A 70884-nucleotide genomic window follows, 5' to 3' on the forward strand; every position below is an offset into this window, starting at 1 on the left:
CTCTCTTACTGGGCAGTTCAGTGCAAGGGCCAAGACCCCCCACACTCTGAGGAGAAGTCATGATTCAATAAGGCTGAGCTGTTCATCACAGGTTTGTGATACCCATTTTACTGCTAAAGAAGCGAGGCCTCAGGTCACGTCAGCTGCCTGAGGTTACACAAGCAACCTGACATCTTGACTTAGGTCTCAATCCAGTGCTCTCCGCACGGCGCCTCCTGCTCCCGGTTTTGGCTTTTTATCCTCCGCAGAGGCCCGAAGGGCAAGTCGCCCCTAGCTCGGCGCCACCCGCGCCGCCGGAGCTCCGGAGCTAGACTTGCTGATCAGCGTCAGCCCGGACGTTCCAGCCGCGCCTGCGCACAACGCCCCGACGGCGCGGGCCCAGGCGGACGGGGACGCGGGGGCGGGGCAGACCGGGGAGGGCGGGGACCTGAGTAGGGTGAGCGGTAGTCGAGCTTCGCGCGCCGGGAGCGCGGCCCGGCGTCCCCGCGTTCTTGGCGTCTCCCAGGACGACCTCGGGCGCTTCCTTCTCCGAGCGGTTAACTGGGGAGCGGGAGGAGGGGCATGTCAGCCTACCGCAGGGGCCAGTCGAAGGCCTGGAAAGCCCTATATGCAAATAGGAGGGCTGGGCGGACCCCAAGTTAGGAGGGGCGCGGGTTGGGGTTATGGGTTGTCTGGAAGCCAATGGGAGCGTGTCTCCTTAATCCTTCGAGCAGGGGACCTACCAGTGTGGTTGCGAGCGGTACGGGCGGCAGAGCGGGGGCGAGACGGGAGAGTAAAAATCGCGGGTAAGAGCGCCCCAAAGCTCGGTGCTGTCCCCAGGCCGCGGCTTCCTAGTGCCTCCCCACTGAAAACCAGGTTCTACATGTCCCCCTTGTCCCCCACGGTGCCCAGTTCCCCAGGGCTACCCCCTCTGCCCTCCCTGGTGGCGTTCTACCAGGTGGCAAAGCCACCCGCACCGCACCCGCTTCCTCTCGGCTCCATAGCCCACCGCTTCTCAGCAGGTCTAGGTATCGCTCACCCTCTTCCACGCCCCATACTGAGTTCACTGCTAAAATATTCTCACACCCTTTTCTCATCCTCAAGACCCCCCATGCCAGGACCTTTCTCACACCGACCCTTTTCCCAGCTCCTTACTCCCCTCCTGTCCTAGCTTTTCTCCCGAACCCGGGTCGCCCTTTGTGTGCACCCTCACTTCCTGACCTCCCTCGATTTCCCAAACCCGGTGCCCCCAGGGAACTGTCCCTTAGATACAAGAGATCCCTGGGAATCGCACAACTCTCTCCACCTCCCCCTTCCCCATCTTTGGATCCTTCTCTTGATAACCTTTCTTCCTTTGTCTGGAGAATCCTTACAGAAAGACACTGCTGTTTTTCTTGGCAGCACAGCCCTCTGCAAATAACCTACCCCCTTTCCAGCCTCTTTTTCTTTCATTTCCAGATGTTATTTCTCACCCTCCTGAAGGAAAACTCTTCTAGGCTTGAGAAAAGTTCTTTGGGATATGAACCCTAGGGAAAAATGTAACTTCCATTTGGGGATGACGTGGGAAGGGAGCTAACAGTTTACTAAGCACTGGTATGTGCCAGGCACTTAAATAAGTTATTTATTGTATACACCAATGCCACCATTATATTTTCATTTTACAATATAGCCCTTATTTTGAACCAAACACTACTTTAAGAACTTTAGAAATATTAACTCATTTAATCTTTAAAGCAACCCCATGAGATGAATATTATTATCTTCACTTTACTTATGAGGGAACTGAGGTACAAAGAAACTCAGTTAATCACCCACAGTCGCCCTTCTAGTAAGTGGTAGAGGTGGGATTTAGATCCAGAACCATCGGCCTTTGTTAGTTATGCACTGCGTTTTGTGGAGAAAAAGGCTGGGCATGAGCCTGCCCTGAAAACTGCATCTTCCAGTCTTGCAGAATCCCTCAGTTTCTAGCAGAATAAAAGGTGGCATCTGAGTCAGCAAGATTCTTATTGTTCCCAGGGAATGTGGCCAGTCATTCTCAGCACTTACTGGCAAAGCCCTTGAGTACTTGAGTGCCTCCTCCCCTCCCTTGTTAGTCCACGTTTTGCTAAGGATCCCTTCAGGCCCTGTGCTGAAATTCAAAGGGTGGCTAGAATGAAAAGCCAAAGACCATAGAAGGCATCTTATTTTATCCTGCCTGCTTCAAAGCTCAACGCACTTTTCTGGATATGAAGCTTTTATCTTCCTGGTGATTCTGTAATGATGGAGAAGACAGGGAATGAGGGAGGAGATAAGTACTGGCTTCTTATGACATACTATGTCAAAGAGGCAAAGCTGAAAGCAAGATCCAGAGGTCCTACCTCCACATCTTTTTTTTTTCCCTATCTACTTCGACCTTTTCCAAGGGCTAGCCACTGAAAGCCTTCAGAGGATGCTTCTAGGAGGGGAATGAGGACCAAAAGATGAAAAGGGGAGGGGAGTGCAGGAAAGCCTATTATTTGGGAGAAGAGAAGGAAAGTCACAGGCGGACACAGTAGGAAAACTCTTCAGTGCCGTATGAATTCCTACAGACTGAAAGAGAAGTCTAGGCTGTGAAGGTCACGGTAAAAAAACTTGGCTAAAACTTGAAACACAACTACCAAATGATTCTTTCCTCCCATTTACAGGACACCCATATTCATTCAGCCTTGCAAAGGAAAGCACTAAACATTTCCCACCCTTCTGCAATACCTTTAGAGCCAAGAAGAGTAGTCAACATGAATAGTCCTTCAGAAGTGGAGTCCCTCCAAGTAACCTGCAAAGTGTTTGTTTGTGCTCATCACAAACAAAGTGTTTGTTTGTGCTCAAAGTGCTCATCCCCTCCCCCTGGTGGCCAATGAAGGTCATTTTCATGCTGCCTAACCCGGCTTTGGTTGGCAGCCTATGACTTGGAAGATCCCAAGATCAAATACCGTACCAAAATGGAAGGAAAATCAGAGTTTTTTCACTGTCTTAACTCTCCTACTTGGGAAGGTGAATTGAATGTGTCTTGTGTCATGAAGAAAAATTGAAGATGGTATTTTCTATGTTTGCTACATATACAACATAGTGTTCAACATAGTGTTCTTTTTTTAACTCCCCAAATCCCTTGGTCCACATTGCCTGCCCACCTACCTGGCATAATGGAAAGCTATGTAGAAGGGCAGGAAGCTGGGGCTTTGATCCTGGCTCTGCAGACTTCTCTCCGGCTTTGTGCATGTCCCCTCCAGTAGCTGGGAGGGGAGATTTCAAAACCTCTAAAAAGCAAACAGATTGAACTAGACACTCTCCAAGGTCCCTCCCAGCCATAATATTCAGGACTTCCACTAGAAAATGTTCTAATTACACTCCAAATAAGAGCCCTGGTACAGCATGGACACAGGTGAAAAGAAGGGAAAGAAACAGAGTGAAAATAAATACGAAGTAGAAACAATAGGGCTGGTCCCAGATTATGTCAAACCTGAGGCGACCTAGGCCCCTTGTTGGAAGTGGGGATTTAGAAGCACTTGGCTTTAAGGAAAACAATGTGGGACCAGCTGATTCTTAAGGGACTAAAGTCACCAAAACTGCTTCTGGGAGCTAAGAAGTCAGTTGCTTCTCTTTATGGTCACAATCATTTATAGGTGATCAACAGAGAGGAAAAGGCAGTGCGTGGAGTATAGAGGAGAGACAGGTGGTGGGGTCAGACAGACATGGCTTCTAATCCCAGCTCTGCCTCTTAACCTCTCCATGTTTCAGCCTTCTCATCTGTAATAGAGGGAAGATAGTATCTGTGATATGATATTATGAGGATGAGATGAGACAGTATGTATATAAAGTGCTTTAGTATAGTTAATACCTGTTACTTGGTAAGTAGGTTGTAAATTGTATTTACTATTATAAGTGAATGAAACTAAGTGTTTTAAGTGCCTGCTATATGAAAGGATGCAAGGTCGATGCTTTAAAAAGTGTTTTTAAATTTTTTTTTTTTTTAATGCTCACAGCAACATTTCTATTATATAAATGGGGACAAAGAACCTTAGTCAGGTGAAACTAGTTCATGCATTTATTCATCCTTCCAGCCCATTCATTCAAGAAGCATAGAAACCTCTGCTATGCGCCAGACAATGTGGTAGGAGCTGAGAATTTAGACATAGCCTCTTCTGTCAGGGAGTTCACAGTCCAGGGCCACACAGCTGAGAATGATAGGTAGCAATTAGTGAGCACCTACTATGTGCCAGGCACTGTTCTAAGCACATTGTATTAACTCAAATGAATTACCTCATTTAATTCCCATGGCTGGGGCAGGCCATTTTACAGATGAGGAAACTCAGGCAGAGTGCTGTTATGATAAGTAAATTGCCTGAGGTCACACAACTAGGAAGTGGCAGAGCAGGGATTTAAGTCCAGGCAGATAGATTCCAGAATCTTGAGTTCTTAGCCACTTCACTACAGCTGCCTCTTAGCAAGTGATTTAAAGCCACATCCCTGACTGCAGAGGCCCTTAAACTGGGATATAGATATAGTATCTCAGGATGCCAGCAGCAGCTCCCTTCCCTCTTTTGTATTCTCCTTAGCCTTGTCCTTTGAATCTGTGGCCCCACCTCTTTTGATTCCTCAAGGCTGCAAGACTGCTTTTTTTTTTTTTTTTTTTTTAATTTTTATTTATATATTTATGGCTGTGTTGGATCTTCGTTTCTGTGCGAGGGCTTTCTCTAGTTGTGGCAAGCGGGGGCCACTCTTCATCGCGGTGCGCGGGCCTCTTGCTATCGCAGCCTCTCTTGCTGCGGAGCACAGGCTCCAGACGCGCAGGCTCAGTAATTGTGGCTCACGGGCCTAGTCGCTCCGCGGCATGTGGGATCTTCCCAGACCAGGGCTCGAACCCGTGTCGCCTGCATTGGCAGGCAGATTCTCAACCACTGCGCCACCAGGGAAGCCCTGCAAGACTGCTTTTGAACAAATTTTAAGGCAGGAGAGGAACCCCCCCAGGTTAGCAGGGAGTAGTTGCTGGGACTGGGAAAGAGAAGTAGAGATGCGCAGGTGGAGGATGGGTAAATTCAGATGTCTGGGGTCAGGCGTGTAGCCTAAATGAGAGAGAAGTGATCTGAGACATATGAAAATGTTCCCTCTCTCTTAATGCTACTATATGGAAGATAATAGCACGGGGGCAGCTGTCACTTGGCTCCTGAATCAGGGAGACAATAGGGAAAGATAGGGAATGGGACAGGCTGGAAAATGGCTAAAGAGGGAGCCATTGCTCGGCTCTAGTTGATTGCTGGCGTGAAGGAACGGGGACCTGCTTTTCCAAAAAGGAATGGAGATCTAGATTTTTATGAGAAATATACATTTCCTAGTTATTGGCAGCTGTTTTTATGAGAAATCTACATTTCCTAGTTATTGGCAGCTGTTTTATGAGAAATCTACATTTCCTAGTTATTGGCAGCTGTTTTTATGAGAAATCTACATTTCCTAGTTATTGGCAGCTACTTCTATTTTACAGCTATAACAACTACCACCACCACCACCGTGGCCCAGTAAACATTTCTGTAGGCTAGATTCAGGACGCAAGCCCTGGTAGGCAACTTTTGAGTGAGCCGTTCTCTTTCAGGGGTTGGAGAGAAGCCAGAAGGATTTAGCCTTGGGGATGAAACAGGAAGCAGAGGGCTGGGAGAAGAGAAAGCCCCCAAAGAGAAAGCAAAAATAGTTACACGTGGCACTGACTGTTGTCTGCCGTCTTGCACCTGTCTTGGGTGCCTTCCAAGAGGCTCTCGTATCATAGCTAGCCTAGTTTACAGGGGAAGGTGGGCAAGACTGCCATAATGAACCAGCTCCTGCAGAAGTATCAATACATGGGCTCCATCCCTTCCTTGCTTATGTGCCTGAGGCCCTCTCGTGCGAGAGTAAACAGAATTTGACTGTTTCTTTGTTCTTCTCTTTGAGGCAGACAAATATAAGCAGCCACGACTTGTTTTTACCACCTGGGCAAGGATTCGAAAAAGGGCAAAGACAACTTACAACTCCAGAGGCCGAATTCAGGGTCAGTTTTCTCTCCTCAAGTTAACATTAACCTTTAGGTAAACGGAGCCACTCCTCCTCGAGGGCTTGGTAAACAGGAGCTGTTGTGGAGGCCACCGGAGGGGAGCTGGCCGTTTACCTGGCAGGAAGGGAGCAGCCCAAGGTCAAGATTTCATGTACTGTAGTCCTCTTGAACTTTGCCAAGAATGTGCCTGTTCACTAAGAAAAACTGACTCACAAGGCCCAGGTTTCATCGTTAATTGTGCTGAGCACAACCCTTTCTCCCCCTGTTCCGGTGTCACCATAGAGGGCTTGGGTGTTAAGGGACAGCCCTCTTCAGCAAGAGAGAGAAACAAGTGGCAATCCCTGGCCATTTAATAACTCTGTTCTCCCTCTGAGAAGGGGCTACAAGCATTCAGTGAGATGGTATATGTGACAATTCTTTGGAAAGCCTAAAGAATGATGCCCATGTAAGGGCTTATTATGAAATTATTCATAGGTAGCCTCTGAGTTAGAACCCCCTCCCCCATTTTGGTTTGAGAAAGAAGCAGAGAGAGGTGGCAGGGTGTATTAATGTTAAAAAAAACCTGGCTGTAAGGTATAAAAGTTGTCTGGAATTAGCATGGTTGGGTACAGAGGGGAGGTGATTCCCAAGAGGTCGTGTGACTCTGGTGAGCCTGCTATAATTGCACGTGCTGGTGGTAGTCGAAATTGTTGGAATCCCTCTGGGAAATAACATGGTGATATAAATAAATAAATAAATAAAAATATCAGAGGCTACATAATTTTCATATTCATTAACTTAGTAATTCTAGTTCTGGATAAATATCTTAAGAATATAATGCTAAAGAAATACAAGCTCTTCTGTACATGAAAGTGTGCATTTTAGAGCTATTTATATAATAGCAAGGTTGAAAGCAACTTACATTGCCAATAATAGGGCAATGGTTGGTTAAATTCAGACACATTCCTTCAATGGGATATTATTACACAACCATTAAAAATTAAAACTATGTAAACTTTGCCACAACCAAAAGGATGGTTATGTTATGATAGTAAGTGGGCAAAAAGCAGATACAAAATTGTTTATCTATTATGGTTACAATTATATAAGAATAATTATGCTTAGAAATTTAGAATAAAAAAGAATACACAAAAGGGCCAAAGTTGCTATGTTAGCTATGGGTGATTTCCCACACTGCCCTTTTCTGAGCTTCCTTTAATGTTACAGTATTTCAATGATAATAATACATTAGAATAAATTATAATAAAGATATTATTAATATCTTTTTTAAAAGCCGAAGAGTTTGTGAGGAAAGAACAGTCTAAGTAGCAAGAGGAGAGAGGGACTGAAATAGTGAGGCGGTTTGCGGGCTTTGGGGAGGTGAGGAGAGGAGGGGAAAGCACCAGAAATTTGGCTTTATGGTCATAGAAGCCTCAGATGTGAAGAGGATATGAATCAGTTAATTGGGCCTGGGCAGTTCCGGGTACCCAAAGGCAGACTAAGCACATTCCTAAGGATTAGTGAAGCAGGGGCATTAAAAACCATGTCAAAAAATTTGATATTTGAAATTTCAAGCAAACATCACAGAAGTCATCATGGGGGCGGCAGGGGTGGGGGTGGAATGGGACCTTTGCTGGACTTCCTTGTAGGTATTTTACAATTTGGTCTTGCTTTTATTTTGAATTGGATGGTGAGGGAGACACTGTAGCCTCTTCTGTGGTTGAGGTCTCCGAAGGGCTGCATCTGGCCCCGGGCTTGAATCTTGTTCAACCAGCTACGAGTCAGTCCTGCACTCATGAGCGCCAGTTGTGTTCACTCTCAGGCCAGCGGATGGTGGGAGGGAGGTTTGGTGTGGAGCCCAAATAGTTAACAGACCTCCTCAGAGCACCTCATCTGCACCCACGGGGACTAACTCCCTCAGCTAGGGAGACTTAGGGCTTGGTTCTGAGGCTGTCTCCAGACACTCCCTCACTTTAATAATAAGATTGTTTATGGTGTGGTGCCATGCATAGCATCTCAGCTTACTTCTGAAAACCCCAGGAGGGAAAAACCAAGGCCAGTGTTGGCTGGATGAGTCCCCAAGGTCATAGTCATGGCAAAAGGTGGAATCAGCTCCCTGCTGGAGCACCAACTGTGGAGGTGGGGTGGCATTTTATAAACTGCCACCTGTTGTCTGGTCTCTGAGCGCTGGTCCACCGCCCACAAGAGCAAGGGAGGGGGTCCCCCTGCAGGTGGATCCGAGTAACTGCCACTCCATTTGCCCTCTCTCCAGGGGAGGACCAGTGTTTCCCCAGAGCTTCCTCCAGGCAGGGGAGATGCTCCAGTGCCTGCTTTTGGAAGGAGAGGAAGGGACAGACTCAGAAGAGAGAGAGGACAGTTCCATAGAAGATTCAAAAGAAATCGTCGCCCTGGCTTTTGTGAGAGAGAACACTGGGACTCAAAATGGGCTTCAGAATGCCCAGCAGCAAGGCAAGAAGAAGAGGAAGAAAAAGAGGTTAGGACTGAAAGATGAGGAATGGGGATCCATGTTGGTAAGAGCAGGAGGGACCTGGAGGGGGGCGGGCCTCGGCTGCTAAGGAGTGGGTAAAGGAGAAACTGTGCGGAGTAAAAATCACACCACTTTTGGTTCATATAAAAAGAACCCACTTTTGATAATCTGTTTTATAGAATCAAATAATGGTGTGTAATATAAAACCACTCCTGTCCTAATCTTCATTCTATTTGTGTTTAGAGTCCATTTAAAAAATTGTGTGGGGAGAGACGATTGATTTCCTTGTTTTAAGAAAGTACTTATTGTCCTGGGGATTTAGTACACTTTAAATGTAACAGAATCAAGCTGACTTCTTAGGATCTGACTGCAGCTTCCGCATTCTAGTTCTTATTTAATATTTTGCCATACCTTGCTCCATTCTGGAGGGGAATGAATTACTCCTCAGACTGATTGATGTCTGAAAGCTTGTCTGCTTTCTAACTCACAGCTTCCCTTAATGGGGGGGCAAGAGGAGGGAGACCATGAAGTATTTTGGCCAAAAAGATGTTCACTTCCTGTTCCCGATGGGCCACTGGAGTAAAAGGATTGAGGAAGCGATGATGTTAATATGAAGCTTCAAGCAAAATCAGCTATAATCACAATACAGGATTTCTAGCTCGTGGGCAGAGTAACAGTACTCTGAACCCATGTTTTCTGTCACTCTGCAACCCTCGGGATTTGTGTCCTCAGTAACAGGGATGGTCAAACCGGGCTTAGTGTGGCCACTTAGGTATCAGGCAGCTCCATGTGGGACACGATGTTTCTACGTGCAGTCACTTGTTCTGGCATGTGTGCCTGTCTCTGTCTTGGTGCTTTCCCCTTTCTCTTTTCCAGATGATTGGTGATCAATCTATCCAGCTGCCGATATGAGAGTGGTGAGCATCTGCATTCAAGGCACCCACCACGGGGACCCACTGGATTCCCCCAAAGAGTTGGGAAGGCTCACTCATATATTCTTTTTTTTTTTTTAGAAGTGTGATTTTTTTAAAAAAATTATTTATTTTATTTTTATTGTTTAATTTTTGACTGCGTTGGGTCTTTGTTGCTGCCCAGGCTTTCTCTAGTTGCGGCGAGCGGGGGCTACTCTTTGTTGCAGTGCGCGGGCTTCTCACTGCGGTGGCTTCTCTTTTTGTAGAGCACGGCCTCTACGCTCATGGGTTCTAGAGCGCAGGCTCAGTAGTTGTGGTGCACGGGCTTAGTTGCTCCGCAGCATGTGGGATCTTCCCGGACCAGGGCTTGAACCCATGTCCCCTGCATTGGTAGGCTGATTCTTAACCACTGCACCACCAGGGAAGTCCACTATTTTCATTTCGAATTTGGGTGCTTTAGTTTGGTCCTGACTCTCCTGGTCACTGCAGGCACTTCTTCCTTTCCAGGCTCTTGAAGGCATTTGAGTTTGTGTTGGAGTCAGCTCCCAGTTATTAAGATTAATAGGGACCGGGGAAGAAGGACGTGATAGCATATATATGGTTTTGAAATACACTGCATAGTTTTTTCTGTCAATTTACCTTGCTAATTAAGCTTGGCTCTGGCCGACATTAAGGATTAGTTTATATCCCCTGAACATTCAGTGCTAGTGCTTGGAGGAGAGCCAGAGGCCTACTTCCTGGCAAGGGTGGGTGAAACATTCAACCCAGAAAACCTTCTGTGGAGATCACTGGGCACAAGCTGTGTTCTCCAGGAGCTTTCCACTCTCCGTGTTCCTTTCTCGGCAACGGTGTGTCCAGATGGGGCAAGATGGCTTCCAGTCCCAAGGAGCCCAGTTGTCTGGCTTCAGTGTACGGTCTGGGAGCACCTAGAAACATAACCTCCCCACCACGTGCTCCTCCCCCACTTCCTGGCTGACGGGCCTTTCTTTCTCCACCTGCCATGGCAGTGCGTAGGGCTGCCCAACAGTATGGCCTTCGAGAGGGAGGGGAAAACGACGACTGGACTCTCTACTGGACTGACTACTCGGTGTCACTGGAGCGGGTGATGGAAATCAAAAGTTACCAGGTATCTGGGTCAGAGCTGGTCCTCTGTGTAAGCGTGGCATCTACCCCGTGGTGCCCCAGTCTTATGACTGTCCCCAAGGGGAGCTCATGGGTACTCCCATGGGCCCCCTTGTTCACGACTTCCAGCTTCCTTTGCAGAAAATCAATCACTTCCCAGGGATGACTGAAATCTGCCGCAAGGACTTGCTGGCCAGGAATATGAGCCGCATGTTAAAGATATTCCCAAAAGATTTCCACTTTTTCCCTAGGACCTGGTGTCTTCCTGCTGAGTGAGTGCCCACCTGCGCCCCTTTCTCCACTCCCCACCCCCAGTTTACATTTTCCTCTTGCCCCCGATTCCCTGGTTGCTACTTTCCCTTCCCATAGGGTCTCCCATCTCTCTCTCCTCTTCAGGAAGAGAAGGAATAAAGGGTGTGTCCAAGGTTGAGAAAACACAAGGCTCTGCCTATAAAATTAGATGACATTTAGGGGCTGGGTGCCTTGGAGCCTGTGCCTGCAGTTGGGATGAGAATTTGTTCTGACCTTGAAAGCTGTTGATTTTGAACTTGTTCCAGCCTTTTCACTGTGCAGTTTCTGAATTTTTAAGGCCCTCGAGCATTTCTGGAGGGAGTGAGGTAATGGTTAGCACCCAGGTTAGGAGCAGGGAGGGACGCCTGACCTCTGACCCATGGCAGTGCCGTGGATGGCAGTCAGCCTTTTCCCATCTCTGGTCTCACTATATCCATCTGGAAAATGGACATCCATTCCTGGTACATAAAATACTCTGGACCACACCACGAGAAGCAGGAGGAATGTGAGATGACGTGAGCATGACCTGGGTACAGTCTGGTGTTTGGGATGAGGTGGGGGAGTAGAGAAGCATTACCATCAGAATTATATTTACTCACAAAGGCCCCCCAGGAATCTCACTCTCCCATCTCCGCCCCCCGCCCCGGTGCTTTCCCAAACCAAGAGCCCCAGGGTTCCCAGCCTTTCCTAGCTTGTCTAGAACAATTTGCAGAGCTCAGCAGCAACTTCAAAGAAAATGTGTTTGCCATCGGGTTGACAGGCGCCTCCAGATTTCATGGCCACTAAGGGACATTGCAGTCATGTGACTTCTCCAGTGGTAACAATGCTCCTTTGAGTTACAATGCAAAACAAGAAGTATAGCAAGACGGAGATTTATGATCCTTTAAGTTGGTTTCTTTCTTCTGAATACACTTTCTTCAAACTACGTTCAAGATAGTATTTGCCCTCTCACACTGTAGCTGGAGTGGAGGTGTTACAGAGGAAAAGCTGAAGCCCAGAGCAGGGGAAGAGACTGATGGATCCAAGGTCACATCATTTGTCAGGGCCTGAGTCAGATTCAGAGCTTCACACCTCTTATCTGCAAACTCAGAAAGCCGAACTGCTTGGATCACGGTTACCTTTGTCGGGTGTGCGGCATGGACCAGCCCCTTGCCTGCATCATGTCATGTGTGAGATAGCTGTCATTGTCCTCATTGTGTAGATGACGGAATTGAGGCTTAGAGAGGTCAAGTCCTGGTAAAGGGCTACACCGCTGGTGAGTGCTGTTGCCGGGGTTTAAATCCAGGTCTGAATTCCCTCCAGAGCCCATCCTCTCTCTGCTGTGTGTGCTCGACTGTCTCTCCTGTAACCAGATCTCTGGGCATCTGTCTGTCAACTCCAGGGCTTTTGTCACTTTTTTCTTTTTTTCAAATAAAGAGCTAGCCTTCATTTTCACTGATCCCCCTGCTAAAGGTGTATCTCATTCTCTTCCTGCTCTGGTAGCTGGGGAGATTTGCAGAACTACAGCAGGTCAAGAAAAAATAAGACGTACATCTGTAAGCCGGATTCGGGCTGCCAGGGGAGAGGTATATTCATCACCCGGAGAGTGAAAGACATCAAACCAGGGGAGGATATGATCTGTCAACTCTATATCTCAAAGGTACTTCCTCATCGCGACTATTTATGTATCATCCATGGCAACCTCAGACTGTAGCTCCACTGGACCGGTTGTGAAAAGAGGGAAGGGAGGGTGGGGTGGGGGTGGAGCCAAGTCCTGCCTTGGACTTGGTCGGACCAAGCCTTTTGACCAGAGACGTGACATGTGCCTGGGCCAGAGCGCCCTTGCCCTTGCACTCTTGTCGATTGGTCTGGCGCTGCCAGGCTGGCCCCTTGCCTCTAACAGACGGCAGCTGGGAGAGCCCCTTGGGTCTGTGGAGGCCCCACCTCCTTTGGGAGAGGGGAGTAGCCCTGGAGAGATCATGGTAACCAGCTGTCCATGACTGGAGGTATAGCCCTTTACAGGGAGGGAGCCTTCTAGAAGGTGCATAGGAGACCTAGCTGGCATCGCAGTCAATACTGCAACTGCAGGGAGAACTCTGGCAGAAGTGCGACAGTAGCAAGCCCTGAGTGGTGACAACATGTCCTTCATCACAGGACTTTTTCATGTTATTTTGTCTTGTTGCCAGGAAAGCTCTTGGAGGTGGTTACTCATGCCATTTGACAGATGAGGAAACTGAGGCCTGGTGTGGTTAGTGACTTCCACAAGGTCACATGGCCTAAATCCCCTTGTCCCCCTCCCCAACCCTAGCCCAGCCTGGCCTCTGTAACGCAGGTTACACTGGAGCTGAAGCCACGAAAACAAGACAGGGTGCTAATGGGCTTCAAGTCTGGGTTCCTCCTCTGACGCCGTGTGGCTTCTGTTCTCTCCTCCCAGCCCTTTATCATCGACGGGTTCAAGTTTGACCTGAGGATTTACGTGCTCATGACATCCTGTGACCCTCTCAGGATTTTTGTGTACGACGAAGGACTGGCGCGCTTTGCCACCACCTCCTACTCCCACCCCTGCCCAGACAACCTGGTGAGTTCGGGGACACGCTGCCTCCCCCTCCTCTCTTAGCTGGTAAAAAATCCTAGTTACACCTACCTTCTCAAGGCATGGTGGACGTGGCTGTCACTTGCTGAACTGTGGTTTACTGTGTGCCAGGCTGTATCTCTTCTTTCGTTTAACCCTCCCAAGAGCCCTCAGAGATAGGGATTATCATCTCCAGTTTACAGATAAGGAAATTAAAATCCAGTTATAAGGGACTTGTCCAAGGTCACAGAACTAGGAAGAGGTGAGGTGGGGACTGAGGTGGCCTGACTGCAAAGCCACAGTTCCGTGGTGCTCAAGGAAAGAAGGATGTGGGCAAGCCCCCAGCCCTCCCCCAACATCCCCAGGCCCTCAGGGCTCCTGAAGTCCCCCCTCAGCAGAGCGCCACCCAACCTCAGGAGGAGTGGGAGTTTCTTATGCTCCAGGCTGTAGGATACCCCTTCTTACTTCCTCTGTTTTGCCAGTGTAAGTAAGCCCTAAGACGCCCCCTTTCTCTTCCATCTCTTTAAGCCCCAGGGGCCATGGAAGGGCACAGAGAAGAAGTGGAAGGCTGCCCTTCCTCCTGACCCCCACAGACTTGTGTCTCTTTCCCCAGGACGATATCTGCATGCACCTGACTAATTATTCCATTAATAAGCACAGTTCCAATTTCCTTCGAGATGCTCACTCTGGCAGCAAGAGGTAAGGAAGCGGCTTCCCTTCTCTTTTCTTTCCCTACTGGGCTCCGAGCTGCTCTCTGAGATTCTATCCAAACCCTGTCACCCTGTCAGTCGCCATCAGTGTTTCCATCTTGGGTCACATGGTGTCAGAAGAGACTCCTTAGTCTCTGCCCTCTGGCTGTTAATCATTAAAAGAAGGCCACATCATAAACCCTAGGAGGTTGGGAGGAGGAGAGATAAACACGAACTGTTTCCTCAGCAGGATACACACACACACACCAAAACATACTCTTATTACAGTTGGCCCTTCTGACATTTCTAGACCAACAGATATTTCTCGACTGCTGGTCTGACACCGGAGAAGGACCCGCCAGGCCTGTGGTTCCTGGGGTGTTGCTCCAACAGAGGTTCTCAAGTGATGTGTCACGACGCCCCTGCTCTTTCTCTTGCATCAGACTTAAAGGACTGATAAACAGGCAGTCTGTTTGGCTTCAGAGCATCAGAGAAGCACAGGAAATGTCATGACTCCCTTGGTAGCAGAGTTCCAAAAAGCAAATGGAAAATCACTAGGTTAAGCCTGCTGGAAGGGGACGTGTTGGGCTGGCAGGAGGCGATCTCCCTCTTGTCGGAGGGCGCTGGCCACCCGACTTTGCCCACGGCTCCCCCACTTCCTCTTCGCCCACCTGGTCTGTGGGCACCCTCTGGCCTCCTGCACGGTTGCGTGTTGAACATCGGGGCTCGGTGAGGCCCGGCTTCCAGCCCCGCTCTGACCCTCGCCAGCTGAGTCAGCTGGAGCAAGTCCCTTCACCTCTCTGAGCTTCCATTTCTTGGTCTGTAGGATAGGGCAATGAGACGCCCTGCCCTGCCCACCTCATAGGGTCACTCTGAGACTCAAGTGACCTGTGACAGAGCACGGATATTGCTCGTAGTTACTGTGATTTCGCCTTCGTCTAAAGGCATGTCATCAAAGGGCCCTCAGCAGTCCAAGCTTCCCCCTCTCTCACTTCTAACCCGCAGGACTGGAGAGTTTGGTGTCATCTTAGATGTTTCCTTTTACAACACGTCATTGAATTCTGAAGTTTCCTCCTTCAAAGGTCCCTCCGTCCCTTCCTTCCCACCAGACTTAGCTTCAGCCTCATCCTCGACAGCTGCGTGGCCTCCTCACTCTTCTTAGCTCCAGCCACCTCTGCTTAACCTTTCTGTACCTCCGATTTCTCCTCTCTAAAATGACGCAATGAGGAATTCCCTGGCGGTCCAGTGGTTAGGACTCTGCACTTCCACTGCAGGGGGCCCGGGTTTGATCCCTGGTCGGGGAACTAAGATTCTGCAAGCCGCACGGCGCAGCCCAAAAATAAATAAATAAATAAAATGACGCAATAAACGTGAATCCCGGCTGGCCAGCCTCACAAATACGCCGTAAGGACCTATTGAGATGATGTGTATGAATAGGCCTCAAAAACAATACCCCCTATGCAAGTGGGTGCTGTTATTATTACACATTCCGTATACTCATTACTTCTGCTCTCAGGTAACCAGTGTGGCTCCCAGGTGCCTAGAGCAATCCAATTCAAACTCCTCTGCTTGCTGTATGCTTTGACCAGACCCCATTTCCCACTATTATTATTACTACATTAATAGTTGCCATTTTATTTGTTGAGCGCTTCCTGTCTGCCAGGCACTGCTCTAAGAAATTTACATTCCTCAACCTATTTAATCCTCACAACAACACTATAAAGTTGGCGTGATTATTATCACCCCGATTTTGCATATTGGGGAACAGGTGTAAAAAGGTTAAGAAACTTGCCCAAGTTCGCACAGCTGGGAGGTGGCAGAGCTGGAATTAACTCTGGAGTCTGTGCCCTTAACCACTAGCAGTACTGCCTGTGCCATCCTCTCCACGGTGTTCTCCCAGGATACTCTTTTGCTCATTTTTGATACACAGACCTTGCTCATTCCCACCTCTCTGCCTTTGCTCAGCTCCAACTGAAAACATGGGAGAACATCCTTGAAGGCCCTTTGGTCAAACTAAGCTTCCATGTTGCCTTCTCTGACCTGGTTCTAGGTGCTGGTTCAGCCATATAACCACTGCAGTGTGGGTGAAACCCATCTTCTCTGTGGGCCTCTGATTCCTCACCTGTCAGATGAGAGGACTGGCTTCCATCTCTAAGGACAAGCCTATGGAATCCGCATCTAACCACCCCCAGTAACCTCTCTATCTCTGGACTCCCACCACCCTCACGGTCAGCATCAGCTGTAGCCCGTAACTTCTCTGTGCTTGGGGCACATGTTTTCCTTGTGTCCCCAATGGTACTTAAGTTCCTTGATGGTTAGAATGGTGCCCTGGCCTTCTAGGTGCCTCCCATGTTGCGGGGCAGAGTCCTTTCCTTTTCTCCCTCCTGTTTGCTTTCACCTTTCCTCATCTTCCTCTTCCCCACCTTTTGAGACAATCTGCTTCTCCTACAAGTCCCTCCCCTACCCCAAATTCCCCCCTCCCTAGCCTGAGGCCAGTTGTACCGGCAGTAAATCCCCGCCAGGCTGCAGACTCAGTAGGAGCAATGAAGAAGAAGAAAAACTGGAAACCTGGCAGGCCTCTGGGGCAGAGACCGGGTCCTCTTCATCTTTCAGGGTGCCTGGCACATAGCTGGTGTGTTAAATTGAATGGACTAGCCACTGGACGTTATGAAATTGCACAATTATGTGTATTCATTGTGATGTGCCTGAGTCATCAAGAAGGGGTTATGTTATGATTCATAACATCTGTTATAAGAAGGTAGAGGAGTGTATAATCTACTCTGGGAAAATTTATTTCCCAGTTAGGCAAATTAAACAGTTTTGGTTTTTTTTTTGCACTTGAAAGGGCTGGTTTCAAGCGATCTGGAAAAATCATGTACGTGCAACACTCCATCCTTCACAATGGCAGGTAGAAAATGTGTGCCTCTATATTGAGTGGCCTCTGTTTATCTGTCGTGATATAAATGCATCTTTGGTTGTCTCGTGTGTGCTGACTCCTCAAGTGGTCCTTAGGCTTCCCACAAGAGAGGTGCTGGTTTCTTGGGATCCCCTCATTGCATGAGTTTTGCACACACAGCAGGCCCTTAGCAAATGTGCATTGGCTCCATTGACGGGAGTCCATCTAGCTCTTTGGATGGCCTGGGTGAGCCGTGTTTCCTGTCCTCTCATTCTTCTCTTTGTTCTTCATTCCCCTGCATCGCCCGTATTTCCTCCTCCAATATTTCCACTTCCCACTTTGGCTCTCTGTGCACACATGTGTGCATGTGAGGGGGTGAGTGTCTGTCCCCGCCATTGCCTTTTGGACCTGTCAGATTCGCCCTGTCTCTGTACTGCCCAGCTCAGAGCTGACTGGAGCATTTCCTCAGATGTTTCCTCACAAACCTCTCCGCATGGGGTAGATATCCTCTGATTTCTGTGATAGGGTGACCAGCCGTCTAGGTTTGCCTGTGACTGAGGGGTTTCCTGGGATGTGGGACTTTCAGCTCTAAAATCAGACTGTCTGGTTTGCCCTGGGACAGTTGGTAACCCTATCTGTGGAGATGCCCTGGGGTTTCCTTTTCCCTCTGGTCAGCCCTTTAGGGGGTTAACAATGAACAAAATTAACAAAATTTCTGTGTCTTTAGTGTCCCCAGAATATCCCCTCAGATAGCTGAGGTGGAACCCAGGTATCGGTGGCCTTTAAAGGCTCCTTAAGTGCTTCTAATGAACACCACAGGCTGAGAAACCATTACCACCAAAGCAAAGCCATGATGTAGGGTGTTTTTTAAAAAAATTTTTTATTCATCCATTCCGCTTTCCACCTGGGATACTGAATCCCTGCCCCAGCCCACAGGTGCTTTCTATGTTACAGTGAAAGTGCCCAGGCCAGGGCTTACATGTCAGTATACCTTTGCCCACTCCAGGACTGTGGAGGCTTGAGGAGTATGGCCCTGTGGCTCCTGCAAGGTCCTCCTGAGCCGACACAGCCCTGGTATCACCCTGGCTCCTGGGTGTCCCTCCCCACTGGCTTTGGGGCCTTATCTTCTCCAGACGTTTCTGGTCTCCAGCGTGCCATGGCCTTAGGTGACCAGAGGTGGGCTGCCCTGCCTCATGGCCCGTGGTTCCCTTCCAGGAAGCTCTCCACCTTCAACGTGTACATGGAGAGCCACGGCTACAACGTGGGGCAGATCTGGAGAGATATCGAGGACATCATCATCAAGACGCTCATCTCGGCTCACCCCATCATCAAGCATAACTACCACACCTGCTTCCCCAATCACACACTCAACAGCGCCTGCTTTGAAATCCTGGGCTTCGACATTTTGCTGGATCACAAACTCAAGCCCTGGCTGCTGGAGGTGCGGGCTTGGGGCGAGGGGTGAAACTGGCGCCTGTTACCAGGGTCAGCCAGCCGGACCCATCCTTCCGCCCTCCTGCTCAGCCAGGAGGTTGTAATCCACTTCCCAAGCCACTGTCCCCTGAGGCGCTTGCTGCCTGGGGCTTCTCCCTTTGCTGAAAAGTGGCCACCAGAGGGAGGTAGACGGCCGGGAATTAGAGAATTCCTTGTGCCTTCTTGAGGTCCACCCAGACTTAGAAGCTCTGATCTCAGGCCCAGAGTGATTCTAAAGACAGCTCTACCTTTCATAACAGAGTCATCTCCCAGAAAGGGGTGGTTCTTCGCCAAAGCTGGGTGGAGGATGTTGAAGATCAGATGGGAGCTGCCAGGCTTGGTTCTCAGGGGCCTGGACCACTCAGTTCCAAGCACCAACGGAGAGCGGCCCGGTGTCTCTGTGGGCACGGGAATGGGTGGGGAGCCACTCAGTGAGTTTCTTGCCTCCCCCAGACCCATGGGGTGGTGGGAAGAGGAGGAAGAGAAGCTCCTGGGTGGCCTCCTCTCTTCCCGATTGGACCTGTGCAAGTAGCCCTCTCCCGTGGCCATTCAGGGCGCACGCCGGGAGTGGGGGTGGGAGTGGGGCTGCGGTACAAGTCAGAGGTGATGGTGACAGCCTCCAGTGACACAGAGTCAGCCCTCAGAGCGCAAGACCCAGATTTACAGATCAGATTCCTGGGGCCTTGCCTTTCCTCCATTCCCAGCCCTTATTCCCAAGTGTGGATGGGAAGGAGAATATGGCTGTTTGGAGCTCTCACCCGAAGAGCAGAATAAGCCACCAGGAGCAGGCCTTCAGAAACTGCTGGAAACCTTCAAATGTCACACAGTGCCTCTGAACAACATAGACTCTTCTGTGGGCAGAAATGAGTCCTCTCCGTCCTCCCACCAGTCTCCCCGTCAACCCCGGTCAGGATCCCGAATGCATCACTCCTTTCCCCTCCTCACCTCCCAGCCTGGCCCTTTGGACTGTCCCCTTCCATCGGCTCTCTGGGATGCACAGTGCACGGGACAGGGCACACGCACACCCGGTGGAGGGGAAACCAAAGGCAGCCCCCCCGCCCCCTGCCGTGCTTCTCAGGAAGACAGGACTAAAATGAAAGCTAGTTAAACTGGAGGGGGTTCTGCTTCCTCCTTTCTTCACTGTGGCTCCAGTCTAGACCCTCTCTCCCTCTCCTTTCCACTCATCTTGGTAGCCAGGGCCCCGACCCAGGTGGGCTCGGGTGGTTCCCTGGAGGGGCCGTTTCGCCTCATGCCCTGCTTGCACCCTGCCCAGCCTCCCCAGCTGCTGTCTTGCCCTCACAGGTCAACCACTCTCCGAGCTTCTCCACTGACTCCTGGTTGGATAAAGAGGTAAAGGACAGTCTGCTGTATGACACTTTGGTCCTGATCAACCTGAGAAGCTGTGACAAAAAGAAAGTCTTGGAGGAGGAGAGACAACGGGCGCGGTTCCTGCAGCAGTGTCGTTCTCGGGAGACCAGGTACAGTAATGGGTCAATTCTAACAAATGATAATCCTATTTGGAAAATTAATATATATTGGCAGGATGTGGCAGTTTGAACAGTTTTACTGTGGCTATTCCTTTGTTCCTAAAAATAGGAGATTAAGTTATAGACATAAATACATGTGATGGATATGAGTTTATTAATATCATATGAACATCCAGGGATTACCAATTCAAAAGTAAAACCATTTATCTATACAAAAAGGAAGATTTGTCCATCCTCCCCTTGCCACTGTGTTGGCGGGAGCCTGTGTCGCCCTGCTCCCTGCTGGGTAACATTTGCCTTTTAACAGAGGCCTTCCTCTGTAGAGCGAGAAGGAAGACCCGGAGCCTGGTCAAGGAGACGGCTTTGTTGCTTTTCAGATCCCACGGTGGCCCGCTGTCCTCCTCATGAGCAGAGCCAGCCTGATCCTTCGGGACTGAGCTTCTGGAACCGGGGCATGGCATCTCTGTTTGGATGGCACTGTGTTTCTCAGAGCGTGTTCATGTGCACTGTCTTCCCTGGAAGGGGGATGGGTAGGTGGTAGCGTGGGGTGTTGTATGGTCCTGTTTTTGGAGCTAAGAAGACCAAGACTCTGGAAGGGGAACTGCCTTGTACAGGTCACCTCGCTGGTAAGTGGCAGGTCTGGACACAGAGCCTGGTGGGTGGGCTGCCTGGCATTCCAGGCTGCCTTCCATTAAACTCCTGGAGAAGGAGGCAGCGTCAGCTAAGGGGCGGCCAGGGACCTCCTCTGGATCAGTCTCCTCGTCATGACTTGGCCCTGGGTGGCTCAGGGGCTCCTGGTTTCCCTGCTGTAAAAGGGGCTTATCGTTCCTCACTCCCTGACCTCCACCTCCCCGGGGGGCTGTGAGGAAGAATGAGATCATCACAGCTCATAAAATCTCATCAAGCTCATCCACGAAGCCCTCAAATTTAGCAAAACACAAGCTGCCAGTTCGCCAGAGTAGGGTAGCAGGGGCTGTGATTGGGAAGATGGCGACAGTCTGCCTCGTCAGAACAAAGCCAAGAGGGAAATAGGCTCTACTTGTAATGGGAGAGAATTTGGTGAGCTGTCAGGAAGACCATTCCAACCAGCTCTCAGTGCATTATGACACTTGCTGTCCCGGGAGGGCTAGAATCTCCTTTCAGGGAAACGTTCATGCGTTCATTTATTTAGGAAATGCTGACTGACCACTGTTGGCGTGCGAGGCCTCCGTCTGGCCCTAGATGACATCCATGTCCTTGGAAAGGCCATGTCCTCTCCAAGCTTGGTCCCAGGAAACCCCAACTGCAGCCCTGTGTTCTGCTTCCCAACAGGAAGGAGGAAGTCAAGGGCTTTCAGGCCATGCTTCTAGAGAAAACGGAGAAGTATGAAAAGGAAAACTGTGGAGGCTTCCGCCTGATTTATCCCAGTGTGAATTCAGAGAAGTATGAGAAGTTTTTCCAGGACAACAATTCCCTCTTCCAGAATACAGTTGCCTCCAGGGCTCGGGAGGTGTATGCCCGGTAGGAAGGCTCCTGGGCCTAGGGGAGCAGGGTGTTGGGGGAAGAGGGGTTTGCTTGACCTGCGGGGTAACCTTGGAGCAGCCTTGAAGTTGCTTTGGTCTCGAAAGGACCAGGAATCGTAAGATTCTTTGGTGTGGGATGTTGTTAAGTGGATATGAGGCTGTTTCTAGAAACTCACCCATGAGACAGGCACCCCCACCCCACTCCAGAATGCCCAGCCCCTCAGGGCTGCCTCCTGGATTCATGCAGGTGTCAAATCTAAGGACCGGAAGGGGCTCATCCCATCCGGTCCATTCCCCGCCCTCCACCTCATTTCATGGAGCAGAAAAAGGATCGTACAGCAGATAACCACAGAAGAGGCTCTAGAACCCCTGTCTCCTGAGTCATGTGACTGAGTTATTTCCGTCACATCATTGGCCAGAGAGGCCCAGCATATGAAGGGGTCCAAAGTTAGGAGCCCCTAACTTTAGCCTCCTACCCACACCTTCTTCCCAGCACCTGCCAGTTGTGGGATCTGGCCTACTGGGAATTGAGGAGAGAGGTGGGGTGTGGTGAGTGGGGTGCAGCCCGCCACTCCACCCTATGAGGTGGGCAGGGCAGGGCGTCGCATTGCCCTCAAGGAGAGTGTCCACATTCCCAGCCCATCCCTAACCTACATGACTGTTCCTCACTGGGCAGGCAGCTGATCCAGGAGCTGAGACTGAAACAGGAGAAAATATCCTTCCAAACGAAAGATAAGAGGGTAGAAATGCAGGGGGAATCAGCAGGCGAGCGAGCGAGAGGCAAGAGCATGCAGAGCTGGCGACAGAAACAAAGGCAGAAGTGCAAGACCGCCACCAACCCGGCCTCCAAACAAGTAAACCTGGACGGGAGGGGAGCGCGCATGCCCAGCACCCTTCCCTGGCTGGGGCCAGTCCAGGGGGGGATGCTGAGGAGACCACTCCTGAGAGCTCAGGCACACTGAAGGAATGGGGCCGCATGGAGGGCTGGGCCCCGGGAGGGGAGCCCGGAAGTCACAAGGAGCCCGGAGGCCTTCAGAGGATCCCTCCATCCAGGCAGAGAGGACTGTCGCTGGTCTGCCCTTCTTCCTTCAGTTGGAGTAAAAGCAGCTGGGAGGTGACCACCATCCCCATGTAGGGAGTAGGCTCTAAGACTACCTGTGGCCATGGTCCCCAACTCTAGTCTGGGTTGGAATGCTCCCCTCCAGCAGGCCAGGGGCACAGCTGAGAGAGGAGGCCCCAGGGCAGAGCTTCTGGGAGGCAGGACCTCAGAACACTACACGGGGTAACTGAACACAGCTGGTGCTTCCAGCCTGCTCTCTGCTCAAAGCGTGGACCAGCCTCTAGGCTGCGGCCAGCTATCCAGTTGTCCTATCATCTGAATCTCTGGATCCCCCCCCCTTCTCTGCCTAGCTGTCTCTTCTGGCTCACTGGAAAGATGCAGTTGACTTTTCAGTCTATCTCCTTCTCAAAGACTTACCTGAAGGGACAGGTTTAGAGCAGGTTTTTATTTTTATTTTTTATTTAAAAAAAAAATAACTTTGTTAGGGTCATAGACCCTTCGAGAATCTGATAAAAGCTATGGAATCTCTTGCCATAACGTATACAAAGATATAATTTTAAAACCGCAGTTTTAAGTGGCTCAAAGGCCCCGTGAAACCATCCATGAGCCCTTTAGGGGTCCTTGAACCCCAGGTTAAGAGCCCCCGATTAGAGAGACTTTGATTCTGATTGCTTTCCTCTCCTCCTCATCTCCTTTGCACCTACCCTTGGGTGAAGATGATCCGGAAGTGGACAGAGCTGGGTTCCCATGGGCTGTATGTTTGGTTTCCTCCTTCCCAGTACCTCCAGCCATTGACATTAGTGTCCTGCACACCCGACTTGCTGTCGAGCATCAGAGACACAAAGAAAAATGAGACAGACAGCAGCCTCGAGCAGGAGGCCCCCAGGGAGGAGGCTGGCCCTGCTCCCCATAAGCCTACATCTGTGAGGCCTTACAGCTCTATTACTGACTTGAGGAATTCAAGCCTTCTCAGCTGCTCCAGGCCAGAGCTCAGTAAACCCATCTCCAGAATCAGGGAAGCCAAGTCCACCTCTGCAGTGAACACAGTCACCAGCACTGTGGTAAGTAGAGCAGTCTGCCTTCCCTGAGGGCTGAACTGGTGGGGGGGTGGGTTGGGGGGTGAGATAGGAGTCTGGCTTTCTGGTCCCTTCTCTGCACCTGACTTACTATGGCCCTTTGAGTAAGCCACTTACCCTCTCTGGGCCTCGATTTCCCCACTTGTGAAGCCCAAGTTGTGGAATGGCATACTGTTAGGAGTCTAGACCTATACCTTTAGGGCTTTTAGAAAGGCCGTCTTATGCATCCCCTCTTTTGGGCAGGTTATCACCTGTTGTGTTAGTTTCTGTAGGGCTGCTGTAACAAATTACCATAAACTTGGTGGCTTGAAACACGAATCTATCCTCTCACAGTTCTGGAGGCTAGAGATCTGAAAACAAGGTGTTGCCATGCTCCATGTGAGGGCTCTCTAGGGAGGATCCTTCCTTGCTTCTTGCTAGATTCTAGTGGTTGCTGGCAATCCTTGGCATTCCTTGGCTTGTGGCAGCATAACTCCAATCTCTGCCCCTGTCATCACATGGACTTCTTCCGGTGCTTCTCCTCTGTGTTTCTTCACATGGCTTTACAAGGACACCAGTCATTGGATTTAGGGCTCACCCTAATCCAATATGAGCTTATTTTAACTTGAGATCTGCAAAGATCCTATTTCCAAATAAGGTCACGTTCTGAGGCTGTGGGTGTACATGAATTTTGGGGAGGATATTGTTTTTTTTTTTTTTTTTAAAGAGCATATTCTTTTTATTTTATTTTATTTTATTTTATTAATTTATTTATTTATGGCTGTGTTGGGTCTTCGTTTCTATGCGACGGCTTTCTCTAGTTGCGGCAAGCGGGGGCCACTCTTCATTGCAATGCGCGGGCATTTCACTATCGCGGCCTCTCTTGTTGCGGAGCACAGGCTCCAGATGCGCAGGCTCAGCAACTGTGGCTCACGGGCCTAGTCGCTCCGCGGCATGTGGGGTCTTCCCAGACCAGGGCTCGAACCCGTGTCCCCTGCATTGGCAGGCAGATTCTCAACCACTGCGCCACCAGGGAAGCCCTGGGGGGGATATTGTTGAACCCAGTCCACGACCTAAACAGTGTTTTTCAAACTCCATTGTTGTACGGACACCTTTTGAAAGAAAGAAAGCTCTTTTAGATTCCAATTGTAAACTTAAATTATTTGTATAAATATATACAAGCATAAAACCAGATATAAAGTCTTTACACCGATATAGCTCTTATGCAACTGCAAAACAAAACAAGTAGCACCAATAAAATTTGCATAAAATATTAATTTAATATGACAGTTGATTTTCTATTTTTCTAGAAACTAAGTTGCCACATGAATGTAGTACCAGCAATGCTAACACAGGTTCTTTTGTGTTCATCATACTTAGGCCCACCAAGAGCTATGTGATGACTCTACTATAACTACTGGAAAATCTTCCGCGTTGTTGGGTCTTTGCTTGGTCCGAGTGCAGTGTAGAGTAGTGCAATGTTTTTCAAATTTCTAACCATAGCCCATAGTAGAAATTCATTTTATTTCATAGTCCGTCACATACACACACATACAACTGGAGAAAAGTTTCTAAAACAGTGCTTAGCCACACTGCATATAGTGACTCATTCTATTCCTTTAAAAATACCCGTTACAGTCCACTAAATTAATTTCCTGACCTACTGGTAGGTTTGCAACCGCGGTTTGATAAACACCTTTACGAGAGTATGCTTTGGAGCTTCATCACGTTGGATTTGGCAATGATTTCTTGGATATGACACCAACCCCACAGGCAAGAGAAGCAAAAGTAGATAAGTGGGACTACATCAGACTTAAACAGTCAACAAAATGAAAAAGCAACCTGTGGAATGGGAGAAAACATTTGCCAACCATATATCTGATAAGGGGTTAATATCCAGAATATATAAAGAACTCTTACAACTCACAATGACAACAGCAACAAAACAACCCGATTAAAAAATGGGTAGAGGCTTAAATAGACATTTCTCCAAAGTGAAATCAGCCAGTCACGAAAAGACAAATACTGCATGATTCCACCTATATGAGGTATCTAGAGTAGTCAAACTCTTAGAAACAAAAGGTAGAAGGGTGGTTGCCAGGGGCTGTGGAGAGGCAGAAACAAAAGGATGTTTAATGGGTATAAGTTTCAGTTTTGCAAGTTAAAAAAGTTCTAGAGATGTGTTGCACAACAGTGTGCACATAGTTAACACTACTATACTGTACGCTTAAAAATGGTTATGATGGTAAGTTTTACATTATGTGGGTTTATGTGAGCCACAAGTACTGAAGCCTGCATGCCTAGAGCCTGTGCTCCGCAGCAAGAGAAGCCACTGCAAGGAGAAGCCCACACACCTCAACAAAGAGTAGCCCCCGCTTGCCACAACTAGGGAAAGCCCGCGTGCAGCACCGAAGACCCAACGCAGCCAAAAATAAATAAAATTTTAAAGTAATAATAATGAGTAAAGAGTATACTTTGGGGAATCTGGCTGCCAATGTTTAGATCCTGGGGTCTCCTTTTATTATATATTATGACTCCCATCTAGTCACTCTAATCTCCCTAAGCCTCAATTTCCCCATCTAAAAAATGGTGTTTTCATAATAGTACCTACCAGCGGATCATTGTGAGGATTAAATGAAAGGATCCACGAAAGTGGATCCACGAGTGGTGTTTATCACACAGGAGTCAGTACGCATTAGCTATTATTTTAATATAACAACTTCTTAAGACTGCCCTTGTTCTTTTTGCATTAACCTAAGGCTTAAAGCAGTACTACTTAACACTAAAGAGATTAAAAAAATAGGGCAGCTAACAACAATTCATTATTTTTTTTTCTTTTTTGGATTTCATGTTGATTTAATCAAAATCATTGGTTCGGGATGTTGTATCATACTTGGTTCATTCAAAGCCTTTGACTGTTTTGTTTATTTACTTGTCCCTTTATCCCTGTGCTCACCTCTCATTCATCTATCCACCATCTTTTGTTAGTTTGTTTCCTTGTAAAGAAGGGATTTCTAAATTTTTTTGTAATTTTTATTTAAAAAAAATTTTTGGTCACGCTGTGTGGCATGCAGGATCTTAGTTCCCCGAGCAGGGATCTAACCCGCGCCCCCTGCAGTGGAAACACGGGAGTCTTAACCACTGGACTGCCAGGGAAGTCCCAAGAAGGGATTTTTTTAAATACATGCATTTAAAATCTGTTTGAATGTGATTGGGTTATTTATCTCATTCTATGTCCTATTTTTTTTCTTATTGAACCCCACTTTTTCTTTTTTTAAGATTAAAGTTACATGCATTCAAATGCTAAAATCTTAACTGTACAATTCTGACAAATAAATACACCTGTGTAATCCATATCCCTATCACAATATAGAGCTTTCTGATATTTCCCCAAAGTTCCCTCCTGCCCATTCCTAGGCAATTACCCTCCTGCTCCCTGCATCCCTCCCCAAGGGATCCACTATCCTGACTCTGACTTTTTCCATCTTAGAGTAGTCTTGCCTATTCTAGAATTTTGTGCAAATGGAATATTATAGTATATACTCTTTTGAGTTTGACTTCTTTAGTTCAGTATTGTATCTGTGAGATTCATTCATGTTGTTGGGTATATCAGTTGTTTGTTCTTCTTTATTGCTGAATTGTGTTCCATTGTACAAATACACTGCAAGGTTTTTTTATCATTCTCCTGTTGATGGATATTTGGGTTGTTCCCAGTTTTTATTTTTTATTGCTATTGTGATTAAAGCTCTTATGAACATTCCTGTACAAGTCTTTTTGCAGACATAGTTTTCATTTCTCTTGGATAATTACCTAGAAGGAGTACTAGGTCAAAGGGTAGATCTATGTATAACTTTATAAGAAACTCCAAAGTCTTTATTTAAAGTGATTGTATCTTTTGTACATTTCAGCCAACAATGAATGAAAGTACCAATTGCTCCACGTTTGTCAACATTTGGTGCTATCTGTCTTTTAAATTTTAGCCACTCTAATGACTATGTTGTGATTTCTTATTGCGGTTTAAATTTGCATTTCTCTGATGATTAAGCATGTCAAGCACTTTGTCAAATGCTTATTGGTCATTCTTGTATGTTTCTTTATGGAGAGTCTGTTCAAGTTTTTGCCTTCCTCCCTTTTAAGAAATGGGATTATTTATGTTTTTACTATTGTGTTGTAGGAATGCTTTATATAGTCTGGAAACTTGCCTATTCTTTTTCTTGATAGTGTTTTTTGATTAGTGAAAAAACTTAATTTTGATGAAGCTTATCAATTTTTCTTTTATGGTTTTTGCTTTCTGTGTTCTATATAAGAAATTTTCATGCACTCTCAGGTCACAAAGATATTCTCCTAGGTTTTTTCTAAAAGCTTTATAGCTTTAGCTTTGTGTATAGTTCCATGATCCGTTTCAAATTAACTTTTGACTGTGCTAGGTGATGGGCACTAGGTTTTTTTCCCCATATGCACATCTAGTTACTACACTATTTATTGAAAGACTTTCCTTTCTCATTGAATTACTTGGGTGACTTATAAATTCTAGTAAGGATTTTTGTTGTTGATTCTGTAGGATTTTCATCAAACAAGTATGTCATCTTCAAATAAAGATAGTTTTTACTTCCTTCTTTCCAATCTTTATGCCTTTTATTTCTTTTTCTTACCTTATGGCCTGGCTAGGATTTCTAGTACAGTGTTGAACAGGAGTGGAGAGAATAGATATCCTTGCCCTGTTTCCAGTCTTAAAGGGGAAACATTCCAGTCTTTTATCATTAAGTATGATGTTAGCTGCAGGGTTTTTGTAGATATTCTTTACTAGGTTGAAGATGTTCACTTCTATTCCTAGTTTGCTGAGAGTTGTTTTTAATCATGAATGGATGTTGAACTTTGTCAAGTGCTTTTTTGGTATCAGTTGATAGTATCATATAGTTTTTCCACTTTAGACTGTTAATATGGTGGATTACATTGATTCTTTTTCTTTTTCTTTTTCTTTTTTGGCCACACCTCATGACGTGCAGGATCTTAGTTCCTGGACCGGGGATCAAACCCATGCCCCCTGCAGTGAAAGTGCAGAGGACTGCCAGGGAAGTCCCAACATTGATTAATTTTTTATCTTGAGCCAGTCTTACATTCCTGGAATAAACCCCACTTAGCCATGATGCATTGTTCTTTTTATGTATTGCTGGATTCAACTTGCTAATGTTTTGTTGAGGATTTTTATGTCTGTGTTCATAAGAGATGTTAGTTTATAGGGTTTTTTTTTCTTCTTTTTCTTTTTTTTTTTTTTTTGGTCTGTTAGCTCCATAAAATAAATTGGGAAGTGTTCCCTCCTCTTCTGTTTTCTGGAAGAGATTGTGTAGAATTGTCATTATTTCTTAATTAAATATTCAGTTAGAGTTCTCCAGTAAAATTATCTTGGCCTGGAGATTTCTTTTCTGGAATATTTTAAACTACATTTCAATTTCTTTAATGTTATGTATTTTATTTTGAGTGCGTTTTGGTGGTTTGTGGTTTTTGAGGTATCGGTCCATTTTATCTAAGTTGTTGGATTTATATGTGAAGAGTCATTTATAGTAGCTCCCTATTATCCTTGTAATGTCTGCAGAGTTTGTAGTGATACCCTCTCTTTCATTCCTGATATGGGTAATTTGTTTGTTCTTTCACTCTCTTTTTTTTCTTGGTAAGTGTTGCTAGGAGTTTATCAGTTAATTCTTTTTGAAGAACTGGGTTTTTGTTTCATTTTTTTTCTATTATTTTCCAATTTTTTATTTCACTGATTTCTGCCCTTATTAATACTTATGTTCTGCTTGCTTTGGATTATTTTTCTTTTCTTTTTTCTAATTTCTTATGGTGGAAGCTTAGAATGTTGATTAAGACCTTCTTCCCTAATATAAACATTTAATGCTATAAATTTCTAAGAACAACTTTAGCTAGATACCACAAATTTTGATATGTTTTCATTTTCATTTAGTCCAAAATATTTTATAATTTCACTTGAGATTTTCTTTATGACCCATGGGTTATTTAGAAATATAGGGGTTTTTTTTTAATTTAAAAAATTTTATTTTTATTGAAGTATAGTTGCTGCACAATATTATATAAATTACAGGTATGCAATATAGTGATTCACAGTTTTTAAAGGTTATACTCCATTTATTGTTATTGTAAAATATTGGCTATATTCCCCATGTTGTGCAATACATCCTTGTAGCTTATTTTGTAACGAATAGTTTGTACTTCTTAATCCCCTACCCCTATATTGCCCCTCACCCCTTCCCTCTCCCCACTGGTAACCACTAGTTTATTCTCTATATCTGTGAATCTGCTTCTTTTTTTTTTTTTATATCCACTAGTTTGTTGTATTTTTTAGAGTCTACATATAAGTGATATCGTACAGTATTTGTCTTTCCCTGTCTGACTTATTTCACTTAGCCGAATGTCCTCTAAGTCCATCCATGTTACTGCAAATGGCAAAATTTCATTTTTTTTATAGCTAAGTAATATTCCATTGTAAATATAGACCACATCTTCTTTATTCATTCGTCTGTTGATGGATACTTAGGTTGCTTCCATATCTTGGCAATTGAGAAATGTGTTGTTTAATTTTCAGTTGTTGGGAGATTTTCCTGGTGTTTTTCTGTTACTGATTTCTACTTTAATTCCATATCGTCAGAGAACATACTTTATATGATTTCAGTTCTTTTAAATTCGTTAAAGTTTATGTTATGACTCAGAATATGTTCTCTTTTGGAGAATGTTTCACGTGCACTTCAAAAGAATGTCTATTTTGCTGCTGTTGGGTAGTGAGTCAATTAGATCTATTTGGTTGCTGATGTTGTTCAGTTCTTCTATATTCTTATTAATTTTCTGTGCACTAGTTCTGTTAATCACTGAGTTCTATTAATTACCGAAATCCACCTCAGGATTTCATCATGGACATGGGGGTACAGAGAGCGGAGAAAAGAAAAGAAGAAAAAAAGGTCTTTGAGCCACAGCTATAGGGCTTCTCGTAGAGCTTTCCCTGTCTACTCCCCAGTAGCCACTTTTGAGTTTTGAATTGCCTTGAGTTCAGGTCAGGGGATACTGGAGGGAAAACAGTAGACTCACTGCTCACTTGCTGGTACTTTGAATTCTCATCTTCCTCAATCTGCCTGCTACTGTTTATTTTTCAGAATTGTCGGATAGCTACTCTATGCATGCATTCTGTGCAGGTTTTATAGGAACAGTCAGTGAGAGAGACAGATGCAGTATGCTTAATCCATCTCAGCTAGAGCCAAGACTACTGTCCCTTCTCATTGTTTTAAATTTCCTTATCCCTTTGATGTCTGCATGATCCGTAGTGATATCCCCTCTTTCATGGATGATAAAAGCAATTTCTATTTCCTCTTTTTTTTATCTTGATCTTACTATGGGCTTATCCATTTTATTAAGTAAAGAACCAACTTTAGGCTTTGTTAATTTTCTCTATGGTTTATTTTCTATTTCATTGCTTTCCAGTATTATCTTTATTATTTCCTTTTTTTTCTACTAGCTTTTAGTTTAATTCGATCACCATTTTCCAGCCTTTTAAAGTAGAAAGTTGGATTATTTATTGTAAGCCTTTCTTCCTTTCTATGTGTTTAGCACTATAAATTTCCCTGTAAACACTAGTTTATCTGCATACCACAAATTTTGATATGCTGCATTTTTATTATCATTGTTTGAAATATTTCCTAATTTCCTTGTGATTTCATTTTTGTTCCATGGGTGATCTAGAAGTATATTGTTTAATTTTTTAATATTTAGGAATTTTCTAAATATCTTATGGTTATTAATTTCTAATTTAATTCCTTTGCGATTAGTAGAAATGCTTTGTTAAAATTTATCAAGACTTCTTTTACGGCCCAGCAAATGATTTATCTTGATGAATGTTTCATGTGCACTTGAAAAGAATGTGTGTTCTACAGTTGCTGAGTATAGTGTTCTGTGAATCAATTAGATCACTTTGGTTGACAACGTCACTCCGATTTTCCATATCTAGACTGATTTGGTTTCTACTTTTTATATCAGTTGCTGAGAGATGGATGTTAAAATCTCAACCCCAATTGTGGATTTGTTTATTTCTACCTTTTGTTCTGTCAGTTTTTGTTTCATGTGTTTTGAAGCTCTTTTATTAGGTACACATTTTAATTATTTTGTCTTTTTGATGTAGTGACCCTTTTATCATCATGAAATGATAAAATCTTCTTTATCCCAGGTAATACTCCTTGTCCTAGAATTTATTTTGTTTGATATTAATATAACCACTCCAGCTGGTTATGGTTAGTGTTTGCATGGTATATCTTTTTTAAAAAATTCTTTTAATTTCAACTCACTTTTCTCATTATATTTAAAGGATTTCTCAAAAAAAAAAAAAAAAAAGGATTTCTCTTATACACAGACATAAGTGGGTCTTGCTTTCTTATCCAGTGTGACAACATCTGCCTTATAATTGGAGTGTTTACTCCATTTTCATTTAATGTAGTTATTAATACGATTTAGGGCTGAAATTCTGTTTGTTTTCTATACATCTTTTCTATTTCTGCTTTTTCCCCGTGTTCCTCCTTTTCTGCCTTCTTTTGGATTAATCAAAAAGTGAGTATTTGTTAGTTTTAATTTCTCCGTCATCTTTTTACTTATAACTTTTTGCCTTTTTTGGGGAGTGTTACTCTATGGATTGCAATATTCATCTTCAGCTTGTCAGAATCTACTTAGAGGTAACGTTGTACTTAATTTTAAATATGGGAAACTTATTCTCTCTTTTGTACTAACATACATTACTAGTATTTATTGTAGTGCACATCTGTATATTGGTGATGAATTTTCTGTTTTTGTTTATCTGAAAATGTCTCTATTTAAAAGCCTTAATTTTGAAGGAGATTTTTGTTGGACCTAGAATTCTGGGTTAACATTATTCTTGAAGCACTTTAAAAATGCTGTTCCAGTTCTTCTGATATTCTTCTTCTTTTTCTTTTTTAATGAGAAATTAACTGTATTCATATCATTGTCCCATGTATGTAATGTGTCATGTTTCTCCGGCTGCTCTCTTTATCTCTGAATTTCAGCAATTTGAAATGCAATATGATGTAGTTTTATTTGTATTTATCCTATTTAGAATTCTTGAGCTTATTGGTTTTGTAAATTGATGTCTTCCACCATATTTGAGAAGTTTCTCTCCATTATTTCTTCAGATATCTTTCCTGCCTTATTTTGTTCCTCTCTGTTGTACTTTCTGTATCAGGACTCTAGGTAGCTCATATAAATAGAATCATACAATATTTGTACTTCTGTGTCTGGTTTATTTCAGTTAGCATAATGTGTTCAAAGTTCATTTATGTTGTAGCGTGTATCAGAATTTCCTTCCTTTTTAAGGCTAAATAATATTCCATTGTGTGTATATACCACATTTTTTTTATCCATTCATTTGTTGGTGGACATTTGGGTTGTGTCCACTTTTGGCTATTGTGAATAATGTTGCTGGGAACCTTGGTGTACTTGATTAAAAGGAGCAATCTAATAACTTATTTAGCATATATAGCTAGGAGCAGAATTGCTGGGTCACAGGGTATTTGCAGTCTTATCTAACCAAGTATTTCTAGATGGTTCACCAGAATGGCTGGACCAGCCTACATTCTCATCAGCAGTGCATGAGACACCCATCCCACCCGCCTTCCCACCAACACTGATATCCAGCTTTCTAATTTTTGCCAGTCTAATAGCTGTGAAATAATACCTATTTCTCTGATTACCAGTCTCCACGGTTTAAAATCTATCTCATGTTTAAAGACCTCCAGAGGAAACTCTGTGGACACTCCCCACCATCTTCTGCCCTAGTGTTTAACCAGTTCATGGTTAAGAAACTGTTCTAACCAAAATCTTTCTTGCTGCTCATGAACTCAGCTCTTCATCTGTTTGTTTTAATTAAAAATGGCATAGGAGGGAGCCCTTTGCTTTCCACAATCTCATTTTGGACCATTTTCTTTTTCAGCCTCTAACCTCAGTAGAAACCTTCCCAGAATCCACCACCCAGGTCTCAGACACCCCCCAGTCTCTGCTAGGGGTGACCATGGGAACCAGCTCTGAGTGCAGTAGCTCAGAGATGGACAGGATGGCCTCCTTTAAATGCAAGCAGCAGCAGATGCCTCGGCACCTCATCCAGGAAAAATTATCAAACAATTCTCTGCCTACAAAATCCCAGAGCTTCTCAAGGAGTCTGAACCCAAGCTGGACTTTGCTAAAGAATGGCATGAAGAAGCAGCATCCCGTGTCAGAGCTGTTCGCCAAGGTTCCACTGAGGGAGAAGCTGTCCTTGTTCCCAGCTCACTACAACCCAGAGCTGGTGCTGAGTGACAAGTCACGTGAGTGCCAGTGTACAGGGATGTGCGAAGAGCTTAGGGGATGGAGAAACCAACAGAACCTGTCCTAATCTTGGGGAGTGCCCTGTCTGAGGGGGACTGTAGCCCCTGCCTTCAGGGAGACCCCAGTCTGATGGAGGAGACATAGTTTTTGTTCTTAGGGGGTTTCTAGTCTTATTGGGAAAGCAAAAAAATGATAAAAGTAGAGCTGTGTCTAAGTACCCTCTTCAATCTTTCCTGTTCTCATTCAGATGAGGCCCATTCAGCTGAGCCTGTACAAGTTGGGGGCGGTAAGTTTGAAAAAAAAAAAAACAGGGAAGAGAAACTGTTTGGAGGAAAGGCACAGTGGCTGATTCTGATTCAGCAGCTTCCGCCAGTTTTCAGTGGGAGACCCTAGTGGGAGGTGGCCTTCGCCAGGAATTTGTGCTGAGTCCAGCAGCACAGACTGATGATGCCAATGCCTTTGCCTTTCCAGAAAACCCCTCCCTGCCCCAGGAGTGCTACTTCTGCAGCCGAAGCTCTGGCGAGAAGAGGCAGCTGGATGTGCCCTCCCTCCTCCTCTTGCAGAATTCTCACAGCCATGCTGTTTCCCTGAATGACCTGCTGGTGGTTGCCACTGCAGCCCGACTGGATCCGAGGCCTGGTAGAAGCCATACAGGTGCTGTGCGAGACCGGTGTATACAGGATCAGGAAGCATACAGCCACTGCCTGACCTCTGGCCAAAGAGGATGTGAGAGGAACTAGGTAGGCCCATCCATATTCCCTTCATGTGTCTGATGCATTGGCAGGCACTATACATCTACTTCTAGAATGTTGGGTAGGTAGGTGGACTGATGGATTCATAAATACATACAGGTAAGTAGACAATTAAGACTTAACCTCAGTCAAAATGTGACCCCCTTGCAATGTATATTTCTGCTATGACTGATCCGGCCCCACTGCTTTAGGTACACTTAGCCTTGTCTTCCACTCATGGCTGAAATTGAGACAGTCGCTAATGCCGGTCCCATAAGTAGAACCATGCCAACCGTGAGGGGTTGATTTCCACACCTTTCGTGCTCTGCCAGCCTGGCCTAGGTCCAGGTCACTTGCCCTGAGAGCTGGCCCTGTGATGGAGTGTACTGAGGGCACGGAACAACAGGATAGTGGCGCCTGAGAAGATCTGGAAACAAAGACCCTTAAGCTTTGATTCCACTGTGTAAAAGGACCAAAGAGATAGCAAGGGAGCCCTTTGTCAGAAAGTTAGTGCTTCTAAAAGAAGGTGATATGTAAAAACTTAGGAGAACTCTACAACGTAGTATTGCCTGCGGTGGAGGGATCTGTGCTGCTTGGCTGCTTATGGAAGGAGATACATTTTAATCATCTCCCTCACTCCTGCCACCTAAAGCAGACTGTGACCAGACAGTCTGACCTGGCCCCCTCGTGACCTGTAGCTCACACTGCAGAAGGGCTGGCGAGTGAACATCAGCCCATAGGGATCACTTTGGGTGCTCATAAAAATGCATATTCCAAGGCCTGCTCCTGGAAATTCTGATTCAGTAGGTCCTACTGGGGGCCCAGGAATCTGCATTTTAAGGAACTCCTCTAGGTGATTCTGTTGGTCCTCTTACCACCATCAGAGAAAAACTGGGCCTGGTGTTTCCCAAACTTCCCAGATGATATGAATCATATGGGGCTCCTTATTAAGCCTGTAGTTTCCAAGGCCACACCTCTGGAAATCCTGACACAAGAGATTTGGGACAGGCCACTGAGAATTTGCCTTTCAAGGAAGTATCTCAGGTGTGGTAGTGAAGACTGTCCTGTGTTTAGACCCAGGCCTGGGCAGAGGAACCTGTGACGGCCAGGCCTGACCTGTGGGCCTGTTATAGGAACAAAACTCCCCAATCCTGATGGGGCTCAAACGTACCCCCACTATCTTCGGTTCATAATTTTCCAGAATTTTAAGTTATTTATGTTCCTACTTTTAAAAAGAGGGATCATGTAGCAGATTACAATAAAAACTTGTATTTAATATGACTGTTAAAATGAAGTTTTAATGATCAGAAGCCACACAGGGAAAGGGAAGAGATAATTATATTGAAAGGATGTGATAAAGTGCTTCCTGTAATGACCATTGAATTTGGCTCTGGACAGAAAAAGCCAAACATAGCATTCTGTTTTGGACTTTGTTGTCTCCCCAGTCAGAATAGAGACTCCTTAAGGACATGGACTATGCCTCCACCATCACACTGGGGTCTCTCTAAAGGCAGGGGCTCATCCTCCCACCCCCACCCCACACTGAGCTCTTGGACATCCCTGTACACACTGGCACTCACATGACCGGTCACTCAGCACCAGCTTTGGGTTGTAGTGAGCTGGGAACAAGGACAGCTTCCCCCTCAGTGGAACCTTGGCGAACAGCTCTGACACGGGATGCTGCTTCTTCATGCCATTCTTTAGCAAAGTCAGCTTGGGTTCAGATTCCATGCAAAGCTCTGGGATTTTGTAGGCAGAGAAGGTTTCGATATTTTCTCCTAAATGAGTAAAGATAAGTTTACTCATCTAGTAAATAGGTGATTCTTTAGGGGAGACTTCTTTCCCTGCCTCTAATTTCTAAGAGCAGTTTGTCATGTGGTCACTTGCTATCATAGACTTACTACCATCCATGGTGGTTAATGGCTGAAGGTATTGACATGTTTTCTAATGAATATTAATGATGGTAAAATTTACCCTTTTTTTGGTAGCTTACTCTCTAGGTGCCAGCACGCCTCTAAATATATATATTTTTTATCTAATTTAATTCTAATCATAACTGTGCACTTTAGAAAAGAAAAAACTGGGGCTCAAAGAGCATAAGGCTTAACATTCAGAAGGTTCCACAGCTTTAAGTGGTGGAGAAAGGATTTGAGTCAGATGTTGCTGATTCCCAGCCCTCAAGCTCTTAAAGCTACACTATTGTTCTTTCAAATGGCATTTTTAATATTAGGCTTCAGTTAGAGCTGAGGGAATAATAAATGGCTCTTTAGTGAAGGTATTTCTGTAGGAAGCAGTGATGGCCAAGGCCAAGCAGGGCTTCCTAGAATACCATGTGGAGTCACCAGATCTCAGAGCTGGTCCTCTGCTTTTAGATCAAATAATGGCTTCTAAAAATTCCCAACTAGCCAGACCGCAAAGGACTGACACATACAAGTCTGATTATGTACAGCAGAATGCCTATCAACACATTGATTTACAAATGGAGCAGGATGTGGTGTGAGAATAGGGCTTCTGCATAATAAATAATGGTTGAATGAAAGAGGGAAAGAGCAGAGCAGAAGTCCAAATTATGGATCATGGGCTTTCTTGGTAGGTGTAATAATCAAACCTTCCACACATCAAGTTTATGTACCGTATCTCATATAATCCTCAGGTCAGTGCTGTGAGTTTGGCAAGGCAGACATTATTACTTTATCCTCAAATTGCAGATGAAGAGAATCAAGCTTCGGGGACATTCAATGGTTTGCCCAAACTCACACGAGTGGTGGGCTCTGGACAACATAGCCTGATATTTCTTCCTCTTTACCACTCTGCCATGAACTTAGATCCCATCCTGACCCATGTGAGGAATGGAGCCCTGACAATTTCCTCCATTTTTCTGCTTAAATCTCTATAATCTCATCATCCTTCCTTGGGATCCACTTTCATAGTGAGTGGGCCACTTATTTAGGGGATAAATAGGCCATTTTGTAGGATTTTAAGGATGAGTTAAAGCTTGCTAAAGCAGGGTGCCTGGCACCCTACTGAATAACTGGTAGCTGCAATGATGATGACGATGATGTTGATGGTGATGATGATACTGTGCTGATGGTATTAAGTCCAGCACTCTGGACACTTGCTTTTGGTGCACTAAAAGCTTTGCATACAGTATCTCAATCCTCAAAGCAACACTTTGTGGTAAGTACTGTTGTTATTCTCTTTTTTCAAATGAGGAAACCAAGGTTTAGAGAAGTTAAGTAACGTGCCCAAGGGCACATAGATACCAAGAGCTAAGTTTGTACTCTTAACTGCTACCACTTGTTATCTGTGGCCAGCTTTTAAATGATCCATAGCAAATGTTTGGGGCTGTAAGGATGCAGGAAGATGAATGTTGTATAGGAGATCAGCTCGGTGCTTTGTGACCACCTAGAGGGGTGGGATAGGGAGGGTGGGAGGGAGGCTCAAGAGGGAGGGGATATGGGGATATATGTATACATACAGCTGATTCACTTTGTTATACATCAGAAACTAACACAACATTGTAAAACAATTATACTCCAATAAAGATGTTAAAAAAAAATAAAGTTTCTGGTTACTGTGGATGTGAATCACCTGAGTGCCTCCTGACCCATTAGATAGGAAAGGTGATGATGAGTTAATTGGCTTGAATATTCTAGAAGCCATTTTAAAGGAAAATCTAAGAAAAATCTTTTTTTTTTTTCTTTCCAGAATCAGACTGGATCTCTGCCATTGTGTCCCTTTCTTCCTCTTACTCCCAGGAAATGATTTGTTTCTTCCTACAGTGTCTACAATGCCCATAGAAGCAACTGAGTTTTATTTCCTCGTCTAGACATCCTGGTCTTATGACTACCTCCCATTAGCACCCTGAGGCTAATAGCCTTGCCTTTTGTGCCCGCCCCCCCCCTCCCCAGTTAGCTTACAGTGCTGGAGGACCATGACTTCTGGGAGTTACTGGTGCTGCCCAGGACACACCCCAGTTGCCCCACTAGTGACATTCCTATGGGTCCCTCACATAGCACTGTCATCCAGAACACTCCCAAGGATAGAGCAACACGAAGGGAGGAGTGCTGCAGAGAAGGACTCACAATTTCCAGGAGTCCAAAGCCCTCAGGGCACCAACAGGCCAGTGTCAGTTTGTCTTCAGCTCCAGAGAGAAAAGACAAAGGGCTAAGCTTGATGGAGAACTCTGACCCCTGAGTAAGGGAGTTGAGGCGGTTGTAGCTTCATCAGGTAAAGACCAGATCTCCTCCCATGCCAGGACCTCAGTGCGCAAACATCTTCTGGCTATCTCCCTTACCAGCCTAACTCAAATTGCTGATGAAGACAGAGGTGAGGTGAGAGTACCCTGTCTGCAGGTGTTTCTTCCATTGACCTGCAGAAATGATGCCTCTTCCCCTCAAGTGTGCGTTAATCAAATAAACTGCCATGCTCCATGCCAGGATGAGGAGCCTGATCCGGAGTGAGAATGGGAAGGGGCGGGTGGGAGAGAGAGTTCTGAGCACCTCTCATTAAGAGAGCTCCAAATGTGTCAGGAGGCTTTGAAGAATTTTTTTGGATGAGTGGTCTTCCATAAGCCTTGTCCGCCTTGCTGGGAGCCTGCAGCCTGAGGTGGCCCTTTTGGGGGCACCATGGCTGCCATGTCTCTGGCCAGCATAGGGCCTGGCTAGACTCCAGGTGTAACATCTCAGTTTGTCTGCCAGTTCATTCTCTACCCTCTCCAGGAATGTGAGCCAAGATTTTTGCCTCACTTGCTCTTCCTGAGTTAGATCTCTGGGATGAGCTTTAGAGGAGGAGTATGGAGCAGGAGAGGAGGAAGAAGGGTGAGGTCTGAAGTCAAGCATCTGCTTTGCAGTGTTGACTCACTTTGCTTGATGTATTCCCAATGGGATGAATTTCTGGCCTCAAGGATGTCAGGGGATTCTGAGATACTTGAAGCCTACAGTACCCTTCAGGCAAAAGACTTTAATTATCCAAGATACTGAATGGAGAAGTTAGGCTCTAGCCATTTGTGCCCAGCTGTGAAACACACACAAAGACACACCACCTTTATCCCGACCTAAGCCTGATTATCAAGGACTCCTGGTAGAGGGTTCTTTTTAGTAGTAATTCAAGGCCCACCTGAATACCAGAAGAAGGAAGCCCTGGTTACCACTGGGCAGGCTAGTAAAAGCTTAATTGTCACCTCACCCCCTTTCACCAGCCCTTTCCTGATGCCATTGTCACTATTAGATTGCCATAGGTCATAGTCTGGCCCAGACAAAAGATGTAAGACTTGCTGAAATGGGGCTTCCTGGAAGCTCTGTATCTTTCCCCTTTTCTCCCTAGTCACCAGCCAGTCAAGGTTCCTGAGCTGATAAAAAGGAAGTCTCTTAATAAGGTGAAGTCAGAATTATTTGCCTTTCTAAGGGACAATTTTGATCCTAGAGACAGGGTCAGCTTCCTGGGCACGCAGTCTGTGCAGTCACACAGGGCTCCACACTAGGAAGGGCCTTGCGTTTGGTTTAATGCTCTGCTGTTACCATCTTGAAATTCTGAATAAGTTTTCAATGAGGAGTCCTGTATTTTCATTTTGCACTGGGCCCACCAAATTAGGTAGCTGGTCCTGCCTATAGAGACTGTAACGGCTCTGGGTTGTCCAATGAGAAGGCAAAATAGTAGGCTGCCTTTCTAGCCCCACCCACCTCCTGCCTACTCAGCCATGGGGCTACGCAGAGCAGCTGTCTGCTGAATGCTCATGGGGGACAAAAAATGCTTGTGGTGGTCCTTGCCTCCATGGAGTGTGCGGTGGGGTAAGACAGGTCCACGGACAACTAGCCTGAGTTAAGTGCCACTGAAAAAGAGCATCGGTGGATGAGAAGGAAACGCTCTCACACCCAGCTGCGAGGATCAAGTCTGCTTCAATAGAAGAGGTGATATTTGAGGTGACAGAAAAAGATAAATGGACTTTTTTTATTAAAAAGATTTTTAATGTAAAAAAGTTTCCCATTTCAGTGATGATTTATTTGCCATTGCAAGAAATTTTGTATAAAAATTCAGGTTCAAAAAAATTTAGGTTCAAATCCCTTTCTTCTACAAAAATTTTTTTTAGGACTTAGGGGGCATGGGTTCAACCCCTGGTTGGGGAAGTTCTGCATGCCGTGCATGTGTGGCAAAAAACAAAGCAAAACATTTTTTAAAAATTGATGTATATAGTTGACATACAATATTATATCAGTTTCAGGTGTACAACATAGTGGTTCAATGTTTACACACATTATGAATTGATCACCACCATAAATGTAGTAACCATCTGTCACCAGACAAAGTTATTACAATATTATTAACTACATACTCTATGCTGTACATTACATCCCTGTGATTTATTTATTTTATAACTGGAAGTTTGTGTCTCTTAATCCCCTTCACCTATTTAGCCCAACTTCCTCCCCTCTGGTGAACACCAGTATGAGTCTGTTTCTGTTTTATTTTGTTTGTTCATTTGTTTTGTTTTTTAGTCTACATATAAGCAAAAAAATTTGGTATTTGTCTTTGTCTGACTTATTTCGCCTAGCATAATACTCTCTAGAACTATCCATGTTGCCACAAATGGCAAAATTTCATTCCTTTTTATGGCTAGGTAATATTCCATTGTGTATGTATACCACATCTTCTTCATCCATTGTCTATCGATGGACACTTGGGTTGCTTCCATAACTGTTCTATTCTAAATAATGCTGCAATGAACATAGGGGTGCATATATCTTTTCTAATTAGTGTTTTCATTTTCTTTGTATAAATACCCAGAAGTGGAATTTCTGGATCATATGGTAGTTCTACTTTTAATTTTTTGAGTGACCTCTGCACTGTTCTCCATAGTTGCTGCACCAGTTTATGTTCCCATCAACAGTGCACAAGGATTCCCTTTTCTCCACATCCTCACCAACACTTGTTATTTGTTATCTTTTTTGATAGTAGGGATTCCGACAGGTGTGAGGTGATCTCTCATTGTGGTTTTTATTTGCATTTCCCTGATGATTAGTGATGTTGAGCATCTTTTCATTTGTCGGCCATCTGTATGTCTTTTTTGGAAAAATGGCTATTCAGGTCCTCTGCTCATTTTTTAAATTGGATTGTTTGGCTTTTAAAAAAATATTTCCTATTGAGTTGTGTGCTATTTCTTTATATATTTTGGATATTAACCACTTACTGTATATATCATCTACATATATCTTCTCCCTATAAATAGGATTTTTAAAAGTGTATATGAGGTGTGGGACTGAGGTATAAAGCCCTGGAAGAAAATAAAAACAACCCTGAACATGATTAAGAAGTAAGGTCTAGTCCAATTTGGCTGGATCAGAAAGGAAAATTGGGAGATGACGATAGAAAGATAGTTTAAAAGAAGACATTGGAGACCCAGGTGCTCTTTGTTTATGTTGTCATTATTGTACCCTTCATGATGGTGAACTTGTTTGTGTGGCTATCTCTCCACTGCACTGTACCATGTCTTTACTTCTTTGTATCCCCTGCTTTCAGCCTGGTGCTTAGGACATAATTGGATTCGGTAAATACTTGCGGAATGAACTGATATCGTGAAGAGTCTAAAATGTTATCCTGGGAGGTGTTGACCTAATTCAGTGGGCAGTGGGAAATCACTGAAGGTTTTTGAATGGAAGAGAGACTTTATTAAGTGTTAGAAAGGTGAATCTCGTAGTAGATGGTAGAATGGTTGATTGGCAAGGGAAGAGAACGAAGGTGGGAGAGAGATTAGGAGGCTCATACGATGACCCAGATTTCAAGCCCTTGCAGCCCCTATCAGGATGGCTGACTGTGGGAAAGAAAGGGAGACAGGTGAGAAAAACACTGTGGAGCTTGGACATAGCAGCTGAATGAATGGAGGGGAAAAGGAAAAGAGAACAAGAAAGATGGCTTCAAAAGAACTGAGTCCCTTGAAAGAAAATAGGAATTTTGGGAGAAGGAGCTTTGGGGGATGGAGATCAGGATAATTGTTTCATAAAGCAGGTGGATGAGTTTCTGTCTCCAGATGGATTTAAAAGAGCAGCACTGAAGGAAACATTTCCAAATACAAAAGTGATTTCCTAAAGACAAAGTTGTTAAATGTAGCCATGTTGGACTGGGTAGGTTCTCCAGGCTCAGAACTGGGTAGGTTCTCCAGGCTCAGAACTGGGTAGGTTCTCCAGGCAGCTTAAAAGATCTTTGTGCCCCCACCCATCACACGAAATTAGTGAGTCTGGCTGGGGTGAGGGGGGTTGTTGACCTGGATTTAGAAAGCTCCCTCAGAGGGTCCAGAGGCACAGCCAAGTTTGGGAACCACTTACCTGGCTCATCCCACTGGACAGCCCCAGCCCACCTCAGACAGGCTGGGTAGCTCTCCCTAGCCTTAAAAGAACCACTTCAGATTCCAGTTTTCCCCTCCACCCTGGCAGGGAGTGTGAGGCAGGCAGATTGGCAGCTGTTCCAGCGTCCTCCCCCACCCATACTGACTGATTACATGAGCCGAATGTAATCATTCACAACCCTTGTATTTACAGCTGGCATATCACTTAGCTTAATTACAGCACACAGTGGCATTTCAACTCAAGGAATCTAAAAAAGCAATAAAACGGGTTTTGCAAATTGTTAGGAAGGCAATGAAGACCTTGAAACTGCAATTTACTAAGCATTGCTTTCAATTATTTTGCATTCTCCAGCCATGACTCTTGTTATTAACCAGCAGCCTGGGAAAGCCGATCAGGCCATGTGTCCTGTGGAGGGTATTTCACGTCTCCTGAGAACATGCTGTGTGCTGGAGAGGTGGTGAGAAGCTCCAGGAGCTGCCTTGAGGTGGGAGGGGATTGTTCTGAGCATGTGTTTTTCCCGCCAGGCACCTACTAATCATGCTTCCGCCATGACTCTCCCGAACCACGGGCCCGGACTGGTCTGGGCTGGCCTTCATCAAGCCCCCTCTTCTTCTTTACTCCTGAACATCTACTGTCCCCAAAAAGCATGAGGAAAGAAAGCAAAATCTAGGATTTAATTTTAAAAATCTAGATTTGGTGCTTGGTGTCTTCAGCTCTCTGTCTGGTTTCTTTTGCTGGCTTATCCTGGCTCCTCTTAATTCTTGAGTGTGTACTACTTGGGCAGCCATTTCATTTTATTTTTTGAATTTTTGAATTTTATTTTTTTATACAGTAGGTTCTCATTAGTTATCCGTTTTATACATATCAGTGTATACATGTCAATCCTAATCTCCCAGTTCATCCCACCACCACCACCCCCCCTCCACTTTCCCCCCTTGGTGTCCATACGTTTGTTCTCTACATCTGTGTCTCTATTTCTGCCCTGCAAACCGGTTCATCTGTACCATTTTTCTAGGTTCCACATATATGCGTTAATATACAATATTTGTTTTTCTCTTTCTGACTTACTTCACTCCGTATGACAGTCTCTAGATCCATCCACGTCTCTACAAATGACCCAATTTCATTCCTTGTTATGGCTGAGTAATATTCCATTGTATATATGTACCACATCTTCTTTATCCAGTCATCAGCCATTTTAAAGGGAAAGACTATGGTGTCTCTCTAACACCCTGCTTCCCCAAGCCTAGAAGTCTTAGGAATGATAATAAAAAGGGACCCTGCCCATCTGAGAAAGGGGCGGAAGCAGCAGGAAGTCCAAGCAGGCACTGAGGTTCCCTTGCTGTGAGCGACATTGGTCAGCATGATAATTGGGAGCAGAATGCCCGCTGCCTCCTCAGTCATGCCAGGCGGGAGAGCAAACACCCAAATCCTGCTGGCAAACCAAGCAGGGCCATCACAACGTGGCCAAAGCAAACAGGAGTTGAGGCAGCCCGCTGTGACGGACTCTCACTTCCCCTTGGATCTGGTAGAGGGTGAGACTGAGCCAGCCAAACCCAGGTGTCAGGGCATCAAGTAGCCATGGGGACACTCATATCCATCCCCAGGCTGGGGCACAAGCTGGACCCTTGCTCTCCTTGCTATGATCCCCTTTGAATTTGGCACAGGCCAAGGAAAGTCTGATAATGATCAAGCATGTTCACATGTATTACTTTGTTTATTCTTCACAGCAATCTTGTAGATCAGTATTATCCCCATCTTGCAGATGAGAAAACTGAGGCTAGGAGACATCAAAGACAAAGAGCCTGGACTTTGTCTCAGGGCCTCTGACTCAGTGTCTGCTGCACTTCTCATCCCCTCTGCCTTTCCACCCCAAACTCTCCCATGTCAGTTCCCAGTTCCATCACTGGCAGAGCTCCCACACTCTAAACGGAACTTGAGTTCTTTCTTTCCATTTCTGAGAAAATGAGCAGCCGCTCAAAGGAGGGAGAGGGGATTCTTTTTGTTTTTATACCAGGAAACAGCTAGCTGACCTCCCTGATTCTGTCTGCCACACCCACCAACACAAACGGAGGCCCAGTGAGATGAAAAATATTGTTTACAGATATTTCAGTTATTTGGTTATTTCAATAGTGTTTCTGACCCCCACCCCTTATTTAAACAGGAAAGATCTGAATCAAGATCTCTGGTTTTCATGTTAAAATTTGGTTGTGTTTGGACATCGTCTGAATAGACCCTCTTCTGACTTGCAGCCTCTTGGTGTCTCTAGGGCCCAATGAAAATTCATATCCCTTGCCACCTGGTTGGGAAATTTATATTTCACGGAGGGTTGCACAGTAGCTATATTCATATCTAATGCAGGGACTGGGCTCCTATTGAGAAAAGAAAAGCCAGCTGTTGGGTTGGCTGTTCCCTTCTGGGTCCCCATTCCTCAGCAGATTTCCTGGTTATTTGAAATTTCCTGATTATTTTTCCAACATGACTGTTTGAGGGGAAGGAGGGACAGGAGGAAGAAAGAGAAATCGTTCATTGGACTCGGACCCTATAACCAGTCCTTTCCCCCCTAACATTTTCATTTGCTCTTCTTCTGGGGACCCTGCAGGGAAAAGCCATTGTCAGAAGGGGCCCGGGAAAGTGGAGGTGGAGGGCGTGCTTGGAGCAAGTCCTCCATCCCCTTCTCTGGAGAGAAGACTTAGAAGGCAGAGTGGGGCTGGCCGTCCCCAGGAGAGAGCGAGGTCTGTGCGGAGCTGGTTTGGAGCTTCTGTTGGAGAAGGTGCGGCCCCGGAAAGGCGCATCAGGGCGAATTTGCCGGTAACTGGAGATTAGGACACGCGGAGTAAAAACCTCGCTCCCCACCACCCAGACCCGAAGCGCGGTTCCAAGCAACCCAAGCAGTACGGCTGACTCGGGGCGCTGAGCCCCGCACTCCCCAGCGGGGAAAAATCGCGGGTGGACCATTACTCCCAGCCTGCTTCCGCGACACCGCGCCTCACGCGCGCTGTCCGGCCGAGCGCATCCCGTCCCCGGCGCCGGACCGGGCGGGCAAAAGCGCTCCCCGCAGAGAAGCCAGGCCTTCGCCCCAGCGGGGTCGGAGGAGGATCTGTCGGCGCTGGAAGTAGGACAGAGGTTGGGGGAGCTGTGCCTGAGCTCCCGCTGAAAAAGCTCATGGCAGGGCCGGAAAGCCGGTTACCAAGCGCTGCCCTCTCGCTCCTCTCCCGGCTTCGCCCCACAAAGCCGGAGAAGTAAAGTCGACGCCCCAGGGGCGTGAAATTGGCTTCCTCCGGTATGGACTTGAGAATCCGAATCAGTACGCATCGCTGCTGTTTATTTAACAAATATTATGTTCCAGACCGTGGGGCAAAGCACATAACGAGCTTTATTATCCCCCAAACCACCTGATAAGGGGGCTACTATCCTCATTTACAGATGAGAAAACTGAGCCTGAGAAGCGGAGTAAACCAATATGTGTCAGATTCAAGATTGAACAGTCCATGTCTCCAAAGCCAGGGGAGACCTTGGACTCCTGGACCACCATTGCTTGAACTTACACTTCATGCTTGGAATTAGTTTCTAGTGTTTAGATCTAGTGTTCCCACGCAGGGAACAGAGCTCGGCATTCCAGCGTGGTCACCTCCGTTCCGTTGCTGCTCCCATAAGGACTCCCATGACGACAGGGTGGGAATGGGCAACCTCAGCCTTACAGAACTGGGCTTAGTTACATCCAAGTTATAGATACTCTAGAGAAGTTTCAAGGAAGGTCTTCTGATGTCCTAAACCCAAGAAGAGCTTTCAGCCTGGCTGTTCTCCTGACTTATTTTCATCCTCGGAGTAAAACACAGGCTCTTAGGGGTGTCTCTGCCCATGGTAGCTGTGATTTACTAGCATCTGTCTCTTCCCAGAGCCATTGGTTCTCTTGGTGTGGTGGGCTACAGCCTGGGCGCCAGAAGAAAGGGAACTGAGCTCTCTCCCTTTCCCTCCCTCCCTCCTTTCCTTCCTTCCTTGCTTTCTTCCTTCCTCCCTCCCTCCTCCCTTTTTCTTTCCTTCCTTCCTTCCTTCCTTCCTTCCTTCCTCTCTGGGGGCTGTGGGGAAGAGTGGAGTTGGATGTTACTTTTCCTTTAATTCACTTCTCAGTCATTCTAGTCCCTCGGCTGGGACTGGACGGAGGGCAAGTGGCTGAGGGTTTTTCTGGGACTCATGTAATTGGGGCCTTAGCAAGGCCTGAGAGGAAGCTGAGGCTGGTGGCACATTTTTGCCGACACAAAGTCCTGGGCTACACCGAGTTGATATGATTCCAGCATCAACACTGTAGCTGTTAGTATCATCCCTCTTTTACAGCCGAGAAGGCTATGCTCAGGGGGATGAAGACTCTTGCTGAAGCTGGTGGGGAGAGGGATCCCCGGGTCTACGCCGGATCTGTTTGACCTCACAGCTTCTCTCTACTCCGCCCATGGCCCAAGAATGACTTTGAATTGAAAGTCAAAACAGGCTCCCTCCACATCATCTTCAACATTAAAAATGATAGTCATAGTAACTATGTTCTTAAAGTTTAGTGACTAAGTCCCTCCCCAAAGAGTGAGGATTTCCTCTTGTTGTGTATGTGCCCTTAACCTTTCACAGACGCCCAGTGTCCCTTCAGAAGGATGTCCTTTGAGGGATGGGAATCCAGCTGGTACCTGCCAGCCCTTTCCTGCTCCCCCCATCCCCCAAGGCTGGAACCATTTTCAAAGTCCCGTTGCTGAGGCCCTAGAGAACCAATTCTTCATCTAGCTGGAGAGAAACAATGCCCCATGGGATGCTCCTTCTTCAGCCTCGAGCAGGCAGCAAGGCTACCCTCCAGAAAGGCCGCCACTGGATTCTTGGCAGGAGAAAGAGAGAGAGGATTTCAGAACCTTCCCTCCTCTCAGTCTCTCTCCTTTCCTCCCTCCCTCTCCCAGCCACCCCTTCGCTTTCTTGTCCCACCAGTTTTCAAAGTGGAGAGGATGTTTACCCTCTGGAGTGTGGCCGGGATGGCGCTGAGGTCAGAAGCCTGATTCACCGCAGGGAGGCACACGAGCCCGGCCCCCAGCCAACGGCCCCGAGCACGGCAGAGGGTGAGGAAATCCAGCCTTGGAAACCCCACACAGCCCTGCCAATAACTTGCCTCTGTGACTCCCCAGCCTCCCAGGAATCCCTCTAGCGACCCGGCCCTTCCTCCCAAGCCCGCCCGCTAGGCCCGGATGCTCGCTCAAGCGTGGGAGGACTCCGAGGGGCGCTCCCCAGCCCCAGTCGCTGTCAGAATTGAGGGCTCTGGAGAGGGGGTTCTCATAATCCGCCCCACCTCACCCCCAGTTTACTTTAAGACTTTCCTGGCTTGTCTGGTGCATCCCTGTCCAATGGCTAGAGATTTCTGCTCACCTCCCCCCACCCACCCACCCACCCCCAACCTAGCTGAGCGACTCTTCTGTACCCTTGGGGAGAAGGAGCCAGGAGGCGGAGTAAACTCACAGACTTGCACAGTCCCAAAGGCCAGGGGTTGGGGATTCAAAGGGTTTGGAAGTGAACCTCAGGATGCGGGGAGGAAGGGGTAGCGGCCTCCCAGCTCTTCTAGGCCATGACCTCCGAGGAATGGCTTCCCCCCTTCAGAACCCAGAAGGGGTTGATATTTCACCAGCTACCCCGTTCCTCCCACCTGGAGGCTCCGGGGTGGACTGTCCCCTAGCCCAGCCAGCCGCCACGTCCCGGGTGGGGTCAGCCTCCTCACCTGTGCAGCTCCAACCCGGGCCCTGTCTGCCCAAGCATGTCGCCTCGGCCCCCCCCCTGACCCCGACCCACTGATAAGTCCCCAGACGGCCAAACATCGTTAACTTCTTTGCCTTTCTAAACTTCTCTGCCTGTCCTTTCCACGAGCCCGGCTGAGGGGTCAGCCGGTGAGTCTGCACTTCCCCCAGGGGCTGGACTCCGGTGTACCACGCTTTTGGCCTTTCCCCCCACATCCCCTCCCCCATCCTCATGCTTCAGGACCTGGAGCCAGCTTTCTGTGAAACACGGTTGGTCTAAAATAGGGTTCCTTCACCCTCTGTCTCGCCACAACTCCCCTTGCCTGTGTAGATTCTGTCTCAGAAGAGCTCCAGGAGACAGTAAAAATTAAGACAAAGAAAGGAGAAATTGATGTCAGAGAGTGTCAATAATGATTTCAGAAACTGAAGCTTAAAACCCCTCTCAGCTCCACCTTGAATTTGGGGGTGGGGAGTGAAAAGGGTTGGACTGTCCACTGGGACTACATAACCACCAAATAATGTTCTTGCTTTCTCAGTTTCCTTTGCTTTTTGAAATTTTGCTCACACACACACAAAAAGGGAATTACGCTAATAGGATACCGTCTGCATTAAAACAACCAGTTGCTGGGAAACATCAGGATGCTGGTGGTCTCCCCCTGGTATCACAGGAGCATGGACAAAGCCCGTGTGGGTCATGGCCCCAGGTTCGCAGACCCTCTGTCCAGGGTGGAGGGAGCCACCGTTAGAAAGCTGGTTCTTCTCGCCGCAGCTGCGTGCTTCAAGCACCCCGACTGCCACCAGCGACACCGGTTCTGCCCTCAAATCCTTCCCTAGATCTCTTCTCTTCACTCCTCCAGAGGAAGAGACGGCTACTGGAAAAAGACCCCAGGAAGACAGGCTCTGGCCAAAGAGGAAGTGTGGGGTTGTGGGGAAGTGGCATCCACAGGGAGGGGCAGAAGGGTCCCGTGGGTGGGGATGGGGAGCTCTTCTTCCTGGAGCTGAGCACTTAAACCCAATTATGTGGCTTACACTAATTCAAGCAAATATTTGGATAATTGGAACATTTCCTCACCTGAAATAATGCAATAAGGGGACCAAGAAGTTAAACGTCCTTTGATCAGAAATCAGGTAAGAAAGCCCCTCAGGCCTCTCCTGGGAAAGAGGTCTTTTGACTGAAAAAGAAATAGATAATGTCATTATCTAATTTAAAAAAAAAAACCTTTAAAATTCGATTTACCAAATCCATACCTCAATTCTGACGGGATAAAACTTTATAACAAAATCTTGGGGAAGGCATATCTTGTTTTTAAATCTGAAGCACTGCCCCGAGACATTTGACTACCTTGAAATTCCCCCAAATTCCAAGTTGTTAGTCTGGGTCACAAAGTGCTCAGTAAGTGTCAGCGCGCGTCCTCTCCTCCTTGGGTAGATCCGGCTCCTGACGATGGAACTCTGCAGGGCCCGAATTCTCTCTTGACCTTTTCTCTAAAGATCTGCCTAACGCTTTTTGCCCAGTTTATTTACATTGCCCAGGTAGGATAAAGACGCAAACCATTCTGCCTTCCAAAGAGTTCCTGAAAGTGGTGGGAATGCGCTGCTGAAGGTCCCCCCACCCCGCCCAGCAAAGCGCTGGCAAAGGCTCGTTGGTCCACCAGCGGAATATCCGGTGCGGTTGAAAGAGGCTCTGTTTGCGACCTGGGATCGCGGAGCCCCGCCTGGAGTTTTGGGAGGCAGGATGCGGGGAGGTCGGCTCGTTGCCGGGATCCCGCGGTTGATGGGCGCCTCTGCGGAGAGCGAGACGCGGCCTCTGCAGCCCCTCCGATGCCTCCGACTCCTCTCTTGCCTCCCTCGTTCCCCAACTTCATCCCCGCCGACCCTCCCGACCCCAGGCAGTCCTGGCCGTCCCAGATGTCCTCTGGGGATAACTAAGCGCGTGGTGATCACTAAGTTCCGAGAGGGAGCAGCTTTCTCTCAGTTTCCCGAGAACTAGAGGCCAAGTCGACAGACAGTCCCCCCCACCCCGTCCAGAGTGGAAGGGCCAAATCTCCAAAGGCCCATCTGCCAGGTGTCTGGAGGAGCCGTATCTTAGAGCCTACCCCAATTTTCTAGTGCTTTGTAAGTTCTTGGGTGAGAGTCTGTGACCTGTCGAGGGGGTTGACCTGGGCTGAGGCTTCGAGGGAAGGAGACGGAGGGGGAGCCAGGCCTGAGGTCTTAGTTCTGTAGCGCTGAAGCCGTTTCCATCAGAGTCCAACCTGGGACTTTTCTGTGTCTTCTAATCTTAAGGAGAGTCAGAGAAGGTGAGGAAATGATTAAGAAAAAACAAATCTATCCCCACTTTCCAATAAAAATGGAATTCTGCAAGAGAAAATCCAAATGGGCAATAGTCTGAAATCTACACTCTATTCTCCCCAGGGGGGAAAAAAAAATTGTCAGGAAAACTCTAATACATATAAACTCCAAATCCTCAGTCACGAGTATAATCATAGGGACAAAAACCACAACCTCACATTTTAGTAAAATATCATAAAAAACAAATTAGTAAGAAACTAGATTAACAAAAAACAATAGAAAAATGGGAGGACAAGAAAAGACAGTTCTCTGAAAAAGGACATACAAATTGCTTTAACACTGTGAAGCAAGGTTCAACCTCTATGAATATTAAAAATTCACAAAGCCTCAAAGGTATCAAATACCTCCCATTTCTAAGAATATATCATACCGATACACTTGCATATATACACAGAGGAGTGTCTTTTGGCGCAATAGCAGAAAAAAGAGAAAAGGAAGAGAAAATTGGGAACAATCTAAATATTTATCAATAGTAGCCTGGTTAAATAAATAGTGGCACATTCATACAATAAAATGGAACCATTAAAAAGACATTAGTAAAGACATAAAGCCATCATTAACGCTTAAAAAAAAAAAGACAAAATGCAAAGCTATGTGTATGGTATGCTGCCTTTTGTGTTGAAGGTATTTGTAAGGATACAGAGGACTCTGAGAACAGTGGTTGCTTCTGGGAGGAACGGAGGTCAGAAGAGACAGAGAACTACTTTTCAATCTATGTCCTTTTGTAACCTTGGAATTCTACTTTTAGCATACATTACCTAATTTTTAAAAAGATAGATTAAAATCTGGTATTTATTATGTTAATAGTATTCATTTTTAATTTTATAGATAATAAAAATTATTATGGAAAAATTGAAAACAGAAAAATTAAAAACGAATTACATTTCTGCTTATGAGGTCTGATCTACACAATCTTTGTAACAACTAAAATGTAGACTTCTCTCAGAATTAGAATAAAAATCAGGCCGTTGACTTATTCGTTTTAAAAAATAAAAACAAAGGGTTTTTTTTGGTTGTTTTTGTCTTTTTTTTTTTTCTGAAGCAAGTTTTCAGAGTTTAACTCGACGAGAACGATGCTAAAGCAGGCACTTAGCTGGTAGTCCGAGTAAAAAAATTTATTCGGCGGAGTGGGGGCGGGGGGAGTAGGAGTTAACTTTTAGCTCCCAGACCAGGTCTATACATCTGAGATCTCCGACCGAAGAGTGAAAATGGGACATTATTTGCACCACTCAGAGCAAAAATTAAGCCAAACTCTAGCCGTTCATTTTCAAGTTGAAACATATGTACTGTTGCGGGACTTCCCGCCTTCTCCCTGTCGGCTCGGCTCTGTAGATCTTCCGACCATTTCGCCCAGGGACCGGCCGAGGCGCTCTTGGAGATGCTGTTTCGGCGGCCACTTGGCGGGGAGTCGGCGGGCGACTTGAGCTGGGGCTGCCCTGGGGCATCTGGGGATGGAGACCGAGCAGAGGTAGAGGCACCCTCCCCTGATGGGAGTAAATGCTCCTGGAGGGAAATGCCTCCCTCTGCGCCCCTCGCGGCCTCCCCAGCCCCTGGCTTCCCAACCCACCTTGACCGCCGGACAGCTTCGGGCAATCTCACCGGGTTGGGCCGGCTACCGCGCGTCGTTCAAAAGAAAGTCGGCCCTTTAGGCCAGGTATCCTAGGATACGGTGAGGAAGCCAGCGGGCCTGAAGTTCTCCCGATCCCTGCATTGAGCTGGGGGCGGGGCGTGAGGTGGGGGACATGGGGCGAGAGCCAGGCGGCTTCTGGGGCGCCTATGGGTCCGCTGCTCCCACCCACTTCGGTTGGGGTGGCTCTGGGCACTTGCTCTCCGTGTCACTGGAACGACCAGCGACCGACTCCAATCCGTGCAGGAGAAACATGAGTCTGTGGCCCAAATCCTCCCCTGCCTAGACCAGTGCCTCAGCTCTCTTCCCTGCCTCCCTCACTAAAAACATAGGGAAACTGAGGCACAGAAAGATTCAAGACATTTGCTGGAATTGGGTCAAGAAGGAGATCTTGGGGACGGTTTCTTGGCCAGCAGGATATCTGGCAAACCCAGAGGATGAATTGTGTGAGGCGGAACAGACAAGTAAGAGAGGTCCGAGTTGGGGGTCAGGAGAGGGGTTGCTGGAGGACATTGAGATCCCACGCTCCTGGAGCCGCTCACTAAGAGCCCTGGGGAGGGACATTTTGATTTAAAAGACAGCAAGGCAACTCTGCAACCCACCCCCCCCCACCCCGTGTCTCCTCAAAGAGCAGCTGCTTAGAGGCTGAAATGGTCCAAACATCATGGGAATTATAAACTGACTGGATTTACCCCCAAACCATTAATTTCCTCCATTTCCTCCCTGCCTGGGGATTCTGCTACCCATTTTCAGCCCTCTCCAAAGAAACTTCTAAATGAAGGAAAGATCAGCGTCAGCCCAGCAGGGCCCTTGGAATCTTGTTCCTCTGTCACATCCTCCCCCATCTGACTGGCATGGCTAAAATGGGGAGGGGGGGGTGGCTTGGAATCTGAGTATTTGCCTAAATGCTCCAGCCTTCTTTATGTAAATATGGCTGTGGCTCTGTCACACCAGGCAAGAGGAGATGATCAAGAATAAGAATAATAATAAAAATAAAATAAAAACTCATTGGCTTTTTGGGACTTGAAAATTATGGTTGGGCCTCTGGTTCTGCTTCTGGCCTATAACCTGATCAAGGAAATAAAATTGAAGTTGATAAAACTTCAAGATCATTCAAGGTGGTTTTGTTTATATGCAACAAACCAAAGCACTTCCTCTCCAATATTGAATCAGTAAAGGTGAGAGATTTTCCCGCATGGGAGTTGTGGGGGAGAGTCCAGTCCTAGATTGGAGCAGAAGGGGCCTGACCACCTCCCTTCAGGAGTTAACAGCTCAGGGAAAGCTGTTTGGTTGAAGAAAAGACAAACAATGGCTCTGGCTGATTTCTCCTGGAATTGGCTGAGCTGCCTGGGCATTTTGGCATCTTAGAAGGCCAACCTAGCGGGTGCTGAACTCGGATATCTGTATCTGTGTCAACACAGGTTATGGAAGATCCCAGCCGCCACTGCTTTCCTGTCCAGCTCACTAGGATTTCCCCTCTGTTCTGCATGCACTGAAATTTCCTAATTTTTTTGCTCCAATTTCGATCCCTATTCTTTTTTCTATATATGCTCCCATCCAGCTCTCTATCCGTCTCTCTGCCATAGACTGCATCCATTTTTCTAGGGGGCTTCCACTGAATTCATTCACTCCTGGTGAAAAAATTAACAGGTCACTGGTTAATCGGCTCACATGTTCGGTCAGAGCATCTGTGTGATGGTGCAACTGCTGTCTGTGGTTCTGTCAGTCTGTCTTTTTGCAGGTGGAGCTTGTGGGTACTGTTTTGGATGTATTATGGACTGGACAAGTTGTCTTCGTGGGGAGGGTGACCCACCTACCTATGTTTATTAAATTCCCACACACTTTGAAATGATATCAAAATTTCTTTCCTCCTGAAACTGAAAATATGAGTAAGCCAGAGAGAGAAGGCAATTTTATTTTGTTTCAGTTTGGAGGCTCCTTGTCTTGGCTATGTCTGGAAAAAAAATTCCAGGCTGAGATTCCAGCTGAGACAGACTTTCCTCTCCATTTGGAAAGACCCCACTTCAGGGATCAGCCAGGACAGATTTCTGGGGTCCGGAGGGAGCTGAGGGGTGTTTGAAATCCAGCCTCCCTTTTCCTAAAAAAAAATAAATTCTGGCGTCCAAATCAAGGAAGGAAATTAAAGGAGGCAAAAGGGAAAAGAAAACAAGCTGGGGGAGGCCTCTCTTGGCTCCGATCTGGCTCAGTACAGGTCCCCTGGCAGAGCCTCCAAGCTCAACTCAGGGGCCAGACCAAGACTAAGAGAAAACACATCACCCTGCTCTTCTTTTTAAATCTCCCCCTCCTTTCTTCCCCCCCTAAAGACCCCCACTCTTCCCTAGGGCAGGAACCCAGACACAGTGCCAGAATCTCCCACCTCTTCTTGGTTGAATTCTGGGTGGGGGGGCTTTAAATCGACCTTGGACCCCTGTCCCTCTACTCCCCTCCCTGCCTCCCACTAGCACTGCCTTGATCTGGGGAAGGAGCCTAGCAAACACGTATCACTGCTCAGAGTAGCCAGACTGCTCCCCACACCCACTATACCTCCAGACTCTCTTTAAATGAACACGTTCAGCTCCCCAACCCCACTCAAAAAAGTCTAAAAAATGTAGCCTCCCTGATGCTATGGACCAGCCCTGCAGTGCTAATGGCTCTATGGGGATCCCACACTCGTTCTGGGAAGGAGCCTGTTTTGTAGGTGTGGGGCCTGGGGTAAAGGGCTTTTAAGTTAAACAGAAAGGAGTGTAAATCCTAGACAAGAGCAATTCCGTGCTTGCACAGCAGAGACCTCATGATAGGCGGCAAACATGAATCTTGGATGATAAACACTGAATTTCAGAGGCCCCGGCAGTAGGAGGACCAGCAGATGCCAGGTTAGTTGAAGCAAAATTCAGCATACATTTCTATTCTGCAATGAGATGGCTTCCCGTGTCCTTTGCAGACATTGCAAAACAAGTGGCTAATATACATAAATGTGCATGTGTGCACGTGTACACAAAACACCAGATTTTCTAAGAAAGAAACCCTGTCAAATCAGCAGTTGGAAAAACAAGACTCAATCTCTTAGTACCGCTGTCCGGCTGAGGAAGCTCTCTTTAAGCTAAAGTCACACTTTTATTTCACCCCAAGACCTTCGAAGGATAAATATGAGTTTTGTGTAAGTCTCTGGAGAGGATCACAAGCAGCCTGTTACTCTGAATGGATTATGTGAGATTCAGTTTACGAGGGCAAATTGCATTTCACACATGAGTCACCTTGAATAACCCAATAATTAATTAAAACCATGTTCTGCAGGGGATAATTTATTACATTCACCAGCTTTTTATGAGCTAAGTGTAGTTTGGAAATGAAAAATGTGAGGGCTCTTCAATGATGTTTGCACTGCATTCTGCACTGGCTCATGGAGATTCCCTCTCACCAGGTCCCAGAGAGCAAAGTCGGGGGGTGGGGGACTTCAGCTTGGAAGCGTAGAGCCCATTTATTGCAGCTGAGTTGGGCCCTCTTCAGCTCCTGTAACCAGGGCCCGGCCAGTGTTTCCTGGACTTCCTCTTGGAGATGAGTTGGGGCTTTGGGGTGGTTGAGGTACCAAAGCTGGGAGCCCTGGAAAGAGGGAAGTGGTGTGGGCAGTGGGAAGGGGTTCAGGGATGAAACAAAATCCTAGCTCCAGGCTCCTTGGCAGTTCCTGGGAAAGAGAAGTCGGCATCATGGTACTCTTCTCCATGCCAGGAGGTCACAGCTTCTCCGGCTGGGCACCACCAAGCCCAGATCTCTTCTTAGTTTGGAGGTGGGGGGGCATTGCTGTATGTGTATGGAGGTGCTTCTCCATAGACGTGGGACCAGAACAAGCTTGTAGGTTGGTTCCTCTTCCCCTAGTAGAAATCCTCACATTCTCCTCGGACACCACCAAATATGAGAGAAACAACCTGTTGATTATATGTATGTTGTAATCTTTATACAGAATCTCCACTTCCCTCATCTTTATTGTCTCCAAGAAGCCCTGTGTGGAAGGCTGGGCAGAGACACTCCCACTTTACAGATGAGGAGACTGAGGGTTGGAGAGAGATGGCCAGCCCAAGGACACACAGCTGGCAACATGTGCCAGAGCAGGGAGTGAAGTTCAAGCTCCCCATGTCAATAATGCCCTAGGGGCAGGAAAGAGTAAGATATGGCAAAGCAAGTCTGGCCACTGCACCTTGGAAACAGACCATGCTCTTTGGTTCCCTTGGGAAGCATGGAGGCTTCTGGGGGCACCCCCAAGGAAGGGACTGGACAGTCCTGCCACAGTGACAGTAATCTTGCCTCTAGATCTGAAGCTGTGTATCAGTCTTTGACACTCCTCAAAACCTGGATAATCCAAAGACTCATCAGAGGATCCCATTCTTGGCTGCCTGGGAATGGGAGAGGGAGGGAGGTCCCCCATTCCAAGGACAATAAGGGAACCAAAGGGGTGCAGAATATGGCCTGTGGGGGAGGGGCATTGCCTGGCCCAGCTCCATTTTCTTTGGGAGGGGGTACAGGAAACTGTGCAGCTCTCCTGTCTGCAGCCAGTTGCCCTAGACAGTGGAGCAGAAACCTGTAAGAATAAGTTGTTTGGTCTAACATAGAACAGTAATGTTTTTTGAAGATGACCAATACCTTTGGGAATATGGTTGACCCGGGTTTTTTTTTTTAATTTATTTATTTTAATTTATTTATTTTTGGCTGCGTTGCGTCTTCGTTGCTGAGCTCTGGCTTTCTCTAGTTGCGGCGAACAAGGGCTACTCTTCATTGCGGTGCGCGGGCTTCTCATTGTGGTGGCTTCTCTTGTTGCAGAGCACGGGCTCTAGGCGCTTGGGCTTCAGTAGTTGTGGTACTCGGGCACAGTAGTTGTGGCGCACGGGCTTAGTTGCTCTGCGGCATGTGGGATCTTCCCGGACCAGGGCTTGAACCCGTGTCCCCTGCATTGGCAGGCGGATTCTTAACCACTGCACCGCCAGGGAAGTCCCTGACCTAGGTTTTTAAATAAACAAATGGCATGAAAAAAAGGAGACCAGGAGACTGCCATAAGAAAGTTGAGACATATCAACCAAATGTAATGTGTGACTTTATTTAGATTATGATTTGAGTAAACTAATTGTAAATAGACAAATTTTGAGACAACTGAGGAAACTGAAACATGGATTGTATTAAGAGATTATTGTTAATTTTGTTATGTGTGATAATCGCATGAAGGTTCTGTTAAAAAAAGAAAGAAAAGAAAAAGAAAGAAAGAAGTCCTTGTCTGTTAAGGATTCAAACCAAAGTATTTTTGGACGAAATGATGTCTGGGACATACTTTAAAATACTCCAGAAAAAAACTGAAATAAGATTCGTTTTGAGTTGTTAATTGTTGACACTGAATGATGAGTTTAAGCGGTTATTATACTCTTCTGTATGTGTGAAATTTACTTTTTATTTTTACTGTTTACTTTTCTGTATATGTGAAATTTGCCACTAGAAAACAAATCAATAAGGCTGTGGATCCACATCCCAGAAAAACCACACACACACAAACACACACACCAACTTTTACCCTCAGTATCAAGGGGTGAGCCTTTGAGAACCCTCATGGAATCAAGTTCAGAATCTTCAGGCTCACCAAACACCCATTTTTCCCCAGGGAGAGAGCAGGATTGGAACGCGTTTTAGCACCAGACTGGTCCCATCGTTTTTCTTCTCTGCAGTGTTATGGGTGTGGGCAATGGGGCCAACAGACCCTGAGGAGTTTGAGTCTCAGGGGATTTAGCTATAGGTGAATACTCCAGGCATAGCTCCCTCCTTGGTCTTATGGACTGAGCTCCGAAGTGAAACAGGGTGGTAGGAGAGGGGTAGGCATAAGCAGGCTGAGCTTAGTCCCTAACTTTGTAGTTTTAGAAGTCACGGGGAATACATAGAAAAATTACTGCGTGTTCCTGAAATTTGTATAATATTGTACATCAACTATGCCTCAATTTAAAAAAATGCGTGTGTGTTAAAGGATTCCTTTATTTTGGAGTCAGTATTTTATTTTTCCGCAATCCATTTATTTCCTCCTTTTTCCTTTAATAACTTCTCAAATATCTCAAGTCTACTTGTATCAGTTTGTACTTTTAAATGGGATTTATTTCCATTTTAAAAATTGGAAACGACTTGGTGCTTGAATAGGGAAGAGAAAGTGAAATGGTCAAAGCCTGGATTTGGTGCCATAAAGACCCATGTTGGAGTCCAGGCTTCATTATTTATTAGCCTCTTGAAGTTGGACAAACTAATCTCCTAAACCTCAGTTCTCTTATCTACAAAACGAGAGTAACAATTGCCCTCTACCCAGTTCTATTGCTGTGAGGATTAAATGAAAGGTACATACAGAGCGCTTACACTCCCTGGCACACCCGCACATGAGTGACGACGATGATGAGGATTCTGAAGGAGACGCCCCAAGAAGCCCGAGGGGCAACGCGCAGGGAGGTAGGGGCGCGAGGTGCCGGCCAAAGCGGCGTCCAGGGAGGCTGCGTCGCAAACCCGGGTCGGGCAGGCGGCCGCGCTTTTCTCTCCGACGCTCTAAGCGGGTTTTGGTCCAGCGAGAACTTCCATCTTGAGGTAGAACCTCTGCCTGAGGGTGAGGGATCCCTGGAGGGCAAGGTGCACCTAAGTCTCTGGGTGGAAGGGCGGTCTGGCTCCCATGCTCTCCAGCTGTGCCTTTGAGGTTAGAGACCTCAGCCGCCAACGGGGCCGCTTTGCCAGGCGCGGGCGGCGGACAAACCTCAGCTGGGTCCGCCGTATTACTGAAAAATCTGCCCGACCAAGTGTTTACACACAGGCACGGAAGGGAATTAAGGCTCTTGGGCAAAAGCGGGAAAGTCCTTAGGCTGCCCCTCGTCTTGGTGGAGAGTTGTTGGGTTCCCTTGGGAGCCGCCTAGCCCGCCTAACACGCACGGGTCTCAGGCCATGAAGGGCCCCCCAGGGACGAGGTCCACGGTCCATCTGCACCTCCCCTGGTCCAAGGCTTGGCCTGCATCCCTGGGACTGGTGATTCCTGAGCTAGAAGAACCATGCAGATGGGGCGGGCGAGCAGGGGATAAATGCGGCAGAACCCAAAGGTAGGCTAGTGGGGGGGATTCCAATCCAAGGACGGAGAGCACCCCCAATCCCTGTCTGCATCACCTCCATACACACAATACACACAGGCAGCTGCAGATCTGGGTTGGGCCTGTGCTAGATCCTGGGGGATACTGAGGGACTGGAGGGGATGGAAAGATATGGTCTGCTTCCCATGGCTCTTCCTCAGGCCCCCATCTGGGCCTCTGGGGCTGAGCCTTGTTGCTCTGGAAAGTTTCCAGACTGACCTCAGGAATAAGAAACTGGAGCCCTGGCCTTGCCTAGAGGAGATGGAACAGCCAGGCCAGCAGTCCCTCAGCCTGGGACAGGCTGCCCTTGTGACCAAGCTTTGGCCCTGTAGGACCTGCTAGACAGGGAGCTGAGACTTGAAAACCACCCTGAACTTGTGAAGCTTTTACATACTCAAAAGTCCCCTGTCTGCCTGGGGGAGGCATGAGAGGGATAGTCAGGGCATCACTGGAAGTTCCAACATCACATCCAGCTGCCATAACCATCTAATTTCAGTGTTCATCCCTCCTCCTGCTCCCACTGTGGCAGCACAGAGCTGCCTGGACCCACAGAACTGGCTATCAGTTTCCTGAGGTCAAGTCATTCTGACTTAGGCAAGACAGCTTCTTTTCCTCAGCATCTGTCACCCTGCTACTTGAGCACATAGCTGGCTAGAACTGAATGATCTCTAAGGATCCTCCAATTCCAAATGCCAACTGACTAGTTTGGGTAACTAGGGGATTTGAGGCTTCCTATTCTAAACTTCTAGATTCTTAGCTCCTGATTTGCCTTCTACACCTGGAGCTTCTATGATTGGAATCTCCTCTCAAGCCCTACCGTGGCCATATAAGCAATGTGAGGGGAGAGCAAAGATTTTCATGTCTCTGGGGAAAAATTTCTGGCATCTGGGGACAATAGCAGCCACAATCCCTTCCAATCATGGATAAAGCTATGGACTCTATGGAGGCCAAATATTTAAAAAAAACTTTTAGTGGGTGATTTTCCCATTTAAAGTGAAAGACACTTTGTCTACCCTCTCAGAACTCTTAGAAAACCTCTGAAGGAGGCTAGAGGGGAAGAAGCACTAGTTTAAGCCCAAGTGACCTAGAGCTGAGCAGATTATGAGCCCAGAGCTCTGCACCAATCCCAAATCTCACTTTGATGGAGTTCCCTATGTGTGGCCCAATATCAGCTCTGGACGTTTAGGGTAACACTGTAGACAATTGGACGGATTCCTCCGGCCTCATAAGGAGTCAGGGTCTGGGATAAATGGCCAGTCCAGAACCTTGGGAGCGTGAATGAGATGGGCTTTCCTCCAGGTCAGAGTCCTCAGGTGGTAACAAGGAACTACCCAATGTTCATCTCAGGCTGAGGCTGGGATTCAGAAGGGCAGATGGCATGTGTGTGTGTGTGTACAGCCAGACGCTCTTGGATGCAGAAGGGTTATTTTCAAGGCTTTCTTGAATTCTAAGAAGGTAGTTTTTTGTGGCATCTTTCCCTCCCATCTTGGTTATGGTAACCCATGAGCACCATGGACAGGACATGCCTTAGAAGGCATGGATTATGGGCCATTTTCCTCTGCTCCATTGTGTGTGCGTGTGTGTGAAATGCTTGCCTTTCTCTTCTCCCAACTTTGTTTCTTGGAACAGATAACTCAGTGAGAGGAAAAGGGAAAAGCTTTTGCTATGGTGGTGGTGGAGGGAAGAGGGCCACAGGATGGTCTAGTCCTGGGCCATTGGAAGGGTCTCAGATCTCTCAGCAAGGGGAATGAGGGAATCAGAGCAAGAAATCAAATCTCTCAAACTGTACTTTCCCCTAAACCTCAAAACTACAGCTCCAGTTCAGGCCAAATAGGCAGGTTTGGGACTGGAGGGGCCAGGGCCTCGTTGCTGACATTCCTCTTGATTTCAGGAGTGAAAACTTAGCAGAGTCTATACATGAGTAGCCAGAATTTATCCTGATAATTATCACCTACATCCACATTCCCTGAGGGAAAAAACAAGGTGGAGATGGGGGGTGGGGGCGGGTTGTGACTCAGATTGCTTTCTTGAATTTGCAGGTAGGTTTGTTGATATATTCCCCATTCCTGAGCCCCATGCAGGATCCCAGGGGCTGGAACAAAGGAAGCTGAGTCTCCCAGGACCCTGGAAGCTGCTGCAAACCCCAAAGACGTTGGCCGTGGGCTCTCACTTGAGGATCCCAACTTTATGAGTGGGATTTGAGGATCCGCTCCCAAGTGTGTGTAGGGGGTGAGGAGGCTGGAGGGCTCTGGGGAACTACAGTGTGAGGGTGGAGGAGGTGATCTCCTGCACCAATTTTGTCCCATTTAATGGGCTACTGCGGAGTTTACACCCTAGGGCTGATCGTCCCATAACGGTTGCCTCTCAGAGGCCGAGTCGAGGGGCTGGGTTCGTTCCCTCAAGGACCTAAAAACTGCGCCCCGCCCTCTAGACCTGCGCGGAATACTCAGCAGCAAGCCTAGAGGCCTCTTCCTGGCTCTCTCCACGGTTTTCCTCCACACTGAGGCCTTCAACCTCCAGGAGCGCTCCCTTCCCTGCTCCCGCGTGCCCTGCGCCACTCTTGTGCCCAAAGTGAACACTGATGCGGACTTAAAGAGCAGCTGGTCCAACGCTTCCCTTCTTACACACGGCAGATAGGAAAACGGAGGCGCAGAGAGGGGAGATGACTTTTGCCCACCACTCCGAGCTAGATCAAAACCTTGCCTGAACCTTGCAGCCCCTCAGTGCGGCCCTCTAGGCCCAACATTCCTAACGGCTGGGGCCGGATGCGCCTGGTCTTCTCTGGACTGGGGCTGCAGGCGCGTGATCGAGGTCGCCCTCCCAGTAAAGTGCACGGTCTGAAGGGGGGCTGGGGTCTCTGGGCCAGCGGACCTTCCAACCCGGCATGCACACACGTGGCAGGCCAGGAGCAGCCGGCTGTTCAGCGCCCACAGATTTACTCCCATCCCTTCGCACTCCCCGCCTCCCTCCCTCGGCTCTGGACCCCGCTCACGTTCCCCGGCTCACCACTTCTCCGGTTTCTCGGCGCCATCAGGACGGTGGCGGCGGCCATGTGGCTGGCACTAGCTTCTCCCCTTAGCAGACCCTCTTCCATTGCTCCTCAGATCCACTTGCTGGGTGGTGGAGGCCACGATCGGCTCTAATTTATGGACTAATAGCTGGATCCCTCAGCCTCCGCCTCCGAAGCACTTAGGTTCGTCCTGAGAGGGTCCTAAGCCCAAGGATGTCGCAGGGCTGCCCGGGCAAGAGGGACGCGGAGGTGAGAGTGGTCTCCTCCTGACCAGTCAGGCCTCCACTCTCTGGTTCTCGTAGCTCCCAGACTCCGCCGGTCATTTTGTCCAAAAGGTTTTCCTCTGAGGCCCGTCCAGGCCCCACCTGACTTCTTTTCAGGGAGAAGGGCCCGGGTCGCCTGTCATCCCCAGTCGGGCCTGGTCGTTCTCGCCACTGGCGGGCTCGGGCTGGCGATGCTGCTCTAGGAGCGCGCTGCAAGGCCGCCCCGCCAAGGGCAGGCTCCGGCCGCGGGGAGCTGTGGGCAGGCCCCGTGCAGACTTTGGAGAAGAACAATGGAAAATTGAGAGGGCCGCGAAAGGGGGTAGAGAAAAGTAAGAAGGGAAATAAGAGAGAAAAAACAGGAAAAAAATAAAGAACTAGATAAGAGGGAAAGACAGAAAAGGAGGAGGGAAGGAAAAAGGAGAAAACGAAAGAAAAGTGAGAGGATGAAGAAGCAAACAAAAGGAAAACAGTGTAAGTGACAGAGAGGGAGAAAGTAACCAAGGGGAAAATAAAGGTAAACGGGGGTGGGGGGGTGGGGAGAAAGTAAGCAGTAAAGACGAGAAGAAAGAAAGAAAACAAAACGGCCCCAAAGGCAAGATAATCAAAATTAAAGGAAAGAAAGGCAGAAAGAAAAACACAAATATAAAAAGAAAAGAAAGATTCCAAAAGACAAAAGACAGATGAGAGAACATACAGCCAGAAAGAAAAGGAACGGAAGAAAAGCCCAAAGAAAGGAGCGCACCGCATTAGGCCATTTTCCTGAAACCGAGAGAAGTATGCGACCTCCTCAAGCAGTTCGGCCAGGCCCGCGCACTCTGGCAGGCCAGCGGAGCCCCAACCTTTCCAGAAAAAGAAGCGTTGCCGCTGCAAATAAATTCTCATTTTTCATCACGACCTCCCTGAAGGCCGCGGTCGTCGCGACCACGTACATTCTTCCAGGTGGGAGGACGAAGGCACCGGGCGCTCGCTTTGCTTTACAAAAAATAAACCATAATTTAACAAATGCCCCAAGTGGGGCTGGTGGGCTTCTCTCGCCCCCTCCCCCTCGTCGGCGGTCCCGAGCCCGGGAGGGGCGGGAGCTGACAAGGAGGTGCCAAGTCCCCGTGGCCGGAACCCCCGGGGGCGAGGCGGCCGCGCTCAAAGGCCTGGCTGTAAAGGTCACAGGCGGTCTGTGGGGCCGCGCTGAATGGGCTCCCGGAGGTAAACAGACTCTTAACTTTCAACTTGGCCTTGACCTTCCTGGAGGTGTCTGGCCGGTATGTAAAGGAGCAGCTGAGGCTTTCAACGCGTTTGGCTGGATCAGTAAAGGGGGTTGGGATTCGAGGGAGGCTCAGGGGTCCTGAGGGTCTGCCTGGAGGCTCCCAGCAGGACACAAAGGAGTCTGTGGGGCTGGGGGAAGGGCTGGCTCAGCCCAGGCCGGCGGGGAGGTCAGGACGCCTGGGTTGTCCTAAACTTCAGCACTGAACTCTTGTAGAGCCCAGGGAGGATATGGAGGCACTGAGCCCCAGGTTCTCTATGTGGGAACCGCAGGCTTACTCGAGGCTGAAAGAGGCAAGTGAGAAGTGACCAATACTCTTTAGAGAAACTGCCCTTTTCTTTTCAAATAAAAACAGGTGCCTTGTAGTTCATTAGAAACAGATACACATACAGAAACAGAAATAGAACTCATTTATTCAGTTTAGAAAATGTTTTCATGTGCAAAATCTCATTTAATCTTCACAGCATTCCCGTGAGGTAGATATTATTGTGCCTTTGAGGAGACAGATAATTTTTACAGATAAGGAGGCAACCTTACCTTAGCTGACTCCAGTTGAGGTCTATGATAGGTCATAGATTGTTGCAAATACATAAACATGTACAGAAAATGGTAGCACATGCTCATATGTTAATAATATGATATCCAGAACTGTTCCCTGGTATCTACTAGATGCTAAATAAATTGGGGAGGAGGGCTCCCCCAGTGGCACAGTGGTTAAGTATCCGCCTGCCAATGCAGGGGTCACGGGTTCAAGCCCTGGTCCGGGAAGATCCCACATGCTGCAGAACAACTAAGCCCGAGCGCCACAACTACTGAGCCTGTGCTCTAGAGCCCGCGCCACAACTACTGAGCCCACGTGCCTAGAGCCGGTGCTCTGCAACAAGAGAAGCCACCTCGATAAGACCGCGCACCACAACGAAGAGTAGCCCCCAGCTCACTGCAACTAGAGGAAAGCCCGTGCGCAGCAACGAAGACCCAACGCAGCCAAAAATAAATAAATAAATAAATTTATTTTAAAAAGTGCCTTAAAGATATTTTAAAAATAAATAAATTGTAGAGTAAAACATAAACAACACCCCCATAGTATTTGCTTGTATTGAAATATATCTGTTTACATAGGGGTCTCCAGCACAGCTGGTGAGCTTCTCCAGGGCAAAGCTTGAGTTGGTCATCTCTGCATTCCACAATGATGCAGAGTTACATGCATTTAGCTGCTTATTTCCATGGACACAGATAAGAACACTAATATCCAAAAAGAACAGTTGCAGACAGTGTTGCTATGAATCTTTAATTTTTTTAAAAAATAAATTTATTTATTTATTTATTTTTGGCTGTGCTGGGTCTTTGTTGCTGCGCGCAGGCTTTCTTCATTGCAGTGCACAGGCTTCTCACTGCGGTGGCTTCTCACTGCGGTGGCTTCTCTTGTTGTGGAGCATGGGCTCTAGGCACGTGGGCTTCAGTAGTTGTGGCTAGTGGGCTCCAGAGCACAGGCTCAATAGCTGTGGCGCACGGGCTTAGTTGCTCCGTGGCATGTGGGATCTTCCCGGACCAGGGATCGAACCCGTGTCCCCTGCATTGGCAAGCAGATTCTTAACCACTGCGCCACCAGGGAAGCCCTCTTTAAATTTTTGTATTCAATTATTTTTCCTTCTAAAAAATAGATAGGCTGATGCAAAGTGAAGAAATAGCCAGTGTACATCTTGAATTTTTTCACAGTGAACACACCCATGTAAGTGGCATATAGATTGAGATTGAGAACATTTCCAGCCCCCAAGAAGGCTTCCTTACATCACCTCCCTGTCAGGAGCTCCCCTCCGCAGGGTAATCTCTTCTGACCTCTATCACCATAGATTGATTTTGGCTATTCTTGAACTGCATAGAAATAGAATCATACAAAAGTTACTCTTTTGTGTCTGGCTTCTTTCACCCACCTATCTGTGCAATTTATGTTGTGTGTAGCAGTCTTTTTTTTAAAAATTGATGTTTAGTACTCCATTCTTTAATTATAGTACAAGTTATTTGCCCATTCTACTATTGACGGACATTTGGGTTGTTTCTATTTTTGAGCTATAATAAATAAAGCTGTTTTGGACACTTTAGTACATGCCTATTGATGAACATAAACATTCATTTCTGTTGGGTATATTCCCAGAAATGGAATTGATTGGTCTATTTTTTAAATTTAGGGATCTATTCATGCCTGTGCTGTCATCTACCAAGCAAAAACCAGTAAAAAAAATTCTTAGTCTTTAGGTAAAAATCCTGGTATTTCTGCCTTTCATAATCAGACAAACAAGAGGCTGTAATAAGAAACCGGAAAGCATCAAAGAGACATCTCCCTTTTCTCTCACGTTGTTTTCAAATACAACAAAATCCATTGAGGATTTCATGCTTGGCGTCTTCATTTATTAGCAGTGTTCATTGAGGGTGATCTATCATCTTCACTACAGCCCTACAACGTGGGGCAACTCCAGTTTGCATGGGCCCTTTCCCAAAAAATGGCTCAAGTTCAGACTCAGGTTGGTGAGGGGGCACGGCTGAGCCCACCTAGAGTGCAGGGTGGTCTGTTCTATATAATTGCCTTGACCCTGGTGTAGAATGCAAAAGTTCCTGTCTTCTCCAGAAAAACTGTGAGTTCTAGAAAAAGTGAACCCAGAAGGATTTGATTTGGGAGGGGTAGTGGTGGAAACAGAAAACCTCTGAAGACAGATCTGTGAAACAAATTGGTTTGGGTCTTCTGCCTTGCACTGCACAATAGGCCCCAACAGAGAGGCCTCAGGCAATTCCTCCAGTGGTTGGGGCTCCCTCTCCCATCTCCTTTTCCTTCTAAGAAAATGTAAAGCCTGGAGGAAGCAGATAGGGGAAATGGAAATCCAGACCCCCGTTTACAGCCAGGTCCAGAAGCTCCATTTCCACTTTAGGTCTGAACGTTTAGCGTCTCCAGTTCTCAAGTCTCCTTCTTTGGAGCACGTGTCCCGCTCCCTCTCCCTCCCACCCCTCTCCGAATCCGGAGCTTTCTGGGCAGAAACTGGAGTCCCTGGGGAAGAGAAGTCCCAGGCACTTCCCCGGGCCCAGGAGCAGCTTATTACTGCGCATCCAGGATGGAAGGGGCACCTGGAGTGAACTGGGATGCTAGTACCTAGGACTCAAAGCAAAGGGCTTCCAGAAATACCCCTTAATCCCCATTTTCCAGCCTCCTCTGACTCAGGCACATTCCCGGGTTCCCCTTTCAGGCCCAGAGCGGCCTCCCGGCCCCACCCCCGACTCCCCTTCCCCCCACGAGATGGACACTTTATAGGGAGAGCTTTTTATTCTCTCGTTAAACCTGCCAAAGCACAGGAGACAGAGAGCCAGGGAGGGAGAGGAGGCGACCGAGGTGGGGCGGGCTCCGCGTCCCCTCTCCCGCCTTCCACTACTCCCGCCCCCCCGGCCCCCGCCCCCGACGTAGCTGGGTTTCTCCAAACTGGAAAGCAGCGAAAGGACACCTCCTCTCTTTTCTCCCGTTTTCAAATGCAATAAAAAACCGAGAGAGGGAGGGAGGGAGGGAGAGAAGGAGAAAGGGGGGGAGGGAGGAAGAGAGAGAGAGGGAGAGGAAGAGAGAGAGGGAGAGAGGGAGGGAGAGAGGGAGAGGGAGAGGAAAGAGAGGGAGGGAGAGAGGAAGAGACAGATGGAGAGAGAGAGGGAGAGAGAGAGAGGGAGAGGGAGAGAGGGAGAGGGAGAGAGGGAGAGGGAGAGAGAGAGGAAGAGAAAGCGGGGGTAAAGTATTTTCGCAATTTCTGCCATGAAGATTTTATTAGCTTCTCTCCGCCAGGCCGCAGCCAATCAGCGCGCGTGCCCGGGCACCTGCGTCTCCTGCGTCAAGACGGCCGGGCTGAGCGAATGCAGGCGCCGAGCGAGCTGGGAGCGATTTAAAACGCTTTGGATTCCCGGGGCCTGGGTGGGGAGAGCGAGCTGGGTGCCCCCTGTATCCCCCACCCCCAGCACCCCATGAGCCGACCCTCGGCCCCATGGAGCCCGGCAATTATGCCACCTTGGACGGGGCCAAGGAAATCGAAGGCTTGCTGGGAGCCGGAGGGAGTCGGAATCTGGTCGCCCACTCCCCACTGACCAGCCACCCAGCGGCGGCGCCTACGCTTATGCCCGCTGTCAACTACGCCCCCCTGGATCTGCCAGGCTCTGCGGAACCACCAAAGCAGTGCCACCCATGCCCCGGGGTGCCCCAGGGGGCGTCCCCAGCTCCGGTGCCTTACGGCTACTTTGGAGGCGGGTACTACTCCTGCCGAGTGTCCCGGAGCTCGCTGAAACCCTGTGCCCAGGCGGCCACCCTGGCCGCCTACCCTGCGGAGACTCCCGCGGCTGGAGAGGAGTACCCCAGCCGCCCCACCGAGTTTGCCTTCTACCCGGGGTACCCGGGACCCTACCAGCCTATGGCCAGTTACCTGGATGTGTCGGTGGTGCAGACCTTGGGCGCCCCTGGGGAGCCTCGCCATGACTCCCTGCTGCCTGTGGACAGTTACCAGCCCTGGGCCCTCACCGGTGGCTGGAACAGCCAGATGTGTTGCCAGGGAGAACAAAACCCACCGGGTCCCTTCTGGAAGGCGGCATTTGCAGGTAAACTGCCCACTACTCTGGATCCCCTTGGCGCTGAGTGTGGGGTTGTAGGCCCTGCTGGCACTTGCCTGGGAGGAGGTGGAGGGAGACTTGGGGCTGGTGAGGAGGAGCTTGGTTCTCCTTGGTTGGCTATTAGGACTCTGAAGGAGGGTCCAGGCAGTTAGAGAGCCTGGGTAGAGGCCCCAGAGGGTCTGTGTGAGGGCCTGAGCTGCGGGCTATCTGAAGCCTGAGGACCACCAAGCCCCTGACCTCCCCAGGAGGCCTTGGGACCAGCCTTTCAATATGTTGGTGTGTTTGGCTCTCTTTGCTGTTGTTTGGGGCTCAGGGTATCCCTGCCCAGCAGGATCCCAGTTTAATTCTTCAAAAGGGCCAAATAACTCTCAATTCATTGAGTATCGGGGTACAGTGGGGTGAGTGGGAACAGAGAAATTGGATGTTCTGTAAAGAATACAACCCCTCACTTTCTCTCAGATGAGTTTTTCAGTTACCAAAGGGAAGTTTAGATTTCCTGCAGCCATGGCTTAGGTGTGTGCATTAGTGCGTGTGTGTGTGTTGGGAGTGGGGGTAGAAATGTGTTCCCCCCGTACAGAAGTTGCTTGTAGTATCTATAAGGATGGCCAAGAGTTGGAAAATGCATGTGAAGGTGGACATATGTAGACGGTGGGCAAAGGTCTGGCCGTGTGTGATGGGTGTGTTTGCAGACTTGCAGGTGTGAGGGCAGTGAAGAGTGAGGGTGGCCTGCAGAAACCGCTTTCCAAGGCTGGGCGGTGATCAGAGCTGGAAGCCGAGGTGTCCTCTTGTGCTTTGGGGGAACAGGAGTGCACGAATGCCTGTAGGGTTACCTGAGTGCTCCTGCAGGATGACTTAGCTTGTGGGGCCTGGGTCTGCGCCTGAGCTTGCGCCAGGCGGTGGTGTGAGCATGTCTTTCTCTCCCTCCCTCTCCTGCCGCGCAGACTCGAGCGCGCAGCACCCTCCAGACGGCTGCGCCTTCCGCCGTGGCCGCAAGAAACGCATTCCCTACAGCAAGGGGCAGCTGCGGGAGCTGGAGCGCGAGTATTCGGCAAACAAGTTCATCACAAAAGACAAGAGGCGCAAGATCTCGGCGGCCACCAGCCTCTCAGAGCGCCAGATCACCATCTGGTTTCAGAATCGCCGGGTCAAGGAGAAGAAGGTCCTCGCCAAGGTCAAAACCAGCGCTATTCCTTGAGGGAGCTCCCTGGCTGTGCTTGGGGAGGGGGGGAGGAGGAAGTCGGAGTATCCTGGGGAGACCAGGAGCCTGCCACAGCCAGGCTGGGGCCCAGGACTCTGCTGAGAGGCCCCCAGAGGTGACACTCTTCCCAGACCAATGCTCCTGGGCTGTTCCTCAGGGACAGCTTGGGTACCCCATTGGTCCCAGAGAGCCAGCGAGGCCCAGAGTTACAGCCCAGTCCACCAGGTAACACCACCCAAAGGACCTTGTCCCAGTCATAATCATTCATCCTGGCAGTGGCAATAATCACCATAACCAGTACTAGTTGCCATGATAATTAGTATCATATTTTCTATCTAGAGCTCTGTAGAGCACTTTAGAAACTGCTTTCATGGATTGAGCTGATTACAAATAAACTTGGAAGGAGACCGGTGGCAGGAGAGCTTCCTCTGGAACCCCTTCCATTTCCAAAGCCCATCCCCATCCCAGTGAAGGCAGAGGAGACAAAAAATGGCAGATTCACCCCTGTGACTATGTTGCCCCTTTAGCATTTTTCTAAGATGACAGCTAGGCAGGATGGACAACACTGGAGGGTGCATCTCCCTCCCTCCGTGCCCATCCCCTAGGTTGTACCCACTGGTCTCAGAAGTCCGCATCCCCAACTCTTCAATTTTGTCCGTGTGTGAAAAACAAGCCAGCGAGCTGCCCTCCCGGGTCTGTTCTCCTTCCTTCCAGAGAAATGGGGTTT

General features: G+C 47.5%; 2 protein-coding genes across 2 annotated transcripts; both read left to right on the top strand.

Annotated features, from left to right (window-relative positions):
• Positions 1-681: 681 nt before the first annotated feature.
• TTLL6 (tubulin tyrosine ligase like 6) lies at positions 682-38610 on the top strand. Its single transcript, XM_036837753.1, is given in 18 exon segments — positions 682-756; positions 758-785; positions 3162-3170; positions 8276-8486; positions 9357-9397; positions 10399-10517; positions 10655-10785; positions 12287-12443; positions 13218-13361; positions 13969-14054; positions 18156-18381; positions 19716-19891; positions 21212-21400; positions 22079-22256; positions 23242-23523; positions 33512-33881; positions 34354-34622; positions 38322-38610. Coding segments are annotated over 17 exon segments (2691 nt in total). The 3' UTR covers positions 38322-38610.
• A 29733-nt stretch (positions 38611-68343) lies between these two features.
• Positions 68344-70154, top strand: HOXB13 (homeobox B13). The gene is made up of 2 exons (XM_036838255.1): positions 68344-68947; positions 69901-70154. Exons 1-2 carry the CDS (start codon positions 68344-68346, stop codon positions 70152-70154), a joined length of 858 nt encoding a protein of 285 aa, XP_036694150.1.
• The last annotated feature ends 730 nt before the right edge of the window (positions 70155-70884 follow it).

Source organism: Balaenoptera musculus, chromosome 20 (genome assembly GCF_009873245.2).
Source record: "Balaenoptera musculus isolate JJ_BM4_2016_0621 chromosome 20, mBalMus1.pri.v3, whole genome shotgun sequence".
Lineage (NCBI taxonomy): Eukaryota > Metazoa > Chordata > Mammalia > Artiodactyla > Balaenopteridae > Balaenoptera > Balaenoptera musculus.

Excerpts from the sequence above, each read along its gene's own strand:
- HOXB13 (XM_036838255.1), top strand. The coding sequence starts at position 68,344 with ATGGAGCCCGGCAATTATGCCACCTTGGACGGGGCCAAGGAAATCGAA. Across the intron at positions 68,948-69,900 it reads CTGGAAGGCGGCATTTGCAG|ACTCGAGCGCGCAGCACCCT; the intron begins GTAAACTGCCCA and ends CCTGCCGCGCAG.